The sequence below is a fragment of the Argentina anserina genome, chromosome 3 (assembly GCF_933775445.1).
Source record: "Argentina anserina chromosome 3, drPotAnse1.1, whole genome shotgun sequence".
Lineage (NCBI taxonomy): Eukaryota > Viridiplantae > Streptophyta > Magnoliopsida > Rosales > Rosaceae > Argentina > Argentina anserina.
Window position 1 is genome coordinate 28,302,274 of NC_065874.1, and position 60,948 is coordinate 28,363,221.

The 60,948-nt window shown below is 35.8% G+C and overlaps 7 protein-coding genes and 1 long non-coding RNA gene across 10 annotated transcripts; 6 read left to right on the forward strand and 2 right to left on the reverse strand.

Moving 5' to 3' along the window:
* The first annotated feature begins 3,093 nt into the window (after positions 1-3,093).
* LOC126787391 (zinc finger protein ZAT12-like) lies at positions 3,094-3,600 on the forward strand. The gene has a single exon (XM_050513285.1). It carries the CDS (start codon positions 3,094-3,096, stop codon positions 3,598-3,600), a length of 507 nt encoding a protein of 168 aa, XP_050369242.1.
* A 3,093-nt stretch (positions 3,601-6,693) lies between these two features.
* Positions 6,694-7,265, forward strand: LOC126786029 (zinc finger protein ZAT12-like). Its single transcript, XM_050511730.1, has one exon. It carries the CDS (start codon positions 6,720-6,722, stop codon positions 7,203-7,205), a length of 486 nt encoding a protein of 161 aa, XP_050367687.1. The 5' UTR covers positions 6,694-6,719; the 3' UTR covers positions 7,206-7,265.
* Positions 7,266-17,075: 9,810 nt separating this feature from the next.
* Positions 17,076-19,480, forward strand: LOC126786051 (uncharacterized). 2 transcript variants are annotated; one of them, XR_007671164.1, is made up of 4 exons: positions 17,076-17,537; positions 18,242-18,277; positions 18,993-19,125; positions 19,214-19,480. It is a non-coding gene; the product is annotated as an uncharacterized LOC126786051 (long non-coding RNA). The 2 variants fall into 2 exon arrangements; XR_007671163.1 differs by having other exon boundaries at positions 18,993-19,480.
* A 6,609-nt stretch (positions 19,481-26,089) lies between these two features.
* On the forward strand, positions 26,090-28,853 carry LOC126786008 (uncharacterized). Its single transcript, XM_050511708.1, has 6 exons — positions 26,090-26,236; positions 26,443-26,557; positions 27,043-28,110; positions 28,208-28,273; positions 28,369-28,567; positions 28,675-28,853. The coding sequence occupies exons 2-6, from the start codon at positions 26,555-26,557 to the stop codon at positions 28,737-28,739; spliced, it is 1,401 nt and encodes a 466-aa protein (XP_050367665.1). The 5' UTR covers positions 26,090-26,236; positions 26,443-26,554; the 3' UTR covers positions 28,740-28,853.
* Positions 28,854-29,772: 919 nt separating this feature from the next.
* LOC126786024 (ras-related protein RABE1c-like) lies at positions 29,773-33,967 on the reverse strand. Of its 2 annotated transcripts, none has more exons than XM_050511724.1 (9): positions 33,819-33,967; positions 33,545-33,681; positions 32,870-32,942; positions 32,687-32,787; positions 31,411-31,476; positions 31,151-31,248; positions 30,481-30,543; positions 30,310-30,402; positions 29,773-30,212 (listed from the first exon to the last, which is right to left on the reverse strand). In XM_050511724.1, the coding sequence occupies exons 2-9, from the start codon at positions 33,615-33,617 to the stop codon at positions 30,132-30,134; spliced, it is 648 nt and encodes a 215-aa protein (XP_050367681.1). In that variant the 5' UTR covers positions 33,618-33,681; positions 33,819-33,967; the 3' UTR covers positions 29,773-30,131. The 2 variants fall into 2 exon arrangements, with proteins under 2 accessions (XP_050367681.1, XP_050367682.1); XM_050511725.1 differs by having other exon boundaries at positions 33,835-33,932.
* A 12,066-nt stretch (positions 33,968-46,033) lies between these two features.
* On the reverse strand, positions 46,034-47,407 carry LOC126786041 (40S ribosomal protein S15a-1). The gene is made up of 3 exons (XM_050511741.1): positions 47,227-47,407; positions 46,461-46,621; positions 46,034-46,313 (listed from the first exon to the last, which is right to left on the reverse strand). The coding sequence occupies exons 1-3, from the start codon at positions 47,357-47,359 to the stop codon at positions 46,215-46,217; spliced, it is 393 nt and encodes a 130-aa protein (XP_050367698.1). The 5' UTR covers positions 47,360-47,407; the 3' UTR covers positions 46,034-46,214.
* Positions 47,408-54,613: 7,206 nt separating this feature from the next.
* On the forward strand, positions 54,614-55,053 carry LOC126786037 (histone H2B-like). Its single transcript, XM_050511738.1, has one exon. The coding sequence runs from the start codon at positions 54,631-54,633 to the stop codon at positions 55,051-55,053; it is 423 nt and encodes a 140-aa protein (XP_050367695.1). The 5' UTR covers positions 54,614-54,630.
* Positions 55,054-56,742: 1,689 nt separating this feature from the next.
* Positions 56,743-57,373, forward strand: LOC126786035 (histone H2B-like). The gene has a single exon (XM_050511736.1). The coding sequence runs from the start codon at positions 56,811-56,813 to the stop codon at positions 57,246-57,248; it is 438 nt and encodes a 145-aa protein (XP_050367693.1). The 5' UTR covers positions 56,743-56,810; the 3' UTR covers positions 57,249-57,373.
* Positions 57,374-60,948: the final 3,575 nt, after the last annotated feature.

Consider the following 60,948-nt stretch of genomic DNA (forward strand, 5'->3'; position numbering starts at 1 on the left):
AAATTCTTTAGATATTTAATTTTTTATCAAAAACGTTTTTTATGCATTAAACCAGCCCTACCCATTCTCCTTTTCTAGTTCCGCCCCGCCCACAATTAACTAGTGCAACCTGCCAATTGCAAGAAGGATTGGTTGATAAGCGTAGAGCTGATCTCATGATTGTTTTAGCAAGCAAACCACACTAACCGCAGGAAGACCGATTCTGTAGTATTCGTTTGACGATAAGAATGGTTGCAGTTGCTATAACTGAGATATTATTGAAAATCAGGATAATTTTTCTCCAATCATACGTTAAAATGAACTAGATTCACGAGTACATATATACCGTAATTGTACTTAATATGTGGACAACTCACCACTCCTAATTATATCTTATAAGTTTATTATTATTAAATAATCCATATGGCAGTACTGTATTTTTACTATTCGCCTTAAAGGGAAGTAATGATTGATATACATGAGAAGTGGTGTTACCTAAGCAGATATGTTTTTCCTATGTAGACGACTCACTATGTAATATGTTCAACTCCTCTCTTGATGAAGTTGAATGAACTTTTCTTTGCTAAAGAAGTTTAACTGAATTTTTAGAGATTTAACATACTCAAAACATTTTTCTTTTAAAAAAAAAGTTTTAGATTTTGAAATCATACTAGGTCTAGACCAAGGACTAAAATATCGATAATTTCCGCAAAATTTTCTATTTTGCGGCATATAGATATAAATCTTACAAACCAAGCATTTCTCGATGGAAATATTCAAAATTTTATGATATTTTATGATATATTCGGAAACTTCTTTTCAAAAAAAAAAAACTGTTTTAGGTTTTGAAATCATACTAGGTCCAGACCAATGACTGAAATATCGATAATTTCCTTGATATTTCTGTGAAATTTTTCATTTTTCGGCATATGGATATATCCCTTACATACTAAGCATTTCTTGATGAAAATTTTCGAAACTTTATATTATTTTCCTATAAATTCGGAAACTTTCAAAAATTCCGATATTTTCATAATATCGCCACGTGTCTCGCGGAGAATTAAACCTCTTATTCATCATTTGCAAGCACAAAGTTGTAGCCAATTCTACTACATCAACTTGTTGTTATATATGGCTCTTTTTAATATATATTACATTTAATGTCTCAACATTCACCTAAAATTGAAATAAAACCGAACTAGTTATTGAGGTGAATCAAATCTTGTTCACCTCATTACAAACTCAATGACATAGCCAATTTAGTGTTATATTATGACCCTTTATTATATATATATATATATATATGTATTATTTCTAATAATTTTGATAAACAAGAAAATTGGTTATACGTCTAATCCCCAACTAATTCTACCTTGAATTATTTACCTACAATTCAATTTTAACTACTTTTCAATCATTTTCTTAAAAAAATATACTTTTCAAATTACAACACTATAAAATAAAAATGGGATGTGGTGCGTTGTTGCACCACTACTCCTTTCTTTTCCAAGTTCTAAATATATTCGTATCAAGTTTCAAATATATTAGTGACTAGTGAGTGATGCTTTGTTGATATTCATTTTTCTTCCTTGTTGGTAAGTATATTAGTATTAAGTTATAATTTATTTTTTGTTTTAGAATTTAGTCAATTATAATAATAATTTTTTTTTACATTCATGTCAATACAATCCTACATCATATAGGAGATTAACAAATTAAATTAATTTTTTTCTTCCTTGTTAGTAAGTATATTAGAATTATTAAGTTGAAATTTCAGTGATGGATCTAATGCCCAAAATTTGCCCGGGCGGAAAAAAAATTTCATCAATTGTAATGTAAATTCTTAATAAGGTAGTAAATAATTCTTACAAACTACTCATCAATGAGAACTAATATATGTAAGAATCAAATAAGAATTAATCAATCCAATACAAATTAATATGAAGAACATTAGTAAGAATCAAATAAGAATATTATACTATGAATTTTATTTTACCTCAATCTCTTTTTCATTTATTTTTCGTGTGCAAAGTGATAGAAGAACTGAACAATTCATCCGTGCGATAGAAAATAGAGCAATAAATGTTTTTGGGAGAGGAGCCGAGTAAAATGAGAAGAAGAAGAACAACAAACAAAGGAAATGTGTTTAGAGTTTAATTATGACGTCTGCCCTTGTTAGGTCATAACAAAGTAGGGTAGTTATGGACTGGGCTTAGGTTGTAAAACAAAAAATTGCTAAGTGGATAAAATATTTTAGCCTAACCCCCATTATTTTCTCCCAGCAGCTGTTGGGCAAGCCATTACTAACATCCGCCTCTAGAAATTTACTTGTTGTTTTAGTCAATTATTATTACATATTTAATTATTAATTTAATATTATTTAGTGTATTTAGAGCTCTAATTTTATTTATTTTTTAAAAGAGTTTATCAAATGTGATACAATGAGTAGTGGTGGAAGTCGACGTGATCTGCATGGGAGCATATGCAACTACTACAATCATACAATGAAAAGTGGTTGAATAACACCTCAAATTAGATCTTTAATAATTCTCAACGATTATTTCATTTTAAAGTATTACAATTCACTATAAACTAATAGTTATATAATAATTTTTATGACATATAGTAGATGATATCAAATAAACATCTCTCAAAATTTCATTCAAAATTTCTATTATTTTATATAAATTTATATCAATTTACTTAATTTTATTTTAATCCTTGGTCCAGAACGTGTGAAGTTACTAATGGGCTTAGATGCGGACCACTGCGACCGCTTGAACGCGATAATAGATTCCCACTAGAGTACAAATTAATTACGATAATATCATCTACATTCAGTTACTTATTCGCCACGCAACTAGTCAAGTAGTCATACCTAGCTCCCTATATAAACCCATGCTATAATTCACTTGTGTTCGGATCTTAGACTCTCAGTAACGTTTGTCTTCTCTCTCAAACAGCGAATCTCAGTTATTTACAGCTTACTTTCTTAGGTTTGAGTCTCGTTCATTAGATACTTATCAGTCAAATCAGCTGTAAATCGGAATTCTAGATCAATTGATCAAAGCTCGAAAGCTAAATCAGAAATTCCTCCAACCACAATATTAGCAAATGAAGAGAGACAGAGAAGATGAGCAGACGACCCTAGAGTTGGTCAATTGCTTGATGCTACTATCTAAAGTAGACCAAATCCAGTACTCCTCAATCGAAAAGCAAAATACCTCGGACCGTACGCGTGTCTTTGTTTGCAAGACGTGTAATCGGAAGTTCCCGTCATTCCAAGCCCTAGGAGGCCATAGAGCCAGCCACAAGAGGCCGGTCGGCCAAGACCAGTTAGAGCTCTCACTACTGCAGCCGAGCTCATCGGCAAAGCGCAAGAAGCACGAGTGCACGATCTGCGGGATGGAGTTTTCTGTAGGGCAGGCGCTTGGGGGACACATGAGGAAACACAGAGATTTTATGAGTTCTGCTGCCGAACAGATTCGCGAGGCGGCTGTGCTGGTGTTGAAGAAATCAAATAGTAGTGAAAGGGTGTCGTGCTTAAATCTAGATTTGAACTTGGCACCACCCGGATATTATGATTCGACGAAGTTGTATTTAACTCCTTCATGTGATTAGATATTGCTCGAGGTTTTTTTTATATATATAGAATTTGCATGTATATATATTCATCTCCTCCGTTACTATTAGGCTGGATGTGAAATTGTTTACTGATTCTATTTGAAATTAATATAGTATCCACTTTGTCAGTTTGTCTAGAGTGGAGGGCCTAAATCATATGCAATGTCTTGGAACTAATATATTAGGTTCATCGTACGAACATGTTCATCAGTTCTTTCATTTGGGTACACTGCGTGCAATATTTTCATCACACAATCTTAATTTTTAACTATCACATAATTTGTCTCCTACAATTTGCATTTATACAGCTTCAGCGCTTGACAGTAAAATTGAGAATACTGAATCTGGCACATTGCAATTATATAGCTTCAGCGCTTGATAACAAAAGTCTGGCACACACCTCTCCCTACTAAATACCCGCTATTAAAGTGGATAAGAACTAATAATATTATGTTGTAATCTAATATATTCCAAAAGCTAGCAATCGATACCTGCTCATGACTATTCTTAAGAAGAAAATCGTTCTAATAAGCATTAAATATAAAATCGCCAACATATATACAAAGACAACCCTTCATTACATTAATAACAAGAATTAACCGATATTGAAATAATATGTGAAAATGACACAATAATCATAATACTATGTTGTCTTAACTCTTATCATCAACTATGCGGTTAGAAATAGGAAGGAAGCAAACGATGAGGAAAATCAAAGACAAGGGGAAATGAATAGCTCCAAACCATGAATCCATGCTATCGGCAGTGGCTATCACCACAAACATTTTCATGATTATAGCTTCTTTCTGTTTGATTACATTCATTCTCTCATTTTCTTTCTTATCATCTCCACCATTAATTGGTTCGATCTTGGGTTTCTCTATTTTCACCAAAAATCAAAACTTATTGCTGGTAATAGCATGTTGAGAGATGTCCATATGCTGGGTACAAAGAAAGATAATAATAATATATAACACGGGTAAAACATGAAAATACATGATAAAAATTTAAATATTAGGTATACGAAGAAATTTGATGGATGCATTTAAAAGCACCCAACTAAAAATTAGAATAAAATTATAAAAACAGAAACAGAGACTAATTGTTTTACAAATTACACATCATGAACTCGGAGACATTTAGCCTGATATCATCACTGTTGTTGTTTGTCGTTTGCGAAATTAAACACCGATTGGAAAAGAGAATAAAATTATAAAAACATAAACAGAGACCAATTGTTTTACAAATTACACATCATGAACTCGGAGACATTTAACCTGATATCATTACTGCTGTTGTTTGTCCTTTGCGAAATTGAACACTGATTGGAGACATGATGGGAACTAACCAATCACAGAGGAAAACCAATTTTACTTTTAGTGATACACCCATATTTTTCAAGGACTCTTTTAAGTTGAACCCACACTCAGTTTTTTTTTTCACTCCACGTCTAATACTTATTGCAACATTTCTAATAGAGTTTTCTAAAATAATTAACATAATGCAATTTTTTGTTCTAATTCACCTTTTTACTCTTCTACTTGAAAAAAGAAAATTATACGCATTTAATAACTATCATAATTTAAATGGAGGCTCCCAGCTAGTTGGGAGTTTTTCCGTCCTAAAAAAAACTATCATAATTTCTGAAATGCAATATTTTATACCAAACATTAATGTACGCATAAGTCTTGTGTTGCTTTGTTGAGTTAGTCGAGAGAAATTATGTAACGGATAAGTCACACGAATGAAAAATACAATTTTTATTTGTCTTAATTAATGCAATTGAAATTACTATTGTTATTCAATATATTCTTACAAACTTTTATATACAATTTATAACAAAGTTTTCTTTTCTTGGGTGTATATAACTTTCCTCTTCCTAAGATATGTTAGATTTTTTTTTCTACTCCTCGACAACAGGTATAAACAGTAGACACAATTCCTACCTCATAAGTATAATCCTTCCTATAGAACAGAACGAACACTACACACACCCCACCTATATGAGATGAACACTACACTCATTCCAATAACAATTTAATACAAAGACATTACCTATTATGCAAGAAAGAAACTACTACAAGCGCATAAATTACCTATCAAACAAACCTAGCATCATACCACAAAGGTAAAAGATTCGAATTCATAGGTAACACAAACCTGACAAATAGAATCCATTCTAAAACACACCATACCTACCTATTCACCAAAGTATAAAGATGAGGTATACCTATAGCTCATAATACACACCTCAAATCCAGACCACAATATGAACAAATAATTTTTCACCTAACGATCAGGTCTAAAGTAATTCATACCAAAGAAGAAACACACATTGTCGACGATACAATGCAACCTATCACCCTCGGATTAACCGATCCATTTACATCAATAAAAAATGACAAGTACATATCATGATAAAACTTGATTTCGAAATTGAAAACCTTCAAATCCCTATGTATTGATTTCTATTGCTTCAATCATGGATGAGATTTGCATCAATATTAGATGCTATAATCAAGGAGTCAATTTTGTATCAATTGATTAATGAATGAGTTTCCAAAGGTAGAAGCTTTAATCAAGCTGAATCATGGGTCTGGATTTTGTATTGGTGTAGTATGTTTAGTAAATATCAACACATAAGGTTCTATTATTTAAGTAAGAAATATATTATTTTAATTAAAAATAAATCTAATAAATATGTTTGAGTGTAATTTGAAGTGGTGGGTTAATATAAAAGATATAAACATTTTTGGGTGTACATCTAAATCCCCCATTTTACTTTTACACGCGCCTCGGCTGCGGCTACAATTCCTATAGTCTAGATTCTAGAACGTTCAACCCACTCCCAAGTTCCCACTAGGTCAACCAAAACGACTTAACGACCCCTTCACGCCGTTACCAAACACCCGGGGCAACAGAAACGGGGCTAATTCCCTAACGTAATCCGTTACTTAATCGCCAAGTCTTGAGAAGAACGTACTTAGCTGTCACTACTAGTCATTCCTAGCTGCATCCACCGACTCAAACCCCTATATAAACAGACTCCCATTCCTCCACTTCCATGCAACTTGGCTATAACGTTCGTCCCAATTTCACACCCACATAATAATAAAATGAAGAGAGCGAGAGAAGATGAGCAGCAGCAGACTGAGGACTTGGTCAGTTGCTTGATGCTCCTGTCCAAAATAGATCGGAACCATTCCTCCTCCATCCAAAAACCAATCTCCTCCGGCCGCGTCTTTGCTTGCAAGACGTGTAACCGGGAATTCTCGTCGTTCCAGGCCCTCGGAGGCCACAGGGCGAGCCACAACAAGCCGAAACTAGACGGCGGCGAGGGGGAGATCTTACAGCTGGGGCAACCATCGTCTCCGGCGAAGCCAAAGAAGCACGAATGCCCGATCTGCGGGATGGAATTTTCAATAGGGCAGGCGCTTGGGGGACACATGAGGAGACATAGAGATGTTATGATGAGTTCCGCTGCGGAGCGGATTAGGGCGGCGGCTATCCCGGTGTTGAAGAAATCGAATAGTAGTAAAAGGGTGTCTTGCTTGAATCTGGACTTGAATTTGGCGCCGCCTGGTTACCATTTGATATCTTAAAATGTAATGACATTTGTAGTTGTGATTATTTCTATAGGCATTTAATTGATTCGTTAAATACATAGAAACAGTAGAGGATTCCTTTGATTTATATCCCATATGATTGTGGTACTGATACTGTATTCTTCTGTTCCATATTTTCTAGTTTTGATTTGATACACAATGATATTTCATGGCATCACTTACACCGGTTTTGAAAAACGTTCATATATAACAAGATGGACATGGATAGTCGTATAGGTTAGATGAAGGCTGTTTGCTATTGTTTTCTCGTATTCATTCACTTCACATATTTTAACTCACGATTGCCATCGATATACTTTCGTTCATCTTATATATTGTTTGTGCTACCAACTCATCTTAAAAAGCCTAATAAGAGACACCAAAGTGTAATACTTCTTTTGGTTAAGGTAGAGCTTGGTGACTGCCAAGATATGTAGTCAATCAACTATTAACTACGTACAATACGATGTTCATGCCATTCTGGCCTCTAAACAGAACAGAACACCCATATGCAGTAGGATTTCGTGTTTATATCACACAAATTATCTCGCTTTCTGTAATGAAATCAACAACTGAATGTCTAGGTGATGTCTGATGAAATGAACTACTATTATTTGAGATTTTGGAAGAAACTAATTGTAGACAATAATGATCAGAATGCAAATCTCTTACAATCCTGCATACAAGCAAACTACAAGCTAGCTAGCTAGTCCTCTTGTGATACTTACATAATCAACAGTGAAACAACAATTAATACTTGTAGCCAAAAGGTAACCATGAAACTGAGGAGGGTAGCTTTGATTAAAGTAATTTATATATTGATTTCAAGTTCGAACTTAACATTGTGTTTCAATCGGTCATTTATCTACTAAATTTTAGGTCTGAGTTCAAATGAATCCAATTCTATATAAACAAAATCTACAAGATATCCTATTTCATATTGTTGTTTGACTTGTTTCATGTACATGTGAATGATCCATACATTACATGCATCTATCAATACACTCTGCCTCGTATTAGTTTGCTATATGCATGTAACAAGTAAAGCAAGGAAGTTCAGCCGTGGGCTCACTGTACCCCAGTTGATTAATAGACTACATGAAGGAAGGTAGACTCAGTTAGGTGGTCTCCAAACTGTGACACCGATAGAATCATGAAAAACAATTCTTCAAATATTACCTTATTTGACCAAAAAAAAAGTTAGCGTGAATTTGTTTTTAAAGTAATTCAAGCGTCAAGGTTTCCTAACACTTCTCGAGTCTCGCTAATCAGAACGTTTCACCCGTCTTTCCTTCTAGTCGGAGCTCGGAAGCACCGAAGTTTCAAACCCGCAAATTTTTGCCTCAGACTTGTGCGAAGTTGAAAACTCCATAGGTGAGTCAATCATGGGCGTAGCCACACTTGGGCTAGAAGACCCCTCCTCAATTTTTAAACTCAAGTATAATTGGTTGAAATATTAGATATTTGTACTTTATTATTGCATTTAAGTATTGGATTTTGACATTCATGATAATATGTTAAAGTCATATGATTGAGTAATTTTATCGTGATGTTCAATTATTCACACAATTCTTAAGATTCGATATCATCATTAATCAATGAATCTATAATATTTTATATATACACATATATGTAAACTAATATATGCAATATTTTTAACAATTAATATGAAAATTTCTTTCATTTTGATGCGAATAGATTATTCTTTTCATGGAGCACTTATTAATTTATAGTAAGTGAAAATTCCCCCATTGTTATATTTTATTTACTTATAAACTCTGACCCTCCTAATTCATGTTTTTGACTACGCCATTAGAGTCAATTGAGTTAATATTCAATTTAATGATGAACCAACATACAATTGCATAACTCGTGATTGAACTGTTAATATTTTATGCCAGGCATATAGATTCCATTTAGTGAAATGGGTTTAATTCACTGTGGTGAAGAGAGTCGACCAAAGGCTCAACTTGCTCCTCTTATTAAAATATGGGTCTTCTATGGAGGAGTAGATTGTGGCTGTCTTTAGCTTTCCCTATAGTTCGACTTTTGATGTTGAGAACGGGTTGCTCTGAAGCGCTTGTAGTCTTACCTTGTGCATTCATGCCCTCTGGTGCTTGATTTCATATTGTTGATATGAGTGGCCAAGCTCTGGTGCTTGTTGTCTCAATTTCGTTTTTGAACTATTAACTGTGATTGGGTATTCGAATTCTGGTAATTTAAGAGTTTTCGAGCCATCTATTGCGTTTTCAAGACTGGGGTTTCTGATGCAAACTTTGTTTCAATCACTTGTTCGTTTTAGAAAGAGATAAAGTTTCTTTCTTCGAATATAAACTGCTTGTTGAAGTGCCCATTCGTCCTCTCAGGTAATACAACTCTTACGATAGAGATTCTCGAACTGCAAGGATTGATGGTTAGTTTGTATAACAGTACGTTATTTGGTGGTTTTTGATGTGACCAAAACGATCGCACAATTTAAACTCTCGTTGTAGTAATCAGTTGTAGTATAATGGAAGAGGGATTGTTAAACGCTAGTGATTTGAGGGATACTTTGATTTCAAGTCAAACCTACAAAACAAAAACAATGATGGAAATGTTATGTGTACAAAATGAAATAATCAATTAACAAAGTAACAATGAGGAGATTTTTTTGTGTAATGTAGCAATAAAGAAAACAAATAAAATTTTGATGATATATGGAATGGATGAGCTAGGTTCTACACCAATTCACCACCGCTTATACTTCACTCTTGTTTAACCCTAGAAAACACATAACAATTATGTGACTGACAACACAAGAACAACCATGAAACACATTGAAATTGTTCTTATTATTTCCCTGAAATTATTTAACGTTGTGAAACGCACTTTTCGTTAAAAACATTCTCTAACAGGTTTACTAGCTCTGAAACGCAGTATTCTAGTAACTCAAGCAGAATTCATTAAGATCTATGAAAGTTTGTTCGTTGATTAAAGTCTAGGTAGCGTGAAATGCAATCTCTACCCAAATCAATAAGCATTTCTTGATTTACCTCCGCGAGTGATGTAGTCACTACTTAATGAGAGAAAAAAATGCAACGATTAGGTGAAGTACCTCCTAACCTCTAGTTGCAAATACATGCCGAAAATCTAAGTTGTACACCAAAGACTCAAAACATGTAAGAGTTATTAATAGCACAATCATAGACACACCAATCACATCAGAAATTAATAATTAAATAAGAATACATAAACTTGAGTCTTGCATAAACGGGGCTACAAGTGCAGCCCCTACCTAAGAGAATTAATTACACACTTACACATAGTTTTGGAAAACATAGCAATTGTCATATTTATAATCAAATACAAAAGACTAAAGACAAAGAAGAAACTATGTGTAAACGGTGAATGATGATTCTTGACAGAGGAAGCTATCCTTGCTTGATAATCTTGACCAAGAGAATGGCCAAAAGAAAGTTCGGCCAAAAGAGAAGCTGCCCGTTGATAGGTTTCCCCAATCGTATATATTAACCTTCATCCTTCTGCTTTGATGTAATTAGGGTTAAGAAACCCAAACAATTCGTCCATGGGCTTTCTGGAGTAGTCCTGCTTTAAAATAGAACTTTGATCCACAATAAGAAAATCGTGCAGACCGACCTCTGCTCACTAAATCGATCATAACTTCCTCCAGAAAATTGATATTGCTGCAAATTCAACGGCTCTGGAAAATAGACTCATAGGGTTTTTCATCGTTATATTACTCATAATTTTCGTCTATGTAGATTGTCTCATGTGGTTTGTAGAAATTGACTGTTCTGCAAACACAAAATCCTGATTTCAGGTTTTATTGCTCATTTTGGTTCTTTAAATATATATTCCTCTTATTTTGCTTCAATGTACCTAAAAACAATAAACTAAGTTAAAATGAACAATATTAATAGAATAACTAAGCTAAATGAGAGAGATCAATAACATATTAAGAACATCACATTATATATTTCTATCAGTTTTCGTTTCATTTTTAAAAGTACTTGATGGAGTAAACATTTGTAAAAACACACACAAAGACAAGAGACAAGAGACAAGAACAACTCAGATTTGTTCACTACAGTAGAAACCTTGAGAGGTAAAAACCACTACGAGATATTGTTACAAGGTCAAGTACGTAGAGATTAGACTGAATCTCTTTGCTAAGCAAAACACTGCTTACTTGTTCTATTCTAAACAATCTATACAATACATTGAAACAACTGACAAAACCTACAAATTGGATTCAATACAGATGAAATAAGAGAGAACAATCTCTCAAGCTTAGAGAAAATAGACCAATACAGAGATGCTGCCAGTGTGAACTTTAAGTCCGGGGTTTTTCATTAACGATATGTTGATCAAAGCAACACAAAAATATCAAAGTGAAAGAATATTGAAAAACCACACAAATGAATAAGAAAAGGCTGAGTATTTATAAGAGAAAGACTCACCCTTTCTCGTTGCTCATTACCAGTCTAAACAAAGATAAGTATAGAAACAAATCGATCAAATCAATTTAAAATAAATTTGATTAGATTGATAAGGATCAAATAAAAACTTAGTGATACAGTTACCATATCAACAGCCATTTGGTAATTTCCTAATCCAACTAGGAAACTATATCTCATGTTGAATGAAGAGCTAATCTTTAATACCTTCAATTTCCCCCTTGATCTTCCATACAACAAACAAAATTTAATTTATGTACCTATAAGACAAGATTAGACATAAAAGAGCCAAGCAAGAAATTTAAATAAAGCCTCACCAACTTTTAGTTCTGAACCAATGTTCAAAAAAAGAGAGTCTTTGACATGATCAAGAATCAATTTCCATCCTTTTCTTGAATCAAAGACAAAGTTCCTAGGCAAAACATAAAATAATCATAGTTCAAAAATTAACACAAAAACAACGCAAAGTCTGTGCTTATGCACTTACAACCCAAAAATTGTTCATGCAAAATAAAAGATGTTCAAAATAAAATAAAATAAAGAAATTAAAAACTGCTGCTGCTGATAGCTGGTTCTCCCCCTTAGTGTGTGGAAGGTCAAAGAGGACCCTAACCAGAAGAATTAGGAGTCCCCCACCCTTTGCTAGACCTTGCCTCCTTTGCCTGCTTCTCTTTCTGACGCTGAAGAGCCTCATCCCAAAGCTTTGAACCAGTAGATGGAGGAGAAATGGATTGAGATGAAGGTGAAGACATGGAACTTGAAGGGCTACGATGAGTAGCACATGGAGAAGCATGTGGAGAGGGCAAAGATGTAGAAGGAGAGTGAGAACCATAATGACCAGGAGCATATCTTCCTTGAACTTCAGGCACAACCTCAGCAAGAGTCGCAATAGTGATATTCAAAAGGCCAATCTCACGATCCAGCATGGTAAATTTTCGCTCCATTCGACCAACATAAAAATCTTGAGAGATCTGCAACCGTGTGATTACGACCATAAGTTGAGCATGAGGAGTTTCCTCAAGAGGCTGAGGAGGATGAATTTGCAAAGCAAGTGAAATTTCAAAGCCAGGAGGGGCAACATCATGATCACATCGACTGCATCATTGATGATCTGACGACGTTCCTCCATACTGCGACGATTGAGTTATCCAACACGCGAATGATAGTGAGAGCGCACCATATTGATCATGCACACTCAAGGAAAAAGTGAGAACTAATGAGAGAAAATAAGATGAGAAGAGAAGAGCTAAAGAGAGGGTTTATATAGAGCAATACAAACCAAACCCTAATGCTATCAGAAAATCAATTGAATTCTAAAGGAGATACACTTCCTAAAACAACTCAAGAGTCTCTCCTAAAAATCTACACAACTTGATAATCACGCAGCAATTAAATGCTGAAAAGATCAGCATTGAAACGTTTTCTCTTTAGAAATTACTCGTTTGCAAGCGAAAGCAATAGATTAAGATTAAAAAAGAGTAATTTCTTGTAGAGCTATTGATACAAAGATCAAATGAAATCTGATAAAAAAATATGACATCTTAATCAACTTTCATGGGACTGTATTAATCAACAGATCTGGAACAAGCAATCGTAGTTCAATATGACACAAAGTATGAGTGTGATAGTGGGAAGTTATAGATCATATGGGGTAAAACAAGAGGAGTAATTAAATTCGCAAGCTATAAGTACATCTCTCCCCCTTTTAACTTCTTTATGAAACTTTTGACATAAGTAACCACAAAAGATTAACTCTTCATATATTTCTTTAGATAAGCTCTTTAAGCAGTTGATCTCAGAACATTGCTGAGTCAATATAGGATTTCACCGGGGAGACTAAACCAGTCCATTCCAACAGACATCGAGTAATTAGTCAATTCTTAGATAGTAGAACCAGCCTGGCCTAGAATTGCATGCCTCACACATTTTTTTATTAGCATGCAACTGCAAATTGAGAATATATTCCACTACACTAGTTCCTGATTAGGTGACTCAACCCAAGTTTGTACCACCACAATGAATCTAAGTGTAAAGTGAACTCATAAAACATGCCACATAAAACAACAATTAAGTAATTAAGAAAGATTGATCCAGAGTAACACATAAAGATCAATTAATAAGAAAATATTTTTGCACAGAAATCCTTTGAGATTGTACAAACTAAGTTCAGGAAAATAATCTTCTTGTTACAGTTCTCAAATGATCTTTATTGCAAACTACAAATTCCAAGAGAATTACGCAGAAACACAAACATCTCAGCATCTAGAGGCTTAGTGAAAAGGTCAACTAACTGTCCTTCTATGTGGACAAAAGAGAGCTCAAGTATTTGTATATCAACTAAGTCACGAATGAAATGATATCTCAAATCAATATGTTTAGTTCTTGTATGTTGTACATTATTTTTAGAGATATTTATAGCACCTAGTGTTATCACAAAAAATAGTCATCTTCCCTTGATTTATACTATAGTCTTTGAGCCACAACATTTGTGTGCAACAACTTCATGTAGCCACATATTCAACTTCTACAGTGGAAAGTGAAATGCAATTTTGCTTCTCACAGTGCCATGCAACTAGATTGTTTCCAAGTAAAAGCATCCACTAGAAGTACTACGTCTGTCCTGCAAGTTCCCTCCCCAATCTGCATCTGAAAATCTGAAAATCCTGCAACTTCAACATTAGTATCACAAGTATAATAAATTCCACAATTGATAGTATCATACACATAACGAATGATTCGTTTTACTACCTCCATGTGTGACTCCTTAGGAATTGCTTGATATCGAGCACAAACACCTACACTATAGCATAGATCAGGTCTACTGGCAGTTAAATAAAGTAAACTGTCAATCATGCTTTTATATAGTTTTTTATCTACACTATTTCCATCCTCATCAGAACTAAGCCTGGTAGTTGTGCTCATAGGAGTATAGACAGCTCTCTTTGATTTAGTTGTCAATCAGAACTTCTACTTTTTTCTTTTAAAGATGTTTCAATCTAAAAAAGCATTCATTTAATCTTTATTCTCATCTTTTTCTACTCCAACTTGAGATTTAATCACATTGGTTAATTAATACATATTGGTTTCATGATTGACACTCTACAATTCTACTACAACAAAGGTTAAATTGAATTTGATTCAATTCCCAGAATATAATATGCTTCAATGGAAAATGGAAGTCACTTTAAAAAAAAAAATTAAGGTGAGTGTTTATAGCAGTAAAATAGGATTTAAATAATTAATGAGGTATAAATAGAAAATATAGAGGTATATCTTGAATCTCCCCGGTAAGCTACCGAAGACAACGCACAGGGAAAAAAATGAAAACTAAGGCCATCACTTACCTGGTTCGATTCATCTTTGATCTTTCTATTAGCACTTTCTGTCTCTCTTTTTTCTTCAGGATATGCACAGTAGAATGAATGATGCTATATATTGAGTTCATCAAAGAAGCCTTTGTTCATCACAACTTATATTTCTCAAGTTCTCATAGTTTAACCTCTATAACTCGTTTTCTAAAGAGAAGAAACAAGATGTGTGCTCTTGAGTTATGATCTCGTCATATTTGATTTTCTTGTCCCTCTATACTCTTAGTTGTAGAGTCCTATGCTAATTGTTGTTCTTATCATACTTATTAAATAACAAACTACTTAAATTTACTTTCTTTTTAACTCAAATAAGTATTCCTATCATACCCCATAGGACCATACCCAATAAGTTCTAAATATAAGACATATATATCTAAATTTATTTTGTTAATTTAATGTAATAAATATTCTTATTTATGTATAATTATATATATATATATATATTATTAAAAAATTATATCGTAAGGCTTACGCCTTTAACTCTAAAGCTTAAGGCTCTTATGAAACGGTCTTGGAATATGCCATAGCACAAATTTGGAGGTCTCAATAGCACACCTGTATATCAGCAAAATAAAAGGAGTACAAATGTGCTCCAAAAATTTGACAACAACGAGTGTAGTTGAAATAAATTCAAGATATAAATGTTATAGCAGATCTGGACAAGTTCAAATCTAGTAGCAGGATTTGAGGACCACAATTTTTTTAGGAGAATGAATTTACTTCATTGATCAAAGATCATTACACTTAGAGGTTATGATCTTGTCTAGTAGCAAGATTTGAGGACCACAATTGCTACTACAAAACTTGACAAAATGCGGTAACAGATCTAGATGAGTTCAAATACAGTAACAACACTGGTTGAATCAAGATTTTCTAACAACTCTCTCTGCAAATCTTTTTGTTTTTTTTTAGAATGGTGAGTTCATAAACGGACGTCCGCATGGTTCTCAATCACCAGGCTTTGATGGTGATGCTTATCATGCTGGATGAACAACATAGGCATGCCGGATTGCATTTTTATGAAGACGAACGCAAAGAAGGTTAGGAATTAAAGGTCTAGGCAACAACTTCACCTGAAAGCCCGATCAAGGTCAACTGCAAATGGGTACACGATGACTCCACCAGCAAGAGCAAGCTCTATATTGATGGAAGGTTTCCGTCCGGCAAGAAAACCACTGTTACCGACACTTAATTTCGGCAAAAGTAGGGATATCCACACTTTAAGGACCACGCGGATAGACTACTTGTGAATGCCTCTGATTAATATATAACCAACTTAGTGTGGTGTATTTGTGTTATGCATACTAGTTTCATGACACACACTCCGTGTATGTTAATTAATTTATTTTTTCTATTAGTTGTAAAAGAAAAAAATAAAATTTAAAATTAAAGAAATAAAATGATAGTATGTAATTTACGTAGTTATCTTCATAATAATGAGTAGTTATTATCCATTTAAACTAAATTGTATGATCGTGTAGCACTAGAAAAGAGGCCTAAGAGGACAATTGTTTTGGGGACAATTATATGAGTGTCTCTAATTTGATCGGTTTAGGCACACATCCTGACATGTGTGACTATTCAGAGAGTAAAGGCACATATGACTTTTTACGAATAAGTTCTTATTTTGGTTGAGAATGCGTATAAATACGCGGAGTACAAGACACGCGCGCACACAACACTCTCAGTCTCTCACACTCTCAGATATGCAGCTACGGTGCTACTCTCTCCAGCAAACACCGACGATCACCCATAACTTCCTCCTTCAGATTCGTAACACCACCGACACCCGACGGTAATTTCCCTTTCTCACTCTCTCAATTTCTTTTGCACGATGTTCTCCTGGTAAAAGGGTTCGTCGATATACTGATTATTTTTTCTGGGTACCAATCCTCTGGTCACCTCTCTTACTAGGACTCCCACAATATCAACAAGGCCTCCCAATATCCACTACTCCCCCGATTCTTATTTACTTTCAATTTCAATGTTATTCAATAACTCTTATTGTTCATTTGCTGTAAAGATTGATTTTTGGTTTTGCTGTAAAGATTGATTTTTGGTTTTGTATGATTAGCTTATGGGGAGCTTTAGTATCATCAGTGATAATGTGGACTCTGTGGTTGAACTTGATGGGGCTATTTCTGAAATGATATCGGCTGCTTCTTTCCCTAAGGTTATAAGCTTTATATGATTTAATGTTTTGGTTAGTGTTTGTTGGTTTATGGCAAAGTTTATAAATCTAGTCTACTTAGATTAGTTGTGTTTACTTCAGGGCCTTGCATATATGTCAAGTGTGACTCTTGTTAAGGCGAGGTGATTTGTGTTGGAGCATCTCATCCATAGTTTACCTTTGAGGGATGCACATTTGAGAGCTTTGCTGATCTTGAGGAGCTATCGGAGGGTGAGAGTGATTTTCTGAATGTGTATCTGAAGAAGTTGAAGTTGCAGGATGATTGATCTTCAATCTAAACAAGTTCATTACGAGCATAATTCCAGTACTTCAGGTATGATTGATCTTCAATCTAAAAAAAATTCACTTCTTTTGGTTAAGTATAATGTTTGTGAGATATTTTTTGTTTAAAGAAACATCACCGCTGCTTATTTACCAGAAAATTTCAATTACCTAGCTTCAATTTTGCATGTTCTAAAATATTGCATGTCTTTTCCAATTTGCTATGCATTGTTGTGTGTAAATTGATATGTCTAAGTTGTAAAATATTGCTTGTTGTAGGTACATGCTTACTACATAAATGAATATGTGCTTGTTTCTATCTATTTGTTCTATATATATATATATATATGCTTACTACATTTTGGACCTAACAATAAGCTGACTAACGATTTGAAACTCAATCAAATGTCTGATAAGCAACTAGAATTTGTCTTTACTGTATCATTGACTATCTGTACTGTATATGTAAGCATGTGGGTCTTTTGATATGTCCAAAAATGTATTATGGTTTGATATATGCAAGTGAAAATTAAAAATTATCAGCAACACGAAAATGTAGCTAATAAAATTCAGATAGCAGCTTGTAGGTCAACTCATTTTCAAAGTTAAGCCTTTTCATTCACGTTGCTTTAGGCTTGTTGTCTACCTGACATTGGTTCACTTGCTGGCTGCATATTATCTTCTTGAAATTGATTTGTTTTGCTTCTCTTGGAAGCATGGAAATTTGAATCGTACTTCTATTTTTTGTTTTTGTAGTACCATCTCTGATGAATTGGGAGGAGCATCCTTTGGGTAAGAATTTTATTTACATTCCATAATTTGGTTAATCTTGTCTATGTTATTTTGTTGCTTCTTCATCAGTGACTGCTTTATTCAAATAGTATCATTAGATTTTTGTCTAATTTTCCTGTATTTAATTTCTAGTTTAGCTTATGGTACAATATCAGTACTAGATTGAGCAAGAACCGTTCATTACTTGTATGTTTGTCACTGACAACTCCTATAATATTTATGCGTGGAATAACTACCCTGTATGGGATGTTCAGGTAAATGTGCTTGGCTAAATCGTTTAGAAACAACTTTTTGAAATGCATTTTCTTACTTTTATCTCCTCTTTGGTTGAAGGTACCACAGACTTTACACCAGAATTTTTCACCATTCTAGTTTTCAGTCCTTTTAGATGTACTCATAACATTTAGCCTTTGCTGGTGCAGTTTAGCCTTATAGTTCATTATTTTGCATGTGCTTCACATGATAGAACAACAAGAATTTGGCCTCTAAGAATAATGGCAGGGCACTTAGCACTTATCTGATGTTGATCTCTCTCTCTCTCTCTCCTTCATGCTTTGCAGGTTTAATTATCTTTTTATAGCCTTTTAATAATAGTGATCGATTGTGTTCTGGGAGTATAAAGGTTTATTTTGAAGATGTTTAAACATTGATTGATTATTCCTTGTGTTCTGAAACTGCAAAACCAATTCTAATGGGTTAAAAACATTTATTGTAGTGTGTTCAATGGCATTCCAACTGCAATTACATTGCAACTGGTTCTAGTGATAAAACAGTTAGATTATGGAATGCACAGAAATGCACAGAAATTGCTAAGAAGGCCTTGTTCTCAAAGCATCCAGAGATGAAAGGTAAGTGAACATACAATCTATAACCACCATTTTTCGTTTCATTTCTGCTCATGGACTATGTTGATCTTTATTATTGTTGGATGATTAGCAAACTGGTCAAGGGTCACAACTTTCAGTTCTTCAAATTACACATTGAGGATATCTTTTTGATCGATTGGTCTGGGGTCCAAAACCTCTTACAGTTGACCAATATCTTCAAGCCAAATTGTAAGTGTTAAAGGGGAAAAAATAGAGTAGATAGACATGTAACTGAAATTAAATTTCTGTTTTTAGATTAGGTATAGATCAATACTCCTTTCTCAATGAAATGGATGATAAGAGGAGATAGACACACCTCTTCTTTATATATAATTGTTCCTCTTATTTGTTCTAACCACACTTATTTTTCACTACTGTTAAGTTAGTTAGTTTTTTTGTGATCACATTATTATGACGGCATAGGTTTAAATGATGTGGTTGATGTTTCTTCTCTATTATCAGCATAGGAATATGAGCGTGTATTGTAGCAGTAATTTTTCAATTGCATAGGAATAGGGTTTCAAATTTTTGTTAATATATTGGTGAATATAATATTTCACTGGCAAATATATATTGAGATTGTATGATTAATTGTTTATTGTTATGATATTTTATATATTTTCTTGGGACTGGTGTGCAGTTACTTCCCATTATAGGGATTATGAGCAAAAAGTATAGTTATGTTAATAGGCACATATAAATGTCCATAATTGGTGTAGTATATCTATACACATGTATGATATTTGTACTTTAGTTTGTGTTTGAGATACCATGAGACTCACTCTTATATTTGGGGACACATGAATTGTGTCCAAGTTAGCAATACGAACACTTTCAAAAGACACATTTGCACTAATTGTCTCATTTGGTATATAGCTAGCTATAGGCACACATAATATATGTCCCCTCAAGCCTAATTTCTAATAGTGGTGGCTTTCTCCTTATTTGTCTCTTATGCAGAAAATCTTCATTTTATTCTCTTTTTTTCACCTTTATAATTTATAGATTATGATCTTACTCTTAGCACCATATCCAGACAGAATTCAGAGATTAATAAACCATGGGCATTTTGGGTAGTTTAAAAAATTAACCATAGAACTTCCCTTCTGGCTTTATTAATAGAAGATGTATAGATAACTTAAATTTGATTTATAATAGTTTAAAATGTCTACCAAAAGAAAAAAGAAAATTGAGATTCGAATATAGTAGTAGCAAGCATACAGATTATGACATAATCAGGGTCCTTCATCTATTCCTTTGCAAACTCTCCTTTTTAAACAAATTACTTGGTATCGAGAAGCCTCTCAAAAACCTTCGTATGTCAATCTTTTTATCTGTGCGGGAGTCCTGGATTCATACACCCAAGGCCAAAGGCGTGACTGAGTTGCTGCTATGATCTTTGCAAAGAGAGGGACTCGACAAGAGGCATCTTTCACCTGGTGATTCTCTTATACAGATGCTTCGTCCACGAATTTTCAGCTTTAGGGCTCCATTATTCTCCTTCTCTTTACAGGGTTTACCAGTATAATCGTAACGAAAGAACGAACCGGGTTGACAGTTCATGAACTGCGTTTGTGATCTCATACTTGGCCGAGCATCACCGGTAGTATCAGAGTTGCTAGGGCTCCAAGACCATGGCGTCAAGAACGAGTGATCAACCTGTAAGAAGGAGGTTAATGGCTTGTAGCGATATTGGTCCTCCTCGTCGAGTAATTGTTCAGCTATAGATAGAATTAACATATCATACGATTCTTCTTCCATTCTCACTAATCCTTTTCGTCAAATAGTAATGGAGTTTACAGTAATCCCTGTTTATTTTACTCGGTACTTATAGACAGGTGATCCGATCCGTCTATAACTTGGAAAAGGATATCGAATTCCATCCGGCCTCTCCAACATTTACTTGTTACCAGATTACTAAAAGATTAATCTGCCTTGCCGACTCAATAATTCCATCATGACCCCCCTTTTCATAGATGATTTGGGAAACTGAGAAAATTAATGAACTGCCGAATATACTTTGGGAAAATTTGGATTTGTTCCTCTTCAGATCTAATATACTCGATCTACTAATTTCCTATTTGATTTTGATGGGTATCTAGCTTTGATGGCCTCATCATTTAGCCCGCAAGCCCGACGGGTTTTTACCCGGCCCGGTCTGCGAGAAAGCCCGCCAAAACCCGCTTTCGTGGGTAGATGGCCGGGCTTAAATTAGAGGTGTGAAACTCGACCCGCCAAAAGCCAGCAAGGCCCAGCCCGCCAAATAATAAAATATTATACATACGTATTTTATTAGGTTTAAAATAAAACTATCGCATTATGAAGCAACTATATGAATGAAACTTCTCGGGATCGATCGACACCAGTCGATATGATCGGTATATATATTTAGTGACCCTGTAAAAATTTCATCGGATATTAAACCGAAAAGAACACTAATATGTCATAAGGGAAGACCCATTACCAAAATGTGAACACCGAAAGTCATTTGCATATTTGAAATCACCTAATTTTTGTTACCTATCGTGCGCGGTCACACTGAAGAAATCTATTGGCAAAGCCCCGGTCAATTGGGTTTTATTATGTGAAAACGCATTTTTTTTGTTTACCATAGGTACGGACGGTCAAATCATGTTCAAAACGAACGAAATTTTTACAGGGTACCTAAATATATATACATATATATATATATATATATATATTACATGTATTAGTGTCGATCGACAATATTTCAAAATGGAGTTATTGATGCCGAAGTGTCCACTAATATATCATAACCTTTATATTAGGTTTATAATAAAACTACCGCATTATGAAGCGACTATATGAATGAAACTTCTTAGGATCGATCGGCACCAGCCGATGTGATCGGTATATATATTTAGTGACCCTGTAAAAATTTCATCCAATTCGGACTTCGTTTAACCGTCGGAATTTTCGGTAAATCGAAAACACCAATAATATGCCCTAAAGGATGACCTATTACAAATATGCAAATGACAAAAGCCGTTTGCATATCTGAAATCACCTAATTTTTGTTACCTATCGTGCGCGGTCGAACTGAAGAAATCTATTTAGTAAAGCCCCGGTCAATGGGGTTTTAATATGTCAAAACGTCTCTTTTTTCGTTGACCGTTGGTACGAACAGTCAAACCATGTCCAAAACGGACGAAATTTTTACAGGTTCCCTAAATATATATACCGATCACATCTACTGGTGTCGATCGATCATATTTCAAACTGGAGTTGTCGATTTCCGAAGTATCCATTAATGTATTATAACCTTTATATTAGGTTTAAATAAAACTATCTCATTATAAAGCGACTATATGAAAGAAAATTCTTGGAATCGATTAGCACCATCCGATGTGATCAGTATGTATATTTAGTGATCATTTTAAAATTTCATCCAATTCGGACCTCATTTGACCATCAGAATTTTCGGTAAAACGAAAACACCACTAATATGTCATAAGGGATGACCTATTACAAATATACGAACACCAAAAGCCGTTTGCATATCTGAAAATCACCTAATTTTTGGTACCTATCGTGCGCGGTCGCACTGAAGAAATCTATTTGGGAAAGCCCCGGTCAATGGGGTTTCAATATGTCAAAACGCTTATTTTTTAGTTGACATTTGGTACAAACGGTCAAACCATGTCAAAAAAGAATGAAATTTTTACGGGTTCCCTACATATATATACCTATCACATCTACTGATGTCGATCGACCATATTTCGAACTGGAGTTGTCGATCGCTAAAGTGTCCACTAATGTATCATAACCTTTATAATAGATTTATAATAAAGCTATCAAATTATGAAGCGACTATATGAAGGAAACTTCTCGGAATCTATTGACACCAGCCGATGTGATCAGTATATATGTTTAGTGACCCTTAAAAAATTTCATCCAATTCGGACCTCGTTTAACCGTCAGAATTTCCGATAAATCGAAAACACTACTAATATGTCATAAGGGAGGACCTATTACAAATATGCGAACATCAAAAGCCATTTGCATCTATGAAATCACCTAATTTTTGTTATCTATCGTGTGTGGTCGCACTGAAGAAACCTATTTGGCAAAACTCCGGTCAATTGAGTTTTATTATGTGAAACGCCTTTTTTTTTGTTTACCGTAGGTATGGACGGTCAAATCATGTTCAAAACGGATGAAATTTTTACAGGGTTCCTAAATATATATATCTATCACATCTACTAGTGTCGATCAAAAATAGTTCGAACTGGAGTTATTGATCGCCGAAGTGTCCACTAATGTATCATAACCTTTATATTAGGTTTTATAATAAAACTACCGCATTATGAAGCAACTATATGAAAGAAACTTCTCAGGATCGATTGGCACCAGCTGATGTGATCGGTATATATATTTAGTGACCTTGTAAAAATTTCATTCAATTTGGACTTCGTTTGACCGTCAGAATTTTCGGTAAATCGAAAACACTACTAATATGCCATAAGGAATGATCTATTACAAATATGCGAATGCCGAAAGCCGTTTGCATATCTGAAATCACCTTATTTTTGTTACTTATCTTATGCGGTCGAACTGAAGAAATCTATTTGGTAAAGTCTCGGTCAATTGGGTTTTAATATGTCAAAACGCCTCTTTTTTAGTTGACCGTTAGTACGAACGGTCAAACCATGTCCAAAACGGACGAAAGTTTTACGGGTTCCCTAAATATATATACCGATCACATCTACTGGTGTCGATCAACTATATTTCGAACTGGAGTTGTCGATTGCCAAAGTGTCCATTAATGTATTATAACCTTTATATTAGGTTTATAATAAAACTATCTCATTATAAAACGACTATATGAAAGAAACTTCTCATAATCGATTAACACCATCCGATGTGACCAGTATATATATTTAGTGATCATTTTAAAATTTCATCCAATTCGGACCTCGTTTGACTATCAGAATTTTCGGTAAATCAAAAACACCACTAATATGCCCTAAGGGATGACCTATTACAAATATGCGAAGGCCAAAAGCCGTTTGCATATCTGAAATCACCTAATTTTTGTTACCTATCGTGTGCAGTCGCACTAAAGAAATATATTTGGCAAAGCCCCGGTCAATGGGGTTTCAATATGTCAAAACACATATTTTTTAGTTGACTTTTGGTACAAACGGTCAAACCATGTCCAAAAAAGGACGAAATTTTTACGGGTTCCCTAAATATATATACCGATCACATCTACTGGTATCGATCGACCATATTTCGAACTGGAGTTGTCGATCGCTAAAGTCTCTACTAATGTATCATAAGTTTTATATTAGATTTATAATAAAACTATCACATTATGAAGCGACTATATGAAGGAAACTTCTCAGAATTGATCGACACCAGCTGATGTGATCGGTATATATATTTAGTGACCCTGTAAAAATTTCATCCAATTCGGACATTGTTTGACCGTCGGAATTTCCGATAAATCGAAAACACCACTAATATCCCCTAAGGGATGACCTATTACAAATATGCAAACACCAAAAGCCATTTGTATCTCTGAAATCACCTAATTTTTGTTACCTATCGTGCGCGGTCGCACTGAAGAAATCTATTTGGCAAAACTCCGGTCAATTAGATTTTATTATGTGAAAATGTCTTTTTTTTATTTACCGTAGGTACGGAGGGTCAAATCATGTTTAAAACGGATGAAATTTTTACAGGGTCCCTAAATATATATATCTATCACATCTATTGGTGTCGATCGACAATATTTCGAAATTAAAATTTATTTGTGACTTTTTTAACGATGTTTTCTAATAATTCTTTTATTGTTTCAAACCCTTAAATTAGAGTATTATATATTTTTTTTCTAATACAAGCCCGCAAGGCCGGGCCCGTAAAAGCCCGCAAGACCCGTCCTTGCCCGGCCCACTCGGCCCGCCTTAGATGGGCTGGTTTGGATATTCGGATTTGTGAAAATACTCGGCTCGCTACTTACTTAAATTTACTAAGACCCGGCCGGGCCCATTGACGAGTCCTAACTCTATGTATATATGCAATGGTCATGCATGCTATGTTGCCTAGCTATGCTTGTAATCTTCATGTAACCAGTTAGAACTTCTTGTGTACCAGTTTGTCAATGATCTAACTTACTTACATCATTTTTTACCCAGTTGCATATCTCGATCATGTTCAAGTCCCGCACCCTTTGCGATCCCAAACCCTTTTGTTCTGGAAGGACTACCAGTAAATACTATAGATCGATCACCAAATGCTCCCAACTGTGTTCTGCTACACGTGTAGACGATAAGGAAATGTTGGAAATACAATACAAACTCGAATTCGAACAACAAACTCAAACTAGCTGGGTAAAACATGAACAAAAAACTGGGGCACAAATAACTGATACTTTCAAAAACTTCAACGGCATACAATGGAATTCTAAACCCCACTTTCAGTAGCTATTACGTGAAGCAAAGTTCATGTATTAGTTACGGCAATAATTTGAATGTATCCAATACCAAACATCATGACTAAACATACACAAATGCTTCGGTAGATTTTCTGGTGTTGCGTGTTGTTTATAATCAACCAAACTAAACCCAAAACCTGCATTTGTGACAATTGCTTCAATTTTATTAAAACATATATAGCAATTCCAAACTTGCCGAGTTTGATTGATATGGTGCTAATGTATAAGCTCCAGTTTTGAAAGTAAAAAAGAGTCAGCCAAGCATGCTTGGGTCCAATGCTCAGTCGTAGAGCATTTGACTGCAGATCAAGAGGTGACCGGCTCGAACCCGGTTGGGCCCTTTACGTTGATAAATTTTTTTGCAACGTGTCACGCTACTAGTAGGTTCGGGCTACTCTTCCACAAGAATGATCAGAATTAACGGTTAATATTAACGAAAAATCCAACACATGGACGGATGCTGATGAAAGCAGTTTCACTCCTTATTCTTCCGAGAAAAGATCGAGTGCTCCTCGCACATCGCCTACCAAAACTTCCCTCTGGCTGAAGAAAAGATTCGATTTTTTTTTTTTGAAATTTCGTAACCGGAAATTGAAAGACAGAGATCGCCAATCAACCCTCTCCTAGGTTCCGGTAATTTTCACTATCACGACCTGCTTCATTTCTAGGTCACCGCATTCACCATCGCATGCATTGTTTAAGGAATTGGGCTAATTCCGAGCCATTTCTAGTAAAGACAAAAGCTTTGGGTTGTGTTTAACTGCTTCAGTTTAGGGTTTGATCTGGCTGAGAATGTTTCTTACTTTTCTTAGTTTTTGATATTGGTGTTCTTATTTCAGATGGAGTTCAGCACTGTCTGTACTAATTGACACTTCAATTTGGGTACTCAGAGTGAAGGTGGATTCAAACTGTTGTTCAATCTTTTTTTTACTGTGGATTATAACAGGCAAAATGGTAAGATACTGATTTGTCTGTGAAGCTAATGAAGTATTTATTTGGAGTTTATGATTGATTATGGTTTTGGGGTGTTTAGTTTGGTTTTAGCTGTAAACTTTTTCATGGTGCTAAGATTGGATGCATTTTTGGGTGATTGTTACTTTTACATTAGATTTGCTACTACTAATAGTTTGCGAAAATGGGGTTTAGAATTAGACTCATTTTTTTACTTATATCAGTTATATGGTACTTGTGGTTGTTTAAAGTTTAAGATGTTGAGTGTTGTTCCATAGGATTGCTGAAGTTCTGTAATAATTAGGTACATAAAAGCTGAAACAATTGTGCCTTGAGTGTGTTGTTCATGTTTTACCTAGTTTGAGTTATAGATAAACACTTCTAAATCTTCCTTTTGTCCTCAAATTGTCTTGAATTTGTGCATGAGTGTGAGGTAAACGAAAATTGGAGAATTATTGAGTGATGGTGTTTACCGGCTGTGTTTTCAGAACAAGGGGTTTTGGATGGCAAAGGGCGCAGGGCATGAAAATGATGGAGATGCAACTTATGGTAACCCTTCAAGAATTGAACCAAAGCGGTCTCACCAATGGTTTGCAGATTCTACTGAACCCCAGCTGTTCCGCAACAAAAAGCAAGCCGTACATGTTCCAAACAGCAATTTGAGCATGGGAATGCCAACTGAAACTGTCTCGTGGGAGAATCCTTCCAGTTTCCAGTCGGTTCCACATCAATTTATTGACCGATTATTTGGATCCGATACAGAAAGCGCTGCCAACTTTTCAAACAGGAACATGGCGCCTGTTGGATCAGATGATTGGAGCATAAGAACAAAGGGTGTTGATGACCAATTTGGAGAAGATGCACCTGTAAATTTGTCCATATCTCATGCTATTGAAAATCCTGAAGTATGTCTTGGCTATGCTGGAATTAGAAAAATTAAAGTCAACCAGGTTAAGGACAGCGACACAGGCATGCACGCATCAAGGGAACATGGTTCTAGTAGGGAATATAACAGTAACCTGCCCACAAGTCAGGCATTCGATAGGACACATGAAACCAGCTTCATATCACCTGGGCAGGCATATGATAAGGAGCATGATAATGTCACATTAATGGGTCATACCTACAACCTGGGAGCTGCACATGTCAGACCCTTAGGTGCCAACTATGGCAAGAGGGAAGAAAATGTGATATCAATAGGTGACAGTTACAGTAAAGGGAATGCCAATATGATATCTTTTGGCGGGTTTCCTGATGAACAAGATATGAACACCATGGACAGGGCTGCTGCAAACTATGATCAATTGTACCATCAGTCTTCAGTTCAAACATCAGAAACTGCGAATGAGAAAGAATCGGACGCGACAAATGTCAATGCAGCTGATAATAATGCGTCTGTAGCTAAATCAAGACCAGAACCAGTTTCCAAGAGTAAACCAGAAATCAAACCGGTAAAGAAACAAGCTCCAAACAGCTTCCCCTCTAATGTTAGAAGCTTGATTTCAACTGGTATCTTAGATGGCGTGCCTGTGAAGTATGTTTCCCTGGCACGTGAGGTATAGTCCATCTTTATCAGCCTTTTATTTTCATTTCTGTTTTCAAGCAACTGAAATCTTGCTAGAGACTTATGCTTATATCTTTGCCTGTACTTAGGAACTTCGTGGAATTATAAAGGGTGCTAGCTATCTTTGTGGGTGTCAGTCATGTAACTTCACAAAGGTAAGTAATAACAAATATACTAAGTCATCTGTTATCATAGTTTTTCCCTTGTACATTATCTGGACACCCAATAATCAAAATATGTATTGTGGAAGGGGCTTAATGCTTATGAATTTGAGCGGCATGCTGGTTGCAAAACAAAGCATCCAAACAATCACATATACTTTGAGAATGGGAAGACCATCTATCAGATAGTACAAGAATTAAGAAGCACCCCTGAGAGCTTGTTGTTTGATACAATGCAAACAGTCTTTGGTGCCCCGATCAATCAGAAATCTTTTCTCAGTTGGAAAGGTAACACTCTGATTTTTCATTTTCTTTTCCTGGCTTTAAATGTCAATTGACTCTAGCATGATCCAAGTTGTGCTCATTGCTTATTCAACTGATATTCTGTTCCTCAGAATCCTTTCAAGCAGCTACTCGCGAACTTCAGCGCATTTATGGAAAGGAAGAACTGAACTTGTAGGATATGGCTTAGGCTATCTCAAATGTAAGATTGGTAATTATCTTGTATGTGTAGGAATAATCACTACTGGTATGTATTTGTATGACCGATGGATGGAAAAAATGAACACTTTTCTGCTCTGTGAGATACAGTATGCTTGAATCCTCTTATCCATTCTCTTATCCATTCGGCTTGTGCTCGTTAGATTTCCTTTGACATTTGAAGTGATAACATAAAACAGCTGTTTGATTTGTTATTCCTTCTAAATTAAAGCTGCCTTGTACCACATCTTAGACGTGAAAAAAAATTAGCTACATTTCTGAGTCCTGAATGAACAGATTGCCGGCTCAGCCATGGGGGCTTGTGACCTAATGTTGGGGGCAATAAAGATGGATTGGGAAGGTTGGATGGACAACCTTACGACTGCAAATAAAGATGATTCACTATAACCCGCATCAAAGGTCTGCAACTAACCAGTAGTCACTAGATTCTTAAATAAGGTCGAGCTGTCTTTATCAGAGCAACGAGTGGTTTACGTATATCTCGCGTCGTTAAGGCAGGTGCCTTCTTAACCTTGGCTTCCATCCAGTGGTGATTTGCCTGATTTTTACGAGGTTTTAGTTTTGTCCAAATACGAGTCTCCACTCTCCACCATGATGCTCTCCAATGAACCTAATTGTATTGAACCAGTAAGCTACAGATTTTCTGCCTCGTACTTTCTAGCGACTTCGTAGTGTTAGGAGCGGCCTACTTGTTTGGTGGCGCGGTTGCGTTATCTGACCTAGGTGATTACGGATAAGCTTAATCCATGGAATAATAATCTAATCTCTTCACTTGATACTTTGTGACATTAACAATAAAATGCTGGCATAAACAGTGGAGCATATTGAAGCAAGATCCCTAATGCAATTTTCAGTCGACTGAAGCATACAATTTGGGTACACTTCCGTTAAGGAACTTAATGCACTGGAAAAGCTTTCATTACAGCATACCCTCTTTTTTGTATTTTGCAATTATAAACATCAAAATATACAAAACACATACTCACGGGTCATTAACTTGCACATGTTGCAGCAACGTCTTAGGCTTTTTTTAAATTTATAAATATCAGATCTGCATTTGTCTATATCTCTCGCACACTACGATAAGTCACAAGCATAAGGGCAGAAAGGGCAGTAATCGAAAATGTGTCTGCCACAGGTTACACATCAATCTTTACCACAAAGAGAGAAATGATAAGCAACTACCTTTCACACGCTAAGTTTGAAAAGAATGAGATGAAAAAAAAAGGAAGATGAGAAAAAGAAGATTACAAGCACCATCATACTGTATTGTCATACAATTAGTTTGTTTCCTTTCCAAGCATAAGTGTAAGCTCCCATGCATGTCCTCCTTGATTCTAACGAAAGGATCTTACGCACAACACCCTGACTTTTGTGAAGCTTGACCAGCTCCACCTGCCTGGTCAGGTTGATTGATCTTGATTGTGTTTGGCTACAATAACAGAACCAAAAAGATTATTTCCATAAATCGAACTCTACGAATATGCAACTTATTTCTTTAATGGTATAGAGAGGAGCAACTATGATACCTCAGCCCTAGTGTCGGTATCCGCAAGCCGCTGCTTAATGTCTCTTGCTATTGAGAAGAAAACTTGCTCCACATTGAGATTGGTTTTTGCACTCTGCAGGACGGAATCTATATTAATACAATACGTAGCAACACCATTCAACTAAATTTCACTATCTGAACCATTACTTACAGTTTCAAAGAACTTGATCCCATACTCGTCAGCAAGTGCTTGGCCCTTAGAGGTAGGCACGGCCTGAAAAGATGGCAGATATACAATCAGGAATAGTACAGATATTTCCAGATTTATCCCTTGTTTCTTTCTAGCTAATAAATTCTATCACAAAAATTGTACTCAGAACTAAGGTTGCTGAGTACATTTACATGTAAACACTAAATTACAAAATTGGTACATTACACTAAATTGTACTCGGAACTAAGGTTGCTAAGATATTTTGAAGCCATTTACATATAGACACTAAGTTACAGACTAGCTGACTAAGTGGTAAGTACTTAGGTTGATCTGTTTCCCTATGAGCATCTAGAGTGGATTGGTTATGTTTCGGAAGATGACATGGTAGAGGATAAAGGGCCTGCTAGGCCTCAGGCTGTTTTCATATTTGTACAGACCAATAGCTACTTTGTTTGAGGTTGAAGTTCACCAACAAATACTTACAGCAGAATAAGATTTCCCTTTGTAGAAATTAAAACTAAAAACCAAGATGCATTATTTATTGACCCAAACAAGCCATGTATATCAACAAGCACTCAAAAAGTATGAGCAAGAAAAAGAAACAACTTTCCCTGTGTGATAAGTTGCAAAATTTGATTAATCAAATTGTAGAAAGTATGCACAAGCTCACCCTTTTACTTTCATCCATGTCCGCCTTGTTCCCTACAAGTATTTTGTTGACATTATCTGATGCATGTTGTTCGATGTTGCGAATCCAGTTTCTAATGTCTGAAAAGAGTAACAAACCAGGTCATTGACAATAAGGAAATTAAGAAACTTTAAACAAAAGAAATTCTGGAGAAACATCCTAACTTTCAATCCATAGAAACAGAAAAAGAAAATTGAATGATTCATTAAGAATATGTCATTACAATAAGGAAGAAAATTTACTGTTGAAAGATGATTCATCAGTAACATCATAGACCAGTAAAATTCCCATGGCTCCACGATAGTAAGCTGCAAACAGAGGGTAAGAGTTAATAGATTGAAAAATAAGACTGAATAAACAGCAATAATCTTCCTCAATTTATTCAGAAACAGACAAGGAACACATCCTTATCTAATCATTGATTTGTTACAAAAATCAAAGTACTGATGTCTAAGTTCAAAGAAGTTGCAATACTAAGCCTGCCAAATGCTCTGATAATAACTGCCGAGTGCAGTTCAAGGAAATCCTCCTCACAAAAGACACAAGGGAATATGGATGCTCTGGCAGAGAGGCACAATCTTGACTTTGATGCTTCATACCTCAAATCTAAGGAGAAGCCCATATTTGGTTGCATTCATGTGATTCCTATTTTAGGGGGGTTGGCATAATCCAGTGTATTAGGCTTCTAACAGGATGGGGCGCTACCAGGGGATTTCAATGTCCCTTTTTTTTTAAGTAAGAACCTTGACACAGATAACAACCTTGACCAATTCAGGAAGTTGCTCCAGGAATTTATGTACCTTCACAACAGTCTGCAGTCGTGCACAAGCCATGAGGTTAGGAATTCATCATATCGAGGACATGACCATCTGTCCTGAGATGCAGACTGTCGTCCACTACACATTTAGGCAAAAAACTTCCAATGGACTTTGTACCATATCTGATAGGTCGGCTTCTCAATAGCAACAAGGGATCAAATTTCTGAACTTGAATATGTCTAGCTGTTGAATAATTTATATTCGGATTACATTCTCCAATGTACAGGTTTGGTGTTGCAAGTCACTTCTGGCTCCCGATGGGTTGCCTCCCCGGGTCTCGCCGAAGGAAAGTCAAATAAATGAAGTAAGGTTGAGATAGTTGCACATTTGCACTTCACTCGATATTACAGTACTCCCAAACACACTTCTGCTAAAATAATGCTCATAGGGACCACCGTTTTAAGCAATCACAAAACTCTGCCTAAATTTCATCCCTTTTTTACACGTGGTTTGGGAGCACTAGTCTTTTAAATATATCAACAACAACAAACCACTTTCAAGTCAATTTTCTGCAATATTATATGTAGAATTTGATACCCGTATCCCTCCCACAAGAGCAAATTTAACCAAGTCTTGCAAATGTGGGAAATGAAAGGTCTTATAAAAAACTTTATAACACAATGTATCCAATGTAAGCAATGCATAAAGTTTGGCCAGTTCTTTGTCAATTTAAATGCGAGTAATCATAAAGATGATGTACCAGTTGTGATTGTACGGAAACGTTCCTGACCAGCTGTATCCCAAATCTGGAGCTTAATCCGTTTTCCATCTAGTTCAATGGTCCTAATCTTAAAATCAATTCTGCACACCACAATATAAGTAGAATCAAACTAACAGAACTTACAGCATGCACTAAAACACAAAACTTCAAAAATACACGCACCCAATGGTTGTTATGAAACTAGTGGTGAATGAACCATCTGAGAAACGCAAAAGAAGGCAACTCTTACCAACACCTGCAAAAAAAAAACAATTATCAAGAAAGAAAAATTAAGTTTGACATTGTTTATGTACAAAGTGTACTAAGTTCTGCCCCCATTTATCCAAGAGAAAATGTACTAAGTTCTGATAACCACTAAGACAGTCATCATTTTCAAATGTATCAGCACATAACAGTCGGTTTGAGTACACGCTATTCCAAAAATGCATTATAAGACAAACTAGTTTATCATGACAGGAATGACAGCATTATGTTTTGCCACCTTAGACTAATTAACCAACCATCCAAATTACCCAGTTTTAAAAACTGCATATTCGACTCAAATAAACAGGAGAACAAAACAGCCCTATGCACAGCTAAACCAAGCAAAATGCATAAAAATGCCCGATTTCCTTCAATCAACAACACCTGATCCAAAATCTCAAACACCCATTTCATCAAACCAAACTCAAAAACCAACCAATCGAACCAGATCCAAACCACACAGCAACCAAAATCTCATTTTCTCCACACATTTATGAACACTAAATCACCACACATGTATTCCCAATCCCAAAAATGCCCCAACTCTGCAAGCATTCCACTGATCTATAACCAAAAGGAAAGAAAAACACGCACCGCTGTCGCCGATCAAAAGAAGCTTTATGAGGTAGTCATAATCGGCTCTAGCCCTTGCTGGTGGAGCAGCCATTTCTGGGTTTCACCTAATCAATCGAGTCTAACACTTCTCCAATCTCAAAATCGAACCTTTCTCTCTGCACATGGCCAAATCAAACGCCATCATCAAAAAGACCTCAAAACATTTCGAAGAAAGTGCCCAAAAAAACATCAAAAGTACCAGATCAAGGAACGAAAGAGAGAGACAGAGAAATTGGGTGGCCAGATATTTGACCTTGAGCGGTTCTCACCAGCAAAGCTCCTTCCTTTGTTCTCCGACTATGGTGGGTTTCTGGGGCGTTGGCTAATAATGCGCACCGTCTCTCTTACCTTCTCCTCTCTTTTTTCTTCACACCCAATTGTGTGCACTCTTCTATTTCTATTGTAGAATGGGGCAAGTGGTGTGGCCTATGAGGTTCTGACAGCTTGAGACAGATTTTGGGAGGTTATGTGGCGTCGGTCTAGTGGATGTGGATGATGTGCCCTAGAAATTCCGAACTGTGCATACAATTTACGATATTTATAAGATAATACACAATCCAAACACGAGGTTAAAAAGTTAATAAGTTATAGGGTGAATACTGAATAGTGTTTGAACTCAAGAGCCTCTAATAGGGTAGGTGCTAGGAGTTGAGTTAGAATGTGAATATGAAGGTTTAACTAATATCATTTGTAGCAAAATTTTAGTTAGTATGGATTGATCATTGCTTAATACGAAAACAAGAAATACTGCAAGTAGCCTAACAGTTATTGTTTAGCTGTGAGTCTTCCGCAACCTGAGTTTCAAAGTGGTTAGTCATCGTGTTGCATTGCACATTAGGAGCAGTTCACTTGTGCTTAAGGATTAACTTTCTAGACAAGGCTTCATAGAACTCTGAGATACCTTGCTTATAAGAACTTAATAAGGTATGAATACAAAACCGAATTAATTTGCATGTTACTAGTTGAAATAGGAGCTGGCATCTGCTGCTACTAGAGAAAAGTAACCACATTTACCAGCATACTAGATCAAATCAAATGCGTGTGACATTCATCTTGCCTCTGGAAGAAGGGGAAAAATGAAGCTAATTCCACCATACAGAACCGCGTAAACACAGCACATTTCTTCAGTGTGTTATTCCCATGACCAATCATGAATCATGTACAAGTTAATCAAATAATCAAATGATAGGGTATGTGCATGACTGGCTCCACATTGTGACTCTGTCCCTTATTAAGTTATAAGTTAATTATGAGGACAAAACCAGCACGGTTCTTCTCGATTCCCCTAGTCATGAGCTTTCAGAAAATGCCCCAATGGTGACCGACTGTCTTGGGAAATAATTGCAATGACTTCAAAGACCGGATCAGTTCGTTGAATCATTCTTGCTTGCTGTTTTATAAAGATCGTGTTCTCTTTGCTTAACTGGTAAGCCTTTTAATCGATACAGATGTGTTCTTGGGACACATAAAAACAAATGTCAAATTGACAAAAATCTATAGAAAACACAATTATTGGATGCTGATTAATTACAACGACACTACCAACAGAAGGAATGGAGATTAGTCAGACGATCTAGTAACCTATATTATATATTCTGATTATATCACATACTGTATTATGTGATATATTTTATTTTCAGAAATTTGCAGTCCAGCCTAAGATGCTCTTGGTAGCAGGAAGTTGTACATTTTTTAGTCTCTTTTCTTTTTCATTATATCATCTGAAGAAGGCGAACTTGTTTTGCTAATTGCCTGTCTTAATTTTCTTCAAGAAATTTATCAATCCTCCCATCTCTGTCGGTCACTTAGTTCATTCCTTCAAGTCTCACGGTCTTCTGCCCTTGCCTAAATTCACAGTGTTTTCGATCATTAGTATCAGCAATGCTTCTCTTCCCGTGTTCATTCTCAAAAACAAAAACAAAAAAACTTCTCTTCCCGCGGTAGGTGCATAATTCTAACAGGGATATTCCAAACTAATGATAATGATCCTCAGCTACTTAAAAACACTTCTATATCAACAGATCCTTATTAGCTAGCAAATGGATTTTTAACTGGTAAGCTGTTAATTAATCAGCACTCAGCAGAAGTCTTTTCATCAGCAAAATGTTTTCTATCTAATTGAAAAAAAATACTTGATAGGCAAGCATATAGCAGGTGAGCTTATCATTGTGATGCTTCAACAACAACCATGTGAAGCACATACATCTCTTGTATTAATTCGTACAAAGCGATCAGGATTCAGGACCAATGAATAAGTCAATTAGAGGTGTACCTCTTTTTTTATTAATACAAAATGCACCTATCATGGCTTGTACAATTAAAGTGGCACCATTTCCTCTCTGTCTCTCCCAAAGTCCCAATCATTTTTCAATTAAGAGGCATCTTCATTATATAAAGTGAACTCTTATATAAAACTGAATAGTAGATTTCCATACACATTACCACTATCTCACTCACCTATATATACCCTTGAGTATTACTCAATTCATCAGAAGACGTATGTGTACTATGTGCTTCACATGATATGTACATTATGCATCACCCATCAGAATTGAATAATCAATAATTGGTTCAAAGTATAACTCTTTGAGCACATAATTGGTCGGATTACTCTAATGGTTTGTAATAGTACGTAGGAAGATCAAACCACCCGCTACAAGAACTAAAATGAATGAGTGCTGTTAGAATTAAATTATTGAAAAGGGTTGTTTCAAGATCAAAATGTTAATTAAAGACCTTAGTTTAGGAGTTGTTAAAAATGGCCCTAATTGTTGTGTGATTTCGGTTATAATGTTGTATTTGCTGTTTAGATAGGTTTCTAACGTTGTTAGATTATATTTTGCCCTCTGATTTCGTACATTGCTTGAAATTCTACTGTTTTTTTTTATGTTTCTTTCGTTTTGTCTCACAGTTATGTTGATAGTTACTTTGTCAGTTACTTGATCTATTTACTTGATTTTAGCTAGTTTGTCAACTGTGATAGTTGCATCTATCGTTTTCCAAGTTGATGAAGTTGCACACAAGGTGTTCGACGAAATGCCCTAGAAGAAGGTGAGATGAGGTGTTGAAGGTTTTCGTGAGAATTGAAGGGGGAAGTGTTGCTGGATTGATTTTTGTTCCCAAATGTGTTGCCGACGTATGAAAAATGTGGCCATTGAGGCTGAAAAGGTTGTGTTATTTCATGTATATATTTTGCGCATTATCAGTCTTACATCGATATTTAGTTACTCACACATTTACTTAATATCAATATGAATACGAGATAGTTACTAACATAATTAACGGGACTGTTGCTCAATATTGATATAGTTACAGACACACATCATTGTAACTATCATGTTCATTATTTGAGTATCATTGTAACTATTTGGCTGTGTAACTATCAAATTTGACTTTTCTCTTGCTTTGTTAGCTTTAGTTTTATGTTTCATCTCATCAGTTCACTCATTTGATAGTGTATATTTAGTTGCAATACAAAAGTCAACTTTTAGTTACATGATGAGTTACTTGAGTAGCTATATGTTTCTTAAGCAGCTGCATTCTAGTTACTTGAATAGTTTTCAGCTTTATAATCAGTTACTTTAGTAGTTACATCACGAATTTTTAGAAGATGCACACAAGGTGTTCGACAAAATGCGCAATACAATTACTGAGAAAGTTACCCGGTATCAATGAAGTTACTAATACAGTTACATAAATAGTACCTAAAGAAACTATATTAAACTACTCAAACAAAAGGTTATGAAGAAGATGGAGAATTGTGGGATCACAACCAATATGGATAAAGGAGAGATTTATACATGTGGTCTATCGATCAAGATATGAGTGAGAGGGACAAATTGTTACTGGATCGGTATATATATGTTCATGAACGTGCTGCAGATGTGTGAGAACTATGAGTTACTGAGACAATTACTCAATAGTCAATACCAAAGCAGTTACCTGATAGTTGCACACATAGTTACCAAGAAAGTTACCCATTTTCAATACAGTTACTGAGACAGATACCTAGTACCAACAAAGTTACTAATTCAATTACTAATATGGTCACATAAACAGTCACCAAGATAGTTGCTCAATGTCAATATAGTTATTCAGACAGTTGTTGAAGAAACTATATTAAACTACTCAAATAGAGGTTATGAAGACAATGGAGAACTATGACATCACAACCAATGTGTATACTAGATGCATGCTAGTTAATGGTGAGCTGAGCAAGTCAATTGAAGAGAAAAACAACTATAACTTCAATTTGTTTGTCATTTGGGCTGTAAATTGTTGCGCTCGTTCATCTAGAATTTTTGTACTTTGTAATTTTACAAAGACAATTAGTTATCAAGACAGTTACAAATACTAACTGGGTACATTAACAGTTTTTTACATCAACAATCTCACAATCATTGTAACTATCATATTTTATTATGTGATTATCATTAATTTGTAGCTATGCCAATACAATTACCGAGGCAGTTCCATCAAAAATTACTTTGAATGTTATATCAACAATACCAAGACATTTACTGAACACCAGCAAAGTTACTCACACACTTATCAAACACTTACTTAATAGAACAAAGTTACCAATATAGTTACTGACACAATTTCTCAATGTCAATACAGTCACTCAGATAGTTATCAAGGTACTACCACATATCTACTCAGGTAAATGGTTATGTAACTACTCAAAACTATCGTATAACTACCATTAATACTCTCATCATCTTAGGCTTATACTTCATAGTCGCTTCAACTATTCATTAACCAACGACATCCTCCAATTCACCTCATCATCTCCATTATCTTGTCTCTCCTTTATCCTGACATTACTAGACAATTAGCAACATAGTTACCGAGACAGTTCCTTAATTCCAACAAAGTTACTAATATAGTTACCAATACAATTACTCAATTCCATCAGATTTACTAATAGTTACTCAATTCTAATAGAGTTACTAATATATATAGTTACCACGACAATTATCAATATAGTTACCCAGACAGTTACACAATATCAATACAGTTACTCAATATTATCATTATGTATCTACTCATGTATAACTATTTAAGTCAGTTACTCAATTCCAACTGAGTTACCAATATAGTTACTTAATGTCAAAACAATTACTCAATATTATCAGTATATGTTCATGTAAATATTTAAGTAACTGATCATGTAACTAATTATTTGGATAAACAATCAAACAACGTTAACACATTGTTATACATATTGTCGTTTGCAATGTCAATATAGTTTACAAGACATGTAGCCAATATTAACATAGTTACTAACACAGTTATCAAATAGTTACTAATACATTCACATAGAGAGTTACAATACAGTTATGTGGCTAGTTACATAATTAGTTATTTAAATAGTTACATGGTAATAACAAATATATTGACATAGTTACATACAAATTACTTTACATTCATACATACATCCAGTTACTCACACAACTACATATCCAGCTTGAGGCATCTGAGCCTTCGGTTGAGGTTTCATTGCGTGAGCCATCAAAGCTTTTCACCAATTACATCATGTAACTATATAATTTCATAGTTAGTCATATGATCATATACTCAATCGATTGAATATATATAAATGAAAACATGCTCGTTATATATTCACCTCATCACCTCCATTATCATGTCTCTGCTTTATTCTGACTTTACTAGACAGTTACCAACATAGTTACCAAGGCAATTACTCAATTCCAACAGAGTTACCAATATAGTTACCAAGACAGTTACTCAATTCCAACAAATTTACTAATAGGTACTTAATTTCAGTTGAGTTATTAATATAGTTATAAAGACAGTTACTCAATTCTAACATAGTTACTAATAGTTACTCAATTTTCAATTGAGTTACTAATATAGGTACTAAGACAGTTACCAATATAGTTACACTACGTCAATATAGTTACTCGTTATATATTCACCTCATTACCTCCATTATCCTATCTATGATTTATCCTGACATTACCAGACAATTAGCAACATAGTTACCGAGATAGTTACTCAGTTTCAACAAAGTTACCAATATAGTTACTCAATTCCAACATATTTACTAATAGTTACTCAATTCCAATAGAGTTACTAATATAGTTACCAAAATAGTTACTCAATTCCAACATAGTTACTAATAGTTAATCAATTTCAATTGAGTTACTAATATAGTTACCAAGACAGTTCCCAATATAGTTACACCATGTCAATATAATTACTTATTATATATTCACCTCATCACCTCTATTATACTATCTCTGTTTTATTCTAACATAACTGGACAATTAACAACATAGTTACCGAGACAATTACTCAGTTTCAACAAAGTTACCAATATAGTTATCAAGACAGTTACTCAATTCCAATATAGTTATTAAGATAGTTACTCAATTCTAACAGAGTCACTAATAGTTACTCAATTTCAATAGAGTTACTAATATAGTTATCAAGACAATTATCATTATAGTTACACCATGTCAATATAGTTACTCAATATTATCAATATATGTTCATGTAAGGCCATAATTACATACACAGTTGCTTTACACTCACACACTTACCTATCTAGTTACTCACACAGTTACCTATCCAGCTCGAGGCGTCTGAGCCTTCGATGGAGGTTTCACCGAGTGAGCCATCAAAACTTTTCGCCATTTTTGGATTCGTACTACACAAAGCAAGGTCATAGTCATATCACAGTTCCCGACATAGTTACTTACACACAGTTACGTGAAAGAAAAATCATGAAATCAATCAATATTGTATAGCGCATAATTTCAGTTTCTGAAACAGTTACTTACGTAGTTACAAAAGCGGTTACAAACATAGTTACTCAATACTTTGAGTATGAAAAGTCCAAATTAAAAACACAAACAACTTCAACTCATAGGATTTCTAACCAAATAACTATTGAAAGTTCATGCTCCATATAGATACATGCATGTAGATCTCTCAACCTTAATAACCTAGCACTTGACTAGAAGGCAAACACAACCAACCTACATGGATGAAATCCATAAATTGGATTCAAAACTCTAGAAATTGATATGCACAATCTTAAATCTCATAGATCTTATCTTACATAACAAAATCAATTTGACATTTTACCTGTAGAGTGAGAGAGTCCTTTTCCGACTAGATTTTATGAAGGAGTTGATGGCGTTAGTGCCGTGCATGGCTGCGGAGGATGACAACGACAAGTTTGCAGAGGCAAACGTTGAAGGTGCCGACGGCGACGACGAGTTTACTAAGGACACGATGAAGGTGACGACGGCGGCATCAAGTTTGCAGAGGACATAATAAAGGTGACGCTTGGTTAGTTGGGTGAGAGCGAGAGTATGAGAGAGTGATTTGAATAGAAAGGAGAAAGGTACAATGACGAGAGAAAGAGAGAGAGAAAGAGAGAGAGAGAGAGAGAGAGAGAGAGAGAGAGAGAGAGAGAGAGAGAATTGGAAAAATATGCAAAGTTTATGAGAGATGAGTTAGGTAAGGTTAGTGACACACTCATAATAACTTAAAATTTAAAAGGTACAAATTTTGTTCATGTCTTTATTTATCAGAAGTCCAATCTATGAGCTTTAATTAACATTTTGGGTTTTTCAATGCCCTTAATTATCAAAACTCCATATATTATTATTCGGATTATTTTCTTCAAGCAATCTTGATATAAATAAACTTGTCGATGTTTGTTGCAATTTGAAAAGATGTGCTCTTACTTATTTCCAAAGTTATATGAAGATGTGAAGGGAAATTTGAACAATGAGAAGGTCCATAGAAATTAATAATCAGAGGACTTAAAAATAGATTGATAAGACATGCAATATTTGGTCCATAATTATATGGCCCAAATCAAGGATGTACAATGACTTCATGCATGCAATATTGTGTAGAGCTTGATGCATTCTTGCTAGAGTGATTCTCACCCACTACAATGAAGCATGCAAGTAATATATAGGCTCATACACTCTTATTTGATAGGTTCAGGGGGCAACAGCTCAAATAGCTTTTTTAATTAGGAGATTAGGGGAAGTATGTTTGAATGTGATGAAGATCAAAGAAATCTTTCCAATGTGTTCACTCATGCAAATTGATAAGTGAATTTCAATAATCTTGCATAGTGCCACAGAATTAGACCTCTTGATCCCCCCCAGCTGCAATCTATTACAGTAATACTGCATGCAGACCTTCTGCATTCTCTCGATGATCCCTCGAATAATTAAGCCATTCGCATACTGACTAAGATTGCAAGTATAGATAGAAATATGAATACCGAATCTAAATTTGTCCACACTTACTCCACTGATCCACTACCTTTAGTCCTTTACACTCATAGAATCTTCCTTCTTTATTTTATTCTTTTCGTTGTTAATATATTGCCTGATCGATTCTGAGAAAAGATTGCATTGCTCGGTTTCCTCGATAGCATCTTGCATATGCATGCAGTTGTCCACGTTTTCGTAGGAAGGAATACAATACAGTACAAAGCAGAAAGACAATGCTAAATGAAATAGACAATCACAGCAACCCGGCCAACCCCAACTTTAGATCCATCCATGTTCCCATAAAAATACTTAAAGTCGGAGAAAGCATGGGCCATGCATGCTAATGCTTCAAGTATATGCTTGGAAGATACTCTTCCCACCAAAGCCAAACCCTATTCAATGACCCCTTTAAAGCTCAGAAGCCACCTCGTTTACTACTCCTGTCTAGCTATTTGTGAAAACTCATCCATATAGTGGCCTTCATCAGAGCTTCCATGGCAACGACAAGAGCATGCAGCAGTGAGAACAGCGAGGATGATGAAGGGGAGGAGGAGGATCGAGGGGCCTGGGGTGTAAACAGTCGCCATTAAAAGTTTGAGGTCATTACTTTTTGTGGGCAACTAAGGACTCTTTGGCAGAGCAATATCTAGGATGATCATGATCGATGATTTGACGCTTCAATTTGATCATGAAGGTATTCTGTAGATTAAACAAGATGTGATTTGGTTTCTTCTCCATGCTTGTTGTGGCTTGGATCGATGAAAGAAAGAAACATTGTTAAACATAGCTACTACTAGAAGTTTTCCCTTTTTATTTATTGTATGTTGCTTTTCTATCTGCAACAGATCGATGATAAATCTTGGCGGCCACAGTACTAACGAGCTTGATGAACAGCTTCGAGTAATTTGATTGATCTCAAACCCCAAGTATCTACTTGATAGAATGCTTCGATCTGCTTATAATATGAAATGATCCCCTGCAGTATATATGTATTTGTGGACACAAAGGGCAAACAAGATTGAATTGTTCGAGTTCGTGCTGAACGTTTGAAATTTTAATGGACCGCTGGTCTGCTGGTTACAAATGAATTATGATGTAATGATGCAAAAGTATGAAAACAAAATAGCAAGATTCCAAATATCAATGGTGGAGTTTATTTTGGTGTTTAAGTTGCCAATAATTAATTTTCTGAAAACTTGAAACCACCAGAGGTGCTAGAAGGAAAAATTATTATATGTACTCAGTATATAGTCTACGTGACATACTTTTTTAATGTTATTGGTCCATTTTTTGTTGTGTTTGTTTCTGATTGGTTACTCATATTTAAATAATCTTATCTCATTTTACCGCGTGCATGTTTATTATACCATGAAGTAATATGATTGACTATGTACACAACATGACAGTGTCACGTAGTGTTCCAGGTACATAAAATAATTGCTCTGCTAGAAAAAGACTTTGCGATTAATAAATTTGGCTCAGCCATCCAAATTCAATTTCTTTTATCCTGCATAATTATGATCTATGTTATTCATAATGGAAAAATTATTATATGTACCTGGTATATAGTCTACATGGTGTACATTTTTAATGTTATTGGTTCATTTTAGACTGTATTTGTTTCTGATTATTTACTCATATTTAAATAATTTTTTCCTCTTTCACCGTGTGCATGTTTACCATACCATAGAGTAATATGATTAGTTGGGTATACCACATAGCAGTGCCACGTGGTGTTCCGGCTACATAAAATAATTACTCTTTATAATGGTGGAAAGATCACTAGATTATGGGTAAATAAGACCGATCACGTAGGAGCTAATAAGCCAATTAACAATTTAACATACATTTTGAAATGTTGTATCACTGGTATATACATGTATAAGCCAATTACCTTAGGATCTAATATGCACCATCACCTTGAAAATAAAATAAAAAATTTAGACTCAAGTCTAAGGTTCTTACACCTACATACAAATAAAAAGGCATGCAAATGTGCCATGTCCTTCATAAGTTTTTAAAACTTCAAGGGATGGGGGTCAGCTTCTAAGTGGGTTTCATATTTTCTTTTTTGGGTGATCTAAAATGTGCGTTCGTGATTCATCAACTTGGAGGTAATACATTAAAATCTTTATGAATTAATAGCTCAAAACCAGTAAAAATTATTAATTTAGCTCGTTATTAATTTATTGATAAATTAATAAGTTATTAATATCAAAGTATAATAAAGATTTTTTTAGAGTAAAAATGTTGTACTTTATTCGATGTACTACATTGATCATTAATTCCGTAAATATTATTAAATATATTAGTTTGTTCAATGCATTACATTGTTCATATAATATATACATCATAAAATTTACTATTTTGTTAGATAAACTACATTATTCAACAACTTATCATGGCAGCGAGAACATTGAATATAATTTTTTATTGCGCTAAGAGAAAAACACACAATAAGTTATTATTATGTTAAGAAAAGAGTATAATGAGATTCAAAATGACATCATTTTCAAGAAAAAACAAGTAATAAATAAGTCGTACTTTACAAAGTACTTGTAAATGTAAAATTATTTATATATAAGAAATTATTAATTTGTATATTTGATAGGAATCATATGAAGTCTCGAATTTCTATTATTTATAAATTTAGTCCTAAGTCGGGAGCGATAATAACTATTATTTTATTGAGGTTATTAATTAAGTGGGAGTGCGACTTGACTTGCTTGGGGACTCATGACAGATTCAAAGAATCAAAATTTGAGCAAATGGACCTTCAGTTCTAAGTTCTAACCAAACAACTCGTCGGCAAAAAGGTGAAGGGCGACTGAGATTAGAGCAAGTGCCTCAGTGGTTCTTGTTCATACCAATAATTATATCAACACTACCAGGTCCAGTTCAATAGTTGAGTTTGGTAAGTTAACGACCAATGTCAACGAAATGAAACATCGTTCATATCAAATTACCGTAAACAATCTTCTCATGAAGATCACAATTGCATGCGCAACCCTGGATGATCATCAGGATATGGCTTTGAAAAGTCTTGTATTCAAGTTCACCCTGCAATTTCACCGGGTGTATGCCTGCATCATGAGAGTGAGAGCCGATGGGCAATTGACCTGATCGATTAGGCAATATGGGAGAAGAGGCTAATAAATCCATGTCAAGTCGAATGTTTAAATCGTCACTGATGTAACTTGGGCAGTTTGACATTGAGTTATCAATGATTTCAGTATCTAAAAGCAAGGAATGTCCCTCAATTTGAAGCCGAGGCAGGGAAGCATGATACAGGGATCCCAGGACTAGCGCCTCCTCGGCAGCCCATTAACGAAGTTGTGATCCCTCTTGACTGAACTCACAAGCTTGGGAACAACACGATCAATTTAATCTCATGTATCCTTGTGCTACAATCCCCAGTTGCCTCGTTCGCCTTCAGATTCATAATGCGTGCGTATGAGCAAGACGTCTACCTTCCAACAGTCATTTACATTATGAAAACCTTCACTTTCCCAGATGTAAAATTTAAGTTGAACGACTTCATTTGGAAGTCGCAATTCATCCCAGGGACAAAGTGGTCTGGATGATTTTGTCTTCCTATTGGTAACCCAACTTCTTAACCAGGACAAGGAATTAACACCCAGATGTGGCAAAACAGTGCAACAGAAAATAATCACTAAAGGCAACAGAAATTAATATAGGTGGTGTAATATAGATGATTCAATTAATTGACTCCTGGAATTTCAGGAGATTCTGAATTATCATGGAGACATTATTAAAGCAATTTAGTTCACCACGGCAAGTCTCCACTAAAGACACAAATTAAATGAAAGAACCCCTCCGGAAAACAATTTTATCCCAGCAGAAAAAGAGTTGTACAGAATCTTGAGAACCAACATAGGACATGAAACTCATCAAAAGTCACGGAACCAGGATATGCTCGGATGATGTTTGGGATACAATGATACTACTCAGCAACAGGGACAACTGAAGCTGGGCAGTTTCATTATATCCCAACACCATCAGAGCATATCCCCATTCCCTTTCTGAAAATGATGGTCATAATATAAGGGAAAAACAATAGCCACAATATTAATAATCAAGATTCAATACAACTCTTTTTGCATTGGGGTATTGCAAATAGAATTCCAAAAGAAGCTTTTCCATTTAACTTGTATCAACCCAGAACAGAGACTACCAATGATGATGAATACCAAATAACATTAATATCAAAGTCGCAAAAACATGAAGGTCAATCCAAGTAAAAGAAGAAAGTCACATCCAAGTACAATAAACTCTCAAAACCCGACTTCGGAATTTAAGTCTATGAAAATATCCCAGCATTACTAAACCCAAAAAAAAGGATCCGCTTGATACTCTCCTCAGTAAAAGAAACCGAGAACCTTGCCGCCAACATTCTTTCTCCTAGCTTCCTCGTGATCCATGATTCCAGCAGAAGTTGTCAACACAATGTATCCAAACTGCAAACAAATACATATTACATTCAGTGCAAAAACTTAAAACAATCAATGCAAATGAATATAAATAAACTGCGCATGCATAATTAACATGTACAAACGCTACAGTACCCTAACATCTAATACAGTGATGCATTAACAAAGGCACACCTGTCTTGAGGGAAGAAGCCTGGCAGTCCATCCTTCAATCTCCTTGACACCAACATCGAACCGAGGGCTGATAACCCCACACTTGTTCAGTCTCCCATTGAGTTCAACCACAATCTTTCCAGATCTGTGGTCATCAACATACTCAAACTCACCGATATAACCTGCAGAATTCCAAACCCAATTAATCATACAACCAAACAACTGACCACCCAATAATCATACAACCAAACAATTCATGAACCAATACTCAAGTAATTGAACAATATCAGACAAAAACATCACACAATGAACACTAGCAGACCCAACAGACATAACTAGCTAATCTTCGACCCCAAAAATAACCTAAAAACACAACTGCGGACCCGGTAATCAGACAACTACGCAATTCCAAACCCAACAAACAGTTAGTTTAATCAGCACAAAGTACCCACATTATAAAGATTCAAGCTTCCTTTTAGAAAACACAAAAAGATAGAACTCAACACCCAACAGTCATACAACCAAACATCACAACACCCAATAGTCAAGCAAACCAAACAACTCCTGACCCAAAAACCACATAACGACCACGGGCAGACAGAGTAAGCATATAACTAGCTAATCTCGGACCCCAAAAATCATCCAAACAAACCACTTCAAACATGGTAACCAGACAACTACGCAATTCCAAACCCAACATGTAATTCGATCAATATAAACCACACATGATACAAAGTCTCAGGCTTTTCTTAAACAAAACAAAAAAAGTAGTGGACAAAACACGAACCGTGCTTCTGCATAACGATGAGGAACTTGATGATGACCTTAGAGGAAGGCCTGATCATGACCTGCCTCTTTCCCCTCTTCTCTGCGTTGTACATGCTCTTCAGGGCATCGTTCAGAACGCTGACTCTCACCATTTTTTCCGCTTCTTTTAGATCTGAAAACACACAACACAAACAAATTCGGAGTCAGAGATCATGATGGGTGAGCTCTTATTAATCGATTCATGCATTTTGTGGAGGTGGGAGGGGGTTGTTTTACCAGACTCAAGACCAAAAGCTGAGGGCGGCGGGGTTAAGAGAGTTTGAGAGCAGAGGCACGCTAGGGTTTTGGCTTTTCAAGTAGGGAAGGTGTTGGCGAGCCTGGCTTTAATGTATTTACACCAGTGAGTTTACCAGGATGCCCTCGTGGTCTGCAGGCTTGGGTCGCTCTAAGGCTCCAAGCCCATGCCCTTTATTTTCGTAGGCAGGAAGCCCACAGTACCTTTACTATTAAGCATGCGATTTGATACATTAGCTTTCGTGTCAGTGAATTTGCTACTATAGATTTTAGTTTTGCTAAATTTACTATCCTAGTTTTTCAAAACGTGTAAATTTACTATCCTTAGAGTCTCTGAGTATATATGTTAGTCATTTTCCTTTATTTAAAATAAATGTTAGCCCCTTTTCAAAAAAAAATGTTAGTCGTTTTTCTAACCTTAAGTTGAATTATTACTCCAAAATTTTCAAATTAAGCAACTCAGTTAAATAAATTTTCAAATTTAGTTGCTTACTAATTAAAATTAACAAATTAATATCCAATTAATATCAAATAGACTAATTTTAAAATGGGCATTGTTATTTGAGGATTTAGAGGGCTCCAGGTTTTAAGGAAGGGAAAAGTTTTTCGTCAATGCTTGTCCGGGGGATCCTCTATGTCGGCATTGGCGTCCGGTCTCATCGGTATGGACTGGATTGATGTCAGACAAGCTGTTGTTTTGTCTTGTTGAGGCAAGTTAATCGACGGAAGGTATCTGGGTGTTGATGAAGGCGGATATGGTTAGAGCATTCATGTTTTTCCGCCATGGTTTGAGGGTCATCAAGAAGGTGCGCAGACACTGGCTAAGGGGAATTATGAAACGGTGGTGTGTTGTGGCGGTTGTACGGAGTGGCCAATCAAGATCGGTTCTAGATCTCAATAGGTTCTCTCTACCTAGTCCTGTTGCAAATCTGGACTGGCGATGCACTGGGGTCGTCGGTGGTGGCAAGGCGACAAGACTCTCTGTTGATTGTGTTACATGCTCTTGGGTCGGTTTCTATAGCAGTCTTGGTCCCTGAAGTCCATTATGGGACTAGGCAATTTTGGGTCTGGGTCGGTTTAGATTTTTAAGTTCTTATTGAGCTTATGTTGCCTCGACGATATGCTGGCCTATTGTCTTGACTGGATGTCATCTCTATCTTTTCATCTTATCTTTTAGTTTTCCTATCATTAGTTGGTGTCATTTCTTTTCTTTGCATCATGCAAAAAATGCTTAGATAGTTGGTTTATCATATGTATCACAATGGTACATGTATCATGAAACTCTATTCATCTTGTAATAGGTGATAACTGGTGAATATATAATGACATTATTGGCTTGAGTTTGCCTATGTTGAATGGAATGTTAGTTTTTTTTTTTGAAAGACTAATTTTGAACACATAAAGTAAGAAAATTGGAAAAATATATGCTTAGGGTAGCAATTTGACAATTAGCTTTTTAAAATTAGGATAGAATGCAAACTAGCTGAAATAAAAGTTATTGCGTAAATTAATATTGAGGTAAAAGCTTGACTAGCAAATTGGCTATCAAGTTTTGTTTTTATATTTTTGCTATCCACCAATGCATCTTAATGTTTGATTTACTTGATAAGAAGGTTGGATTAGTTCATATCTAGCTAATCTTAAAATACCTTGTAAAGAGATTCATGTTGTTTGTCTTGCTTGATGTATGAGTGATTTTAAATTTATAGATTTTACAACTATGGGGCTATCTTTAGTGTCATGGCGCATGCATTTTCATATTTTCCTTTCAATAAATGATTAAACTCAAGGTTTTCAAAGTAAAACGTTGAATACACTATTACCATACTTCCAAATTGGGCCAGTTGGAATAGGGAGAGACCAACCTTCCCACACATATGACGACGTTGAGTTAGTGAGACGCGCCGCTGAACGAGGATAAAACTCAACTTTCGCGACCCTATAAAACAACCTAGTTTAAGAGCATCCGCACCAGCGAGCAAACGGGGAAGAGCTGCTCGAGCATGAGGTGGGACCGTCTGGGTTTGCTCGAGCAAACCTAGATCGTATTTCACAACAGCAACAATGGAGGTTGAACTTGCTCGCCCAGTTAACCTTCCGGTTTCGCTCGACCAAATAGCGGAGCCCACAACACGTGGGTGACGTCTCCTTTTTCCTGTCAGCTAGTCAAAAGTGAAAAACAAATTACGGACCAATGATGCGATGACACGTGGCTTAATGACATTGTCCTTCAAACTACAACGGTTTAATAGATCTAGGTCTTCCATTTGAATAAGAAATTTCGATCGAACGATAAAAATTCATAAGCAACGGCTACTATTTGATCAGAACAGAAACAAACAAAAAAAATAGTAAAAAATCCCATTTTTTTTCAAAACTCTCCCAAAAATTTGCCTGTAAATACTACTTTAATTTTAGATCAACTCACACTAATTTGTGCACAACAAATTTCACATCTTCCTCCATCTCCTCTCTCATTTCATTTAGCATTTTTTATTTCCAAAACAATGGGCTCCCATTAGCATTTTTTGTCATAGCGTTGATGAATACGACGGTAACAAACAAAAGAGAGACAAATTGTGGGAGACAATTCATGCCGATTATATGCAAAATTAGGTGCTAGCACCGAGTGAGAAACCTCCGAAGGAGCCGAGGACCCAAATCGCGCTCGCTTCTCACTACAACAAGTTCAAGCTACTCTTGCAAGAATGTGACGAATGTTTGGCGGCGGCACGACAACATGTAGCTAGCGGCACTTCGTTAATGGATGAAGTAAGTTTACATTATTTTATCATATATTATAATTTTTATTTGATTATATATATAATTAAATTATGTAATTTATATATCTAATTTATTTAAATATGTAGTTGTTTACATTATTTATTTTAATATATCTAGTTTGGTTACATTATTTGTTTTTATCCAATTTGTTTAAATTATGCAATTAAATATGTACCTAATATAAGTTTTTCAATAGGAATGACAAACTCAATCATGTTATTATAATGCCAAAAAGAAAAAGTTTACACACTTTGAATGTTGTGAACTGGTTAAGGATCATCCATCTTTTGTTGCGGTCATACCTACTACTCTATCTTCATATGCAAGTAGTTACGATGCTACTCCTTCCGCAACCGAATCATCTCCAACCCATCAATTTGGATGACGACCAAGTGAATGAGACACCTCAAAGCAACATGGCAGCTTTCTTGAGTCTGTCTAGACCAATGGAAATCAAGGCGTCAAAGGAAGCTATGCACCAAAAGAAACAGGGTAAGACTCCTATTGAGCAACGAGTTGAGGTTTTGTATACCATTGCAAGTGACCAAGCATCATGGCACGCCAATCGGTTAGCGCATAATGAGTGAGTTTAATTATTACGCGGAGTAGATAGACATTCAAAAGCGGAAGGAGGCAAGGGCGGAGGAATAGTTACGAATGAAGAAATAAGAGAATGACACAAGGATCATAACAATGGATTTGGAGGCTATGACCCCAATCTAGAAAAAGTATTTTACCAGGAGGAAACTAAAAATCTTTAATAAAGGATGAACTAGTCAAGATCAACCTAGCGATGAAATATATTTGGATTGTTATCACCCAAGTCACCCAAGCCGCGTCTTATTTCCTTGATAGTATTGTACTAAATTTAAATTTTATGTAATTTAAATTTTATGCAATTTAAATATTATGTAATTTAATTTTTTGAGAAATAAAAATATAAATTATTTATTAAGATGAAATTGAAATATACATTAAATTTAAACACGTACATACTTAAATTAAACACATACGAGCTTGATAATTAAATACAAACGGAATGAAAACACATAATAAAACATATTTACAGTATTTCTCCAATTTCCACCCTCCAAATGTGTTTCACCAAGTCTTTATGGAGCTCTCTATGGATGTAAACGGATTCAAGATCGGTAACAAAGTCGTGAAACTGTTGTATATTGGCTCCATCTCTACTGATTGGCTCAAAACAAATTTGATTCCCTCGTACATTCACCGGCCCGTCACAAACCCGGAAAGTCTTTAATGGGTTTTGCAAGTCTTCTTCTTCCTCCTCCTCATCCTCCACGTACTATTCCTCAACAATCATGTTATACAATATAATGCAAGCTAACATGATGGTAGTCATTACCGATTTGTGGTGCACTGTACAACTGTGACGCATAATTTCTCATCGAGATTACAAGATGCCAAAGGCCCTCTCCATATATTTCCGGTATGCCTCATGTTTCTTTGCAAAAAGTTTATATTGTGGCGTCTGGGGACTGTGAATTGTTTTGACAAATGTAGAGTACCTTGGATATATTCCGTCAGCCAGATAATAAGTTGTCGAGTACCTCTGTCAGTGGACTTCGTATACGGCAATTGAGCCTATTCGGGCAAGGATCTCTGAGAAAACATTCGATATGTGGAGCACGTTAATGTCATTTTTAGCTCCACGACACCCAAAGAAACTGTGCCATATCCATGTATCATAGGAGGCCACGACCTCCAGATTAACTGTTGGGCGACCCTTTCGACCTGAGTGTGCCCCTTGATAGGCGGTTGGGCAGTTCTTCCACTCCCAATGCATGCAGTTGATACTTCCAATCATATTGGAAAGCCTCGGCGTTCGCCTTTAGCTAGTACTCGCGTGAGGTCCCCCGATGTTGGACTACATATGTATCTTGGACCATAGAGGTAAACCACTTGTCTGCAAAACTCCTTCATACAATAGAGGGTAGTCGATTCCCCAATTCTTATAATTTCAGTACATTGATCTGCAGTTGATCGGTACGCCATCTTTCGTAGAGCCTCAGTTATCTTTTATTAGGGAAGTAGCCCTAGCAAATCAGTGACGTCTTCTCTTTGGTGCTAAGATTGGTTGTGGTTGCAGAGGTCCGTCATGATAATATTGAATCAGTCTTTGCTCATCCTGTACCTCCGGCGAAAGTCTTGTGAGTCGAAGATTGGACGTTCGATGAAGTAATCTTTAATGAGATTATGTCCCCTAGATAGCCTCTAATGCAGTTTATTCGATATTTTACCGCGACATGAATCGCTTGGCCCTATTGGTTCATGGTCGTGTTGTACTTCCGCTATGACGACATGATTGACGGATAATTGCTCCTTATGGTCATCCTCTTCTTATTGACGTTGTCTCAACCTAAAAAAATTGTGGAAGCATAAATGATTCATTAGTGCATGAACAAGGAAATGTTCATAAATATGCTATGATTCTTCACAATGATGTGAGTATAGAATGAGTGATATTAGACAATTTATAGCCAATTGGTCGAAAATCTAACAGAAATCTTGTATAATATCGAGTCGATAACGACACGTGGCACATTATTATTGGTTGTAAATGTATCCAGTAAATATTTTTAATAATTTCACATCAAGAAAAAATTAAATTGCTTAAATAAATTGTGAATAAGTGTGTGTAAAAATTGATTTGCTTGAGGAAACCCATTTTATGGGTGTGGCTGCTCTTACGGAGCACTTAAAGATTTCTCTTTGACTATTGACTCATTCAAATACTGATTTTGGAGAGAATTTTGAAAAAAAATCATTACGTAATTTAACTTCAATAAACATAAACATTTAAACAATAAAATAATTCATCAAAAATTAAACATTTAATTTTTTTTGTGTTTATGCTTTATACTAAATTTCTGGTGTTACGTCACTTCGGGGACATCCGATCAAAAAAAATTCGGGTGTTACTGTTCAATTGTTTATCACATGAAAGTATGAAACCCACCAAGCGGTTCCACTAACAGGCCAGATCAGCTATTCGCGCCACACTCTGACGTAAACTGTTCATCCAGTTCCTTTTTCAAAACGACTCAACGGCGGATCACCTAGTCACGTCACTAATCCCCGCGGAACTCCTATCAGCAATAAGATCAACCTCTCTTCCCTATATATAAAAAGAGTTTTTTTCACCAACAGTCCCTCAACTCTGGTGTACCTACCAATGTGATACCTCAACTCTTAATCGTACCAATGTGATACCCAGACTCTAGTATTGCTATCATTGAAGTACTTCCGTTAGTTTTTTTTAACTTTTCCGTTATCTTGGTGACGTGGCAGGTACGTGAGGCCCACAAAGAGGGTTAAAAGACAAAATTAACCTCATCTGAGAGGAGCAATGTTTTTCCCGCCCTTTACCTTGAGAAAGACACCCAACAATTCCAATTTTGGCGCCAATTTTCCCTCTCTACTCCTTAATTTGTGTCTCTTATCTAAACTAAAGAACTACCGCCAACCAGTCGACCACAATCTGATAAAACCTAGATCAATCTCATTTTCTATTTTTACCCTAGCACTTGTTAAACTAACAAAATAAATATAGAAATTTATATGGAACATCTCATTTCCACAATCTCATAAGAATATAAAAACACATAACTTAACGAAATTCAAATACATGTTTAAGTACCATTAGTTGCCACCTTTTATGTTGATCTGTCATGATTTTTGCTTGTAAGAACTAATGGTACATGTAGTTGAATTTCGTTAAGTTATGTGTTTCTATATTCTTATGAGATTGTGGAAATGAGATGTTCCATATAAATTTCTATATTTATTCTGTTAGTTTAACAAGTGCTAGGGTAAAAATAGAAAATGAGATTGATCTAGGTTTTATCAGATTGTGGTCGACTGGTTGGCGGTAGTTCTTTAGTTTAGATAAGAGACACAAATTAAGGAGTATGGAGGGAAAATTGGCGCCAAAATTGGAATTGTTGGGTGTCTTTCTCAAGATAAAGGGCGGGAAAAACATTGCTCCTCTCAGATAAGGTTAATTTTGTCTTTTAACCCTCTTTGTGGGCCTGACGTACCTGCCACGTCACTAAGATAACGGAAAAGTTAAAAAAAACTAACGGAAGTACTTCAATGATAGCAATACTAGAGTCTGGGTATCACATTGGTACGATTAAGAGTTGAGGTATCACATTGGTAGGTACACCAGAGTTGAGGGACTGTTGGTGAAAAAAACTCATATAAAAACCACTTTCCCTTCTCCAAAATCTCACACATCAGCAGAGCACCTCCCTCGCAGTCTCTGATTTCTCAGATTCCCAAATTTCCCAAAACCCCAACTTTTTGTTTCCAACCCCAAATGGCGCCCAAAGCAGAGAAGAAGCCAGCCGAGAAGGCCCCGGCAGAGAAGGCTCCCGCCGAGAAGAAGCCCATGGCCGGCAAGAAGCTCCCCAAGGAAGCCGGAGCGGCCGCCGGAGACAAGAAGAAGAAGAGGAACACGAAAAGCGTGGAGACCTACAAGATCTACATTTTCAAGGTCCTCAAGCAGGTCCACCCAGACATTGGGATCTCCAGCAAGGCCATGGGTATCATGAACAGCTTCATCAATGACATCTTCGAGAAGCTCGCTCAGGAGTCTTCCAGGCTTGCGAGGTACAATAAGAAGCCGACGATTACTTCTCGGGAGATCCAGACTGCTGTCAGGCTTGTGCTTCCTGGTGAATTGGCCAAGCACGCCGTTTCGGAAGGGACCAAGGCTGTGACCAAGTTCACAAGCTCTTGAAGTGTTGAGGGTTCTTGACTGACTAGCTGCTCTTTGATATTAGTGGCTCTATGTTCAGATTTGGGTTTAAATTTAGTGACTCTAATTGTCTGAATAAACCATATATTTCATTAAACAAAGATAGAGACAATTATTCATCCACAACTTAAATGTAGTCAAAATGGCATTCCTCTCAATTCAAGATAGAAACAGCAAATTCATCCACAACTCAAATTCCAAAACACGTATAGGTACCAAATTGATAGTTCATTTATTCAGAAAATCAAGCTCTAGGTATGACTATATCCTACTACAGTACTACTGAACTATTTCCAATCTCATGTGGTGCATTCAATTACAGATGCTTCGGATACAAGAAAATGTCGTTATGATTTTTTAAAAAAAAAGAAAAGAAAAAGTTGTTACGGTTCTTGCCCAGATGCATAAAATATGTCATGCTGACATACTACCAGTGGTGGATCTCTTTGGAGGCTAGAGAGGGCCACGGCCCTTCCGGCAAAAATTAATTATCCCCTTAATTAGATTTTAATTACACATTTAGTGATATGTTTAGTATAAATTGCCCCTCCGAGATTATTTTCCAGGTTCCGCTAATGCATGCTACCATTCACCACAGATGATAGCAATATTGGATAATCCAGCCATTTCGAATATTTATGGTGTAAGCTATTGTCCTATAAGAGTCTTTCACAACCTACATCTCACTATTTATATTCACAGTAGTTTTTTGTTCAGACCATGCATAGTCACGTTAGTTTGGTAACTTGATAAATAAGTACCAATGTGGCCAGAGATTTTCTTATTAGAGTAACTAATTGCAAATTAGAGACCAAGTCGAAAGAAACTAGACAATAGACACGTGTTCTTCCTAGTAAAAGCGAGCTAAATACGCTTTCGATCCTTACATCACTATTTATAGGGTTTCCCTTTATAATGTTGTATATGATAATAAATAGTTCCACAACCCTAGCAACTTCACACAATGTGCATCTCCCACTACACTACAAAAAAACTTAGTAAAAGGCACATTGAAATGTGTCTAATGTTAAATTTTTTTATAGTGCTATCTTCGATAATTCTCTACAATTTATCATAATTTTTTCACATTTATGTATTTTGTATATCACTTCCATCGAGTATTGTTACAATATCTGTAAAGTTTTTCAATTAGTCGATTGCATATATCAAATTACCCATAAGCAAGTACACACTTCGTAGAGCATGAATTAATAATAAGGAGGAAGTTAGTGTATATTCTCATAGATTACACTCTTTTCTTTTTTTAATTTCAATAACCATACAATTTTGAAGTCTCAACGTCTTTTTTTTTTTTTTTTTTGTCAAAGAAGTCTCAATGTCATTACACAAGTATTACAACAAACAAGAACAAAATGTGTGACGAGTAGCGAAAAGGCCAAAGTGCCAAACCCCTTTGAATTTTTATAGTCCGTGTCGTTTGGCCGACCAAATCAAATTGCGGGGGAAACAATTGGGACTCAAATTTATGTTGGCGCTCCTCAATTCAAATCAAGCTAATCGTAGCCGTCGGTGAGGAGACATCACTAAAGGAAATCCCACCGTTAGTATTAGTGATCCGCGTGACATCCCATTAGCCAATAGTACGCTACCTCCACACTTATATAAAAACCCATCGTCCTTGATACACCTCTTCACAAATCACAACAGATTCCCAAATTCCGAAATCGAATTCTCAACCCAAAAGTTTCCCAACCCTAAAATTTACCCTCTCAATTCTGATGGCCCCCAAAGCAGAGAAGAAGCCCGCTGAGAAGAAGCCGGCCGAGAAGGCCCCGGCAGAGAAAGCCCCGGCGGAGAAGAAGCCCAAGGCCGGTAAGAAGCTTCCCAAGGAGGCCGGAGCGGCAGCCGGAGACAAGAAGAAGAAGAGGAACAAGAAGAGCGTGGAGACCTACAAGATCTACATCTTCAAGGTCCTCAAGCAGGTCCACCCAGACATTGGGATCTCCAGCAAGGCCATGGGCATCATGAACAGCTTCATCAACGACATCTTTGAGAAGCTTGCTCAGGAGTCGTCCAAGCTCGCAAGGTACAACAAGAAGCCGACTATCACTTCTCGGGAGATCCAGACTGCTGTGAGGCTTGTGCTTCCTGGAGAACTGGCCAAGCACGCTGTTTCTGAGGGGACTAAGGCTGTGACAAAGTTCACTAGCTCTTGAAGTACTGTGGGGTTTTAAATTGGCGTAGTATTCTATTTGTTATCTGTCTAGGTTTAGGGTTTAAATCAATTAGTGGATATGTAATCGCTCTCAATTTTCCATGAAATGAAAGACGAGTGTTTATATAAGATGGACTACTGCACTTTTGAGTCTTTTGTTGTGAACTGGAATGGATGGACTCGTGCTGGTCTGATAATATGAATACTTTCTTTTTACACCCAGATGGATGATTCTGAGATAATTGTTCCTCGGAAATTACATTGGATCTGAACTTGTTGAATTCGGTTTTGCCATTGGATGGTACTCATTAACTTGTTTGGAGTGTTTGGGTTGCTTGCAAACTTGATTTCAAAGGTTGATTAGTTTTTCTGGAAGAATTTTTGGGCGATCAAAGGTGTAGGATTTGTTTAGAGCGATATAAACCATTGTAGGGATAGGTATAATTAATTGGCGCCAATGAGATTTTGTAATTTCAATTTTGAAGTTGGGATTGGGCGCCTCTTCCTTTTTTGTCAGTGTCCGCCCCGAATCGCCGGATTATTTAAGATTTCGAAAGTTTTCATTTGGCGCCCATAATTTGGTTTAGGGAGGGAGAGTCAAAGTGCTGGAAATTTTAATTTAGTGTTTAATTAGGTTCTGTATTAGGGTCTGTAATTTACGGGTCTGGTCACGTTGATTCTAAGTTTCTAACGCCATACTGTGTGGGAAAATTAGACGTGTGGTCTGTACTCTCTAGCAAATGGTTTGGGTTTCCGAACTTGGTAAATACTAAATACTTCAAAACTCAAAAGCCTCACTCCATTATCGTTGAAACGCATACTTGATACTGATCTGATGATAAGCATAGTCGCATAGGTATCAGAGTGGACTTTTTCATGTGAATATGAAGGAATAATTGTATCGAACTGTTTATTTTGTCGAATGGAAGAGTTCTTTAAAATGATTTCTTGTTGAAATTCATAATTTTAAATAAACATCTATTTTTAATGAGATTATGAGATATTATTTGTATAACAAGTGAAATTACGTATCACGATTGAACTTGAGGTTTGTCATCGGATTCGAATTTGCGTGTAAGTAGCATATGAATGAGCAGTAAATAATACCCGAGTAAGAGGAATTTGAAGATGTTGGAAAGCACCCCTATTCCTAGCATGCCCAACATATAAAATGAGCATTTTGAAGGAGAAATTTTTCAGCCTATAGGAGAACTACGTGTTAGTGTCCAATAGTTCTTCATTTCAATCATCATTTGACTCTCATGATTTAATAAAAAAAATCATATTTAAGCTATTTTATTAAAAATTATTTTGGGATACACTCTAACACTCTAAACTTGAAAACCTTATACCCTAAACCATACACTAAAACATTAAACTCTAAATTCTAAACCCGAAATCATAGTTCAAAATCATCAATATCTATAAAAGTTATTTCACAAATAATAAAAATATGTAAAATTATAATTTTGGTGTAATAAATCTACGTATCAAAATATAATAAGTGAAGATAATCACTGAATATTGCCACGTGGTTTTCAGAGAGAATTGAAGAGCCTCCTCCTAAAAAATGGAGGAGATGGTTATGTTAATCAACATTCAATTAAAAAATGAAGAGCATTTTATTTTTTACTTTTTGAAAAGTGTTATCTTGCCAAGATTAACAAGTTCAATAACAAGTTTTACTCAAACGTTCTCCTTAGCAGCAAAAGAACCAAGTTTTAAAGACCCACAATGTATTCCATTACATAAATTTGTCCGGCCAATAAAGTTATAATGTTAATATGTCAAACTAATTTCACATCACTTATTTTACCATTATACATGAGTTATTATACATTAAGACACTATTAAAACTTGAATGAGGTAATTATACTACTTGATATTGATATATTTGATCTGATACAAGTCTAGCTATTTATAGGAATTGATTTGAACTTTAACACTATCACTAATGATGAATCATAGTTGTTCTAGCACCATGAGTAACATGTTTGTTGCTTTACACAACTCACACACAGCTCACTTATGCTAACACTCCCCCTCAAGTTGGCGCATACACATCAACCATGCCCAACTTGCAAAATGAGTCATAAAAAGCCTTCTTGGACACTCATTTGGTAAGTATATATGCAAGTTGCTCTTCTGTAGGAACAAACGGAAAACAAATGATCTTAGCGTCTAACTTTTCTTTTATAAAGTGACGATCAACCTCTACATGTTTTGTACGATCATGCTGCACAGGATTCTGTGAAATATTAATTGCTGCCTTGTTGTCACAGTACAGTTGTATAACACACTTAGGTTTAACACCCAAATCTTGTAGCAAATTCCTAAGCCACAACAACTCGCACACTCCCTGAGCCATACCTCTGTATTCTGCTTCAGCACTAGATCGAGCTACCACATTTTGTTTCTTACTCATCCACGTAACAAGGTTACCTCCAACAAAGGTAAAATACCCTGATATGGACCTCCGATCTGTAATATTTCCAGCCCAGTCTGCATCTGTGAAGCCACAAACCTCAAAGATATTGTTGTGATTAGAAAACATTACTCCTCTCCCCGGAGCTGACTTCAAGTACCTCAAGATCCTTACAACAGCATCCATATGGTCCTCACTGGGATTATGCATGAACTGACTTACTACACTTACTGCATACGCAACATCTGGTCTGGTATGTGATAGATAAATTAGGCGTCCGTCTAGCCTCTGATAACGGGGTTTGTCAGTAGGGACTTGATCTGGATACTCTGTTAACCGATGGTTCTGCTCAATAGGAGTATCAATGGGAGTGCAGTCCAACATACCTGTCTCTGTTAGTAGATCAAGGATGTACTTCCTTTGACACAGATAGATGCCATTGCTTCCCCGGGCTACTTCAATGCCTAAGAAGTACTTGAGTGTACCTAGGTCCTTCATCTCAAACTCTGTGGCAAGCTGTTTCTGTAATCTATCTACCTCAACAGTATCATTCCCAGTAACTACCATATCATCAACATATATAATTAGGGCTGTTACATTCCCTTGTTGATGTTTGAGAAATAACGTGTGGTCTGAATTATTTTGTCTGTAGCCAATTTTCTTCATGAATTGTGAGAATCTTCCAAACCAAGCACGAGGTGACTGTTTAAGACCATACAAAGACTTTCTCAATCTGCATACGGAGTTACTTGGGGAAGCGGTCATATATCCAGGCGGAAGATCCATGTATACTTCCTCTGTTAGTTCTCCATGAAGGAATGCATTCTTAACATCAAACTGCCTAAGTGACCAGTTCGAGCTCAGCAAAAGGGAGCAATACCCGAATAGTGTTTATCTTTGCAACAGGTGCAAACGTCTCATCATAGTCTATGCCATATATTTGGGTGAGCTCCTTTGCTACTAGGCGTACTTTATATAGACTCACTGACCCATATGGATTATGCTTCACTGTAAACACCCAATGACATCCCACAGCCTTCTTGCCATGTGGTGGAGATACAAGCTCCCAAGTATTGTTCTTTTGTAATGCTTTCATCTCTTACTCCATTGCTTTCCTCCATTTTGGATCTCCCAAATGCATTCTGCACTTTGTTAGGTACTCATACAGTAGATATTTGATTCACAAATGACTCATATGACTTAGATAATCTTTTGGTAGATATAAAATTGGCCACTGGATACTTGGCTTTAGTCTGAAGTGTATGTTCATATTTTT

Excerpts from the sequence above, each read along its gene's own strand:
- LOC126787391 (XM_050513285.1), top strand. The coding sequence starts at position 3,094 with ATGAAGAGAGACAGAGAAGATGAGCAGACGACCCTAGAGTTGGTCAAT.
- LOC126786029 (XM_050511730.1), top strand. The coding sequence starts at position 6,720 with ATGAAGAGAGCGAGAGAAGATGAGCAGCAGCAGACTGAGGACTTGGTC.
- LOC126786008 (XM_050511708.1), top strand. Across the intron at positions 28,274-28,368 it reads AGTCATGTAACTTCACAAAG|GGGCTTAATGCTTATGAATT; the intron begins GTAAGTAATAAC and ends GTATTGTGGAAG. Across the intron at positions 28,568-28,674 it reads ATCTTTTCTCAGTTGGAAAG|AATCCTTTCAAGCAGCTACT; the intron begins GTAACACTCTGA and ends TCTGTTCCTCAG.
- LOC126786024 (XM_050511724.1), bottom strand. The coding sequence starts at position 33,617 with ATGGCTGCTCCACCAGCAAGGGCTAGAGCCGATTATGACTACCTCATA. Across the intron at positions 31,477-32,686 it reads TTTCCGTACAATCACAACTG|CTTACTATCGTGGAGCCATG; the intron begins GTACATCATCTT and ends CTCTGTTTGCAG. Across the intron at positions 30,403-30,480 it reads GGATCAAGTTCTTTGAAACT|AGTGCAAAAACCAATCTCAA; the intron begins GTAAGTAATGGT and ends TCCGTCCTGCAG.
- LOC126786041 (XM_050511741.1), bottom strand. The coding sequence starts at position 47,359 with ATGGTGAGAGTCAGCGTTCTGAACGATGCCCTGAAGAGCATGTACAAC. Across the intron at positions 46,622-47,226 it reads CATCGTTATGCAGAAGCACG|GTTATATCGGTGAGTTTGAG; the intron begins GTTCGTGTTTTG and ends GGAATTCTGCAG. Across the intron at positions 46,314-46,460 it reads GGCTTCTTCCCTCAAGACAG|TTTGGATACATTGTGTTGAC; the intron begins GTGTGCCTTTGT and ends ATTTGTTTGCAG.
- LOC126786037 (XM_050511738.1), top strand. The coding sequence starts at position 54,631 with ATGGCGCCCAAAGCAGAGAAGAAGCCAGCCGAGAAGGCCCCGGCAGAG.
- LOC126786035 (XM_050511736.1), top strand. The coding sequence starts at position 56,811 with ATGGCCCCCAAAGCAGAGAAGAAGCCCGCTGAGAAGAAGCCGGCCGAG.